At 51.5% G+C, this 51308-nt stretch overlaps 1 pseudogene; it reads left to right on the forward strand.

Annotated features, from left to right (window-relative positions):
- Window positions 1-10694: 10694 nt before the first annotated feature.
- LOC101844768 lies at window positions 10695-49236 on the forward strand (annotated as a pseudogene).
- Window positions 49237-51308: the final 2072 nt, after the last annotated feature.

Genomic DNA, 51308 nt, shown 5'->3' on the forward strand with positions numbered 1-51308 from the left:
ATCAACGCCCAGCCCAGAGTTGATGTTTTAAGGGAGACTCTTGGGAGACTGCGCCGTTCTAGCTGGCCTGGCTGTATCCCTAAGTGAGCCATCTGGTACATCTTCACAGTCAAATGGACAGGATTTGGAATTGTCTGTGAGACGCTCCATGAATGTCTGTGAGGGTGTTTCCAGAGAGGTTTAACTGAATGGGAGGACCCACTCTGAATGTGGGGGGTGATACCACATGGCTGGGGTCCCAGACAGGATCATAGGAGAAAGTTGAGGACCAGCATCAATCTCTCTACTTCCTGACTCTGGCTGTGATGTGACCGGCTTCCTTGAAGTCCTGCCGTGACTGCCCCACCATGATGGACTGCACCCTCAGAACTGTGAGTCAAATCAAGCCCCCTTCTTCCTTCCTTCGGCTGCTTCTATCTGGTGTTTCTGTCACCATGATCCTGAGGGACCTGCAGATATAGCAAGGACCGTGTACGCTGTAAGGACCTGCTGAAGGAGCTCAGGCCACCAGAGATCCTTTTCAGCCACGATCCAGGCAGGGCCTCCATTGCGTCCTAGGCCTATCCTCGCCTTTGGAGGATCTCCTACACAGCCCCAGCTGGAGGTGAGGCTGGCCTCTCTGACTTAGTGCCTTCTCCTACTTCTTTTCATGGCCACATTTGGAGAACAGGGTAGCTCTAGAAGGTACACATAGGCAGGTCTTCTCATTGTCTTAGTCTGCTGTGATAAACACTGACGGAGAGCAGCTTGGAGGAGGAATGGGTTTATTTCAGCTTATACTTCCAGGAAACAGTCCATCAGTGAGGGATGTCAGGACAGGAACCTGGAGGCAGAAATTGTGGAGGAATGCTGCTTGTTGGCTCACTCTGTGACTCTCTCTGTGGCTCGCACTCAACCTGCTTTCTTTCTTTTCTTTTATAAGATTTATTTATTATGTATATAGTCTTATATACACATATGCATGTACACCAGAAGGGGCACCACATGTTTCTTTTTTTCTTTCCATTTCTTTCTGTTCTTTTCTTTTCTTTCTCTTCTTTTTATTTTATTTTATTTTCAAGACAGGGTTTCTCTGTGTAGTCCTGGCTGTCCTGGAACTTGATCTGTAGACCAGGCTGGCCCAGAACTCACAGAGATCCACCTGCCTCTGCCTCCCAAATACTGGGATTAAAGATGTGCACCACCACCTAGCTTTAGGCTACTTTCTTTTACATAGCCTGGGCACACCTCCCCAGGACTGGCACTGCTTTTAGTGGCCAGGCCTCCCACATCAATCAGCAGTTAAGACAGATCTCATAGACATGACCTCAGGCTAAGCTTCTGAAGTAGGCCTTCAGCTGAGGTACCCTCTTCCCAGCTGACTTTAGCTTGTGTCAAGTTGATAATGCTTGACATAGAACTAACCAGAATACCACTTCAATGAACCTAATCAAGATGATATCCGCTGGGCGTTGGTGGCACACGCCTTTAATCCCAGCACTCGGGAGGCAGAGGCAGGCGGATCTCTGTGAGTTCGAGGCCAGCCTGGTCTACAAAGTGAGTTCCAGGACAGCCTCCAAAGCTACAGAGAAACCCTGTCTCGAAAAACCGAAAAAAAAAAAAAAAAGATGATATCCACAGCTGACAAATAAGATTTGTTGTAGAGCCTTCCATCCACTCAGGCCGTGCTGGCCCAGGAGCCATGGGTAGAGTTGTCTGTCTGTCTTTAGGGCTCCCATGGTGCCTCATACAACTGAGGAAGGAAGGTACTGGTATAAGTACTCAGCTCTGCATGAGCTATGTTTGCCCCAGGATGAGACTCCATCTCTGGCTCCTGGGATGGGAAGTGACTGGAACCAGAGGCTGCCCTATTTGGTAAGGGTGCATTTATCTCTCCCTAGGTCCTGAGTGACAGGCAGGGGCAAAGTCTACCTAGGAGGATGTCCCAGAGAGGGACAGCCTTTCTCCCATGAGTCTTATATATGAGCTCCCTTTCCACACTTGGCTCTTCCTTCCTGCCTCCAGGACAGCTTGCTGTGAGACCACTCAGCACCTGTACCTATCTGGAGTAGACTGCCTTCCCTCTACTCTCCCTAGTTAGAATCCCCATGACTAGACCACGGGCCTAGAGCTAGCAAGGACCATGCCATCTAAAAGCCTGTAGGGAGCTGTGCTCCTCAAAGTGTCCCCATTGCAAACACCCCAAAAGGCAAGTCCAGTGTCTCCACTGTACAGACTGTACAGACAGGAATCTGGGCACTGAAGTGTCTAAGAGTGGGTGGTTCTGAGGCCAGAGTCTGCTTTTCTCTCTGTGTATGTATATATGTGTGCACGTGCGTGATTAGGTGCACATGCATGTGTGTGCTTACATATGTGGAGGCCAGAAGTCAACCTAGAGTATTTTCCCCAATCACTTGCCACAGAGAGGGATGCAGTCTCTCACTGAATGTGGAGTCCAAGGATCCAGTTATATCAGCTGACCAGCGAGGCCTGAGGATCCTCCAGTCTCTGTCTCCCCAGGAGTGCTCCATCATGCCCAGATTTTTACATCCACTCTGAGCATTTGAACACAAGTCCTCATGCCTGTACAGCAGGCGCTTTACCAACTGAGCCATCTCCTTAGAGTCTGGCCCACCACACTGTGCCAGGACCTCAAGGGACCCTGGGTACACAGAGGCTGATTCTCAGCTTCCTTTGCACCCCAAGGCTGTCAGCCGTACCGCAGGAGGATTTGATTTGGTACTGGGTTAACCCTGCAGCTCAATGTATATTTCTCTGGAGGTTTGCAGTGGGCTGGCCCTTCAGCAGCTTTGAGACCCTGAGATGCTGGGAAATGCTCGATTAAATTACACACCACACAGCCCGCTGCCCAGCCTCTGCCTCCTTCGTCACATGAGGTCACTGTGTCCCTTTGCGTGGGTCCGGTTACCCACCGGACATTCCAGCATGCCCAGAGAAACGCCATTCTTCTTTTAGGGACCGCCGAGCATCAAAGCCCTGCACAGATGACTCTCACTCGCTGGGAGGAGATAATGGCTTCTTGCTTCCATGCAGGCACCCGACCACAGCTCGAGAGAGTCCAGCAGGAATTTGGAAGTGACACTTTAAAGAAAGTCATTCATGGGGAAATGAGTTATTTTTGTTGCAAAGACAATGGGGTCTGTGGACATTGGAGTGAAGAGAGAAGAAAGGTTGCTCCCGCCCCCACCCCTCCCTGCCAATCACTCTGGCTCCTGGATTTTGTGTCTTTGGCTGCAGGTAATGGCTGGTGTCACGTTTTCAAGTGAAGATGTGTGTATATCTTGTCCCCCATTTAAGGAGGTCCACATACGATTCCTGGTGCTTCTGTTTTCTCCTCTTTCATTGCCTGAGGGGCACACAGTCCTTACTCTCTAAGCTCTTCAGTGAAAGGTCTTGAAGGAGGCAGTGGGTCCAGGTGGCACCCTCCTCTGCTAGGAGCACTGCCCTCCACAGCTGAGCACCTGTAGGGAGGTTGCTTGAGCTCTCTGAGCTTCCGTTTTTCTGAAAAGGAGCTCTAGTTGGCCTCTACCCACTAGGATAGTTATGGGATTAAATGAGTTAATATTTATTTATTTGGAAAGGGACTTGCTATATTGATTTGACTGACCTGGAACTTGTTGTGTAGACTAGGCTAGCATCTAAATTACAGAGATCCACCTGCTTCTGCTTCACAAGTACTGGGATTAAAGGCATGCACTACTACTTTCAGTGATATATCTCTATTATTATACATTTATTATTGACTGACTGATTGATTGTGTTTAGGCGTGTGTCCAAACATGCACACCACAATGCTGTGTGAGGTCAGATGATAATGCTGTTTGATTGGGTGTGGCTCCTTTTGGCTCATGCATGCATGCCTGTAATCTCAGCACTCAAAAAGATGAGGCAGTGGAATCCTGTCTCAAAAAGCCAGATGCTTAAACCCAAGCAAATTAACAAAGCATTTATGTGATAGAGTTGTTAATGTCTGAGGAGATGGTGCAGGCATGGTAGTGTCTCTTGGCATGAGTAAGGAGCAGAGGCAGACCTCTACTCAATGATTCCTTACAGTTAAAGCCAGAGGCCAGAGAGGTAAGGACTCAGGAAAGTCACACAGGGACTCCTGGCTTGATTATCCTGGGTTCTATAAGAAAGCAGGCTGAGCAAGCCAGTGAGCAGCACTCCTGTGGCCTCTGCATCAGCTCCTGCCTCCAGGTTCCTGCCCTGTTTGAGTTCCTGCCTTGGCACTCAGGATATGCAAGTCAAACAAATCCTTTACTCCCCAACTTACTTCCTATATGACTTGCCTTGAAATAGGGAGCAAGGATCTAATGCTGTTGGTCTCGGTGTTTCAGGAAAGCAGTAGTAACCCTAAGCCATGGGGAAAGGGCTGGTTTTAGCTCACAGTTCCAGCTCATACTCCATCACTACAGGAAACTCAAGGCGGCAAGAGCTTGGAGCAGCTGCTAACCTCACACCCACACTCGGAGCAGAGAGAAATCATTTGATACATGTATGCTCTATCAGAGTTTTTCTGTTCTTCCAGTCTAGAACGACTCAGGGCATGGTGTCCTCCATACTCAGGGTGTCATCTCACCTCAGTTAACCTAGAAACATCCCACAAGCCAACTTGACCTAGACAGTTCCTCACTGTCATGGTCTTCCCAGGCCACCCCAGGTGGTGTTAAGTTGACAAAACTACCCACCACGGGCAATTTTGGAGGTTCACACAGTCAAGTCTGGCTCATCCCTAGACTGTTGCCTATGCAGCCTGCCTCCTCCTGGGTTGACCTGAGCTCACCATGAGTATCGGGCTGTTGTGTGAACTGTCTGAGGGATTGTTAAGCAGCCTCCGGGAAACATGGTGTCTGTCCCCACCGCTGCTAACAAGCCAGCTTGGGACTCAGAATGGCAGCTCAGCACACTACCCTCTGATTCTGCCAGTCAGGACAAGGGGAGCTGCTGCATGCCAGTTCCCTCAGGCTGCGTGGCCACAGCTGGAAAGACAGCTGGAGGACAGCAGATGCAAACAGTGAGAAGGCTGCTTCTCTCCTGTGTGTGGTGCTGCTTCAGGCTTGACCAGCTGGGGCTAGGGCTGCTATGCTGGACTCATGGTGGAGGCCGGGGAGCTTCGGCCTTAGAGCAAGCTTTGCTGGGAAACAAAGCAGGATCCAGAAGGCCTCTGCTGCCACCCACATCACTCTCATCTTATCCTGTTTGTTGCAAGCAAAACACAGCTACTATGACTTGAGGGGAGGGGACACAAAGCCACTTCTCCATGGGAGGAGGATCAAAAACACTATGACCATTTTTAAAAACTCCATCAAGACTCCAGGTCAGTCAAATCTTAGTACCTGGCACCTTGTTGCCAAGGGTTATGTGAGCCAATGGAGAGAACCAGATGCCCTCAGACCAAGGACAGTCTCTATGACACTACTTACTACTCCATACCACTGTCCACCAGGTAATCCACGGGCACCTGACCTCTGCCTCCTTGATAATGTACCGGTGTTCCAGGTTCACTGCCCCCACCCCCTGCTACCCCCTCACAGCTGCCCAGCCTAACCATTTTCCTGCCCAGGGTGTCAACTAAGGTGAGACAAACCACAGGGTGGCCTGGAATGACCACCCAGGCATGGGCTTTCCTTGTCCAGTCCTGCCAGTTGCAGAAGGTCTTGAACTATGACCCTCGATTGCCTCGCTGGTGATACAAGACAGTTAGCTGTTCCTGCCAGCAAAGGGTCAGACACCTCTAAGCATGTGCAACATCCATGTAGTATCTGCCTAGTAGGTGGCCACAGATGCTGCGGGCAGCACCACAGAGTGAGTAGGATAGTTTCTCTGGCCTCTCCGGGCATCTGTCCTCTGTTCCATCTATCTCCATGCTGAGGATCAAGCCTCTGACATTCTGGAGACACTGTGGTCTCAGGTCATTCATAAACACTCCTTCCAGCACTGCTTCTTTCCCAAAACTTAGCTGGGCTAAACACCTGAGACAGGAGGGTAATCATTTGGTGGGTGGCCGTGAGGAATCAGAAGTGTCATTGCCTTTCTCTGCTTTACAGAAAAGGAATCTGAGAGAACCAGGGCCACTCAGGCCACCGTTCTTTCCTGCCTTTGCCACCCAGAGTCTGCGGAAACATACCACAGCTATGGAGACAGGGTATGAGCCAAACCTTGAATGGCCCATTTTGGTTTTATGAGTTCTTTTCTTTAAAGACAGGATTTTATGTAGCCCAGTCTACCCTCTGATTCATTATGTAGCTGAGGATGACCTTGAACTTTTTATTTGAGGCAGGGTCTCATTTAGCTTAGAGTCATCTGTGTAGCCCAGGCTAGCTTTGACGTCTGTTCTCCCGCTTCACCTCCTAAGTGCTAGGATTACAGGTATGATTACAGGTATGTGCTTTTGTGCTCAGTTTGTAAGCTGAGGACCGAGCTAAGGTCCTGTGTATGCTAGCAAGTACTCTCTCAACTGAGCCAAATTCCCAGCCACTTTTCTTTTGCACGTTTTATTGTTGTCACTGAATGACTTATACTGAATCCTCCTGTGCTCAGTCCCTAACCCAACTCACGGAGGAAGCTCTGAAGCCCAGGGAAGCAGGGCAAGGAGCCGAGACTCTCTTGGCCAGTGTTAGGCAGGCCCACCTGGCCCCAAACCTCCCATTCTTTATCCTGTACCAGGTGGAACAGGTAGACAAGAGGTGACCATGCTCAGGCAGCTGTTACAGAGTAAGAGCCAAGTCCTATATGGCATCACTGTCCATCCTCATGGTGTCTAGAGGCTGAGGCATGGAAATTTCCTAGTTGACACAAGGCCCTGTGGCCCTGGGAGCTCACGGCATTCATTTCTCCGAAGGTCCTATACTGTAGTCTGGCAGGTGTGCTGACTAAGTGTGGTGGCTCTGGTGTCCCGCCTCCAGGCTGACCCAGCTGGCCTAGGCTGGAGACCTGCCAAGTCATTTTGTCTGGAAGCCTCCAGGGGCCAGAGAAGCTGCTGCAACATCCTGTGGGAACCAAGAACTAAGGGCAGGTGAGGAGTCAGCCGTCACTATCCCCAGTACAGATCCCGCCTGGCAGCCCAGCTCAATGTCATCCTTGAGAGTCAGGGTCACAGGCCAGTCTTCCCTCCTGGGACACAGTCTCCTTTCAGAGAGTCACTGGGAGCCCTCAGAGCAGCTTCTCCTTGCTGAAGCCCCTCGAGTCTCCTTTGTTGTGATGCTCACTCGTAATATCAAAGCTTCGAGGCCACAATGCCCACTGAAAGCTGAGTCACCCAGGTTCTGTGACACCATCAGGTCCCTCCTGCTGCCGCTGTGCTCCCAGCGCCAGATGAAAAGGAAATCACCAGCCATGGGTGGGACGGTGAAGCTTGGGGAGGCCCCTCGATGCATAAAGGGGCCTTGTTTTCAAATCAAAAGGCCTGAACAAAGAGCTGGGAGAAGAAAGGGCGGCCGGGGCAGCTGCCGTCTGGCGCACCTTCACAGTCCGGTGCCAGGCTGGCAGGGCAGCCCCTCCTCCTCCTTGCCTAGCATCCCTTTGAGCCTAGACTCCTGCAGAACTGGGTCCAGGAGAGGGGACTGTTGGCCTTGTGGGGTGGGGGCAGAGTCAGATGAGTGGTCTAGCACCTGAACCTTCCAGAGTCTGGGGCCAGGGAGATTGGAGACCTGGGCAGCTTGGTACCCGTCCCTAGCAGCAGCAGCCATCACTCTGACAATGGTACACAAAGGGGGCCAACAGCACCATTGTAGTACCCACCTGAGAGGACATTATGGTGATAGCTAAGGTGATCAGTCCCTGTGATGTCCTCAGTGGCATAGAGAGCAGGGATGTTCTGGAACCATCCCCTCATTGTCAGTGTCAAGCTTAACACACACTGGCCTTACCTGAGACAGTGACATGTGTCTAATCCCCAGGTCATAGGAGGGTGCCTAAAGGGGTCAGGAGAACACCTTCAGCTGGGGAGCTAGACATCCAGAGATGGGGCCAGAGCCGGGCTGCCAGGCTGCTGCACTGAGGCTAAGGCAGGAGGTCAGTGTATGGAGGAGGCCATGCTGCCAGAGCAAAGGTTCTCAACCTGTGGGTCATGACCCCATGGGGGGGCACACGAATGACCCTTTCTCAGGAGTTGCATACCAGACATCCTGTGCATCAGATATTTACATTATGATTCATAACAGTAGCAAAATTACAGTTATGAAGTAGCAATGAAAATAATTTTATGGGTTGGTGGCTACCACAGCATGAAGAACTTTATTTTTATTTTTATTTTTTTGGTTTTTCGAGACAGGGTTTCTCTGTGGCTTTGGAGGCTGTCCTGGAACTCGCTTGGTAGTCCAGGCTGGTCTCGAACTCACAGAGATCCACCTGCCTCTGCCTCCAGAGTGCTGGGATTAAAGGTGTGCGCCACCAATGCCCGGCATGAAGAACTTTATTAAAGAGTCATAGCATTAGGAAGGTTGAGAACCACTGTGTCAGAGATATTACCAATGAGAACTCTCTGTCCAAGTTAGACTTTTCTTTTTTTAACTTTATTTACTTATTTATTTAGAGACAGGGTCTTACTATGTAGCCTTGGAAGCTTTGGAACTCACTATGTAGATATGTAGACCAGGCTGGCCTTGAACTCACAGAGATATATGCCTGCTTCTGCTCCTACCTCCCGAGTTCTGGGATTAAAGGTATGTGCCACCACCCACCCACCCCTATTTAGCTTTTTGAAATGGTTTCATGTAGCCCAGGGTGGACTTGAACTTGCTGTATAGCCAAGGAAGACTTTGAACTTCTGATCCTCTCTGGTGCTGGAATGACAGACCTACACCACCACACCTTGTTGAAACCCAGAGATTCATGCATGCCAGGCAAGTGCTCTACCAATTGAGCTCCATTCCAGCCTCCTTAGTCCTTAGAGATGGGTTCCAACACAGATCCTTATGCAATTACTAATTCCATAACCCAGAAAATCCAATGCACACCAAACAAAACTGGCTCAGGAACTGCAGCTGGTGAATTCCAGTGACACAGACAGATGCCAGAGCCAGGCTTCATACCTCCAGACCCAGGCTTTGCCAGAGGTTCTCCGAGGGTGGAATGTCTACACCCCAGATCCCAAGTCTGCAAAGTGCAGACATTAATGAATGCTTAAGGGTGATTCTAGGCATTGGAAGGCAGGTGGCAGCTTATCTCTAGGATTCCCAGCTTCCTTCCTGCCAAGGGACCCAAGGGGACCAGGCTTGGTCCCTTCCACAGTCCACTTATACTGCTGAGCTGGGTGCACACCTTGTACCTCATTACTCAGAGAGCAACACTAGTGCCCAGGTCTTGCCTGGTTGTGCTGGGACACCTGGGCAACAAAAGCCAAGGCTCCCCACCACAAGCTTTTTGTTTTGTTTTATTTTGTAAATTGCTTTTTGGAAAGTGCCCTGGCCTGCTTTGATGTGGCCCTTTGCTAGGTAACCCTCATCAATAGGCAGGCCCCGCCCGGGGAATCACTTTGAAGAAGAGTCTCAGTCCACAAGACAGGCTGGGGCTGCAGTCTCAAGTCCGGGGTACAAATGTAGAGGAGGGACTCCTGCCTCTGCCTCTGGTCCATTCTCAAAACAGTGTGGTCAGCAGTCACTGAATGGGCATGACAGAGAGCTGGGTGGTGGCTAAGAGCAGGAAGTCTGACCCTCATTTCAGAGTGGCACTTTCCAGCCATGTGCTGGTGGCAGGTCACTCAGCCCTTGTGAGCCTCAGTTGCTGCCCTTTCAAGTAGAAGTGGTGAGGAATGGACACCATGGAGGAAGAATGGAGTGGCATGCACAGCAGGCAAGTGTGGTGCCTGGTGTAGGAGATATCCATGGGCATTGCAGTGATGGTGGGGTGAGGACAATGCCGGTGCTTCTGTCACTGGTGAAGGTGGGAGATGTTGCTGAAAAAGACGGTGGCGGTGATGGTAGTGATAAAAATGGTTGTGTTGACAGAGATCATGGTGGTGGTGACAAAGATGCTGCTGCTGGTAATGGAGATGGAGATGGTGATTGTTATGGTGGTGGAGATGATGAAGAAGAAGATGGAGATGGTGTTGTTGAAGATGATGATGTGGTCACCAAGACTGTAGTGATGGTGAAGATGAGGGTGGTGGTGATGAAGATGATCATGTGGTCAGCAAGACTGTAGTGATGGTGAAGATGAGGGTGGTGGTGGAGATGATGGAGTAGTGGTGATGGAGATGAAGACTGTGAATGAGGAAGAAGATAATGGTGGTGATAAAGATGATGGATGAGCATAGCATCATTAGTGAAGACAGGGAAAGCTATGACAACCTTGTAGTATTAAGACAATAGTGGTAAGGCGGTGAAGCTGAAGGTGGTAAAGTTGATGCTAGCCAGGAGAGATGGTACAGTCATGTTAGTCCAGCTACTTGGGACTGAGATAGAAGGATCACAGGTTCCAAGGAAGACCTGGGATGTAGTGACCTGGTGAAGTATTTGCCTGAAAAATATGAGGCCTTGGGTTTAATTCCTAGTAATTTGAGAAAAGTTGATGAAAGTGAGGAGGATGGAGATGAAGAAGATAGAGATGAGGAGAATGGAGATGAGGAAGATATGTATGGGGAGGAGGGAGATAAGGAGGATGAACATGGAAACTAGGAGGATGGGGATGTGGAGAATGGACGGGGAGATGATAGGAATGAGAGGATAGGAATGGGGAGGATGAAGATTAGGAAGATGGCGGATATGGAGGATGGAGCCTGGGAGATGATTGGGGAAGATGGTGAGAATGGGGAGAGAGAATGTGGGGGAGGATAGGAAGGGGAGGATGGGTATAGGGAGGATGAGGATGGGAGGGATGGATAGGAAGATGATGGGAGGAGGAGGGTGGGAAGGAGGGGGATGGGAAGGATGGAAAGGGAGATGATATGAATGGGAGGATGAGGGTGGGGAGGAGGGGGATAGGGAAGATAGGGATGGATGGACAGGAAAACTGTGGGGATGAGGAGAAAGGTGAGGAGGAGGGGGTAGGGAGGATGGGGGTAGGGAGGATGAGGGTGGGGAGGGGGAATGGGGAGGTTGGGGAGGATGGACAGAGAGATGATGGGATGTGGAAAGGGAATGGGGAGGATAGAAAGGGAAATGATGGGGATGGGGAGGGTTAGGATGGAGATGCTGCTGGAGTCCTGTTACAACCCTACATCTGAACAGTTAAAGGTAGCAGACAATCCAAGTCCATAGCATAGTAGATGCAGAACCAGGCCAGGATCCCCAAGATTCCAAACTTTTCCCCAAACTTTCCTTCCGTAGTGTCTTCCAGTAGGACTGAAATGTGAACAACTGGTCTAAGGACTCATGGTGCTCAGAATATATATAGCAACTTCCAGCTTCATCTTCCATGTGTCTCTTTCTCGCTTCATTCTGTGCAACAGAAACCTTTTTGTTTGGTGTGACCATGTGGCTGAGGATCAGTTTCTAGATAGGGTTTTAATTTTTTATGTATGTTTGTGTGTACTCACGTTCATGTGCATACAGATGCATTATGTGTGGAAGCCACAAGTCCATCTTGAGTGTCTTTCTTCAGGAGCCATCTACATTAGTTTTGGATTCAGGTTCTCTCACTGGGACCTGGTGCTCACCAATTAGTTCCTTTGACTAGCCAATGAGACCCATGAAGTCTCCTGTGTTCTCCCCAGAACTGGGGTGATAAATGTGCATTCAATGCCTGCTTTGTTTGTTTAGTGTGTATGTGTTTGTGTGTAAAGCTGAGGAGCCAACTCATCTTGCACAGCAAGCACTCCTCCCACTGAGCTATGTTCATAGCCCTAGGTTGACTTTTAAAATAGTAGCTCAGTGGTGAGTGGCATGTTTGAAGCCCTGGGCTTGATCACACACACACACATACACACATACACACACACAGACACACACACACACACACACTATTAAAAAGCATTAAAGGCTATGTCTGACTTTCAGGCTCTAGAAAGGTGGTGGACAGCAGCTCAGAGGCTTCTGGGGTCTTCCAGATTGCAAGGGAAAATGCTGAGTCTTCAGGGACTTGTGCAACACCATCCAGGCACCTAGGACTCCCAGTGCTCAGCAGGGAGAGATACTGTGCCCTCCAAATCCCTGAAAGGACTAGATGTGGTTATCCTGAGAAGCAAGAGGCAGTGTGGCTAGTGAGACACAGACATGGCACTATGTAAATATTTGGAAGATTGGACATGATGTGTAAGTACAAGAACAAAACCCACTTCCTTTTCACCCCTGATTCTTTGGATAATGAAATGGGAACACCTACCTGTTTGTGCATCTGCTCATAGGCAGGGTGGTGGGTTATGCAGAACTGAGGTAGAGGGACAGGATGGGAAAGCAGGCCTGTCCAGCTTTGGTCCTTGAATCTACACTCAGTTGGCCCTGCAGCATAAACCCTGGGAAACCCACAAAGTACCTGATACCAACTGGATGTCCCCAGGGACGAAGGCCAGCTGGAAAGCACAGAAACCCAGTAGGTACTTGCTCCCATCCATCTTTGATTAGGGCTTGGCATTAAAGGACATTGTATGTGGGGGGTCTACAGATTTTGATTTCTTTCGATTTTGGCTTAAGAGCAAAGAGTTCAAAGCTATTTTTTGCTCCTTCAATGTTAAGCAACAGGATGTTTGGCCTAAGGTGTAGCTACTGGATGTCTTGACCCTCAAGACAAAATTACATGATGTTTAACTTAGGGAATGGTGACCAGATGTTTTGGGAAGGGTTACACTTGCTTGTTCTTTGTATCATGGAAGTTTTTGCCCTCCCCTTTTGATTGGGGTATATAAGGACTGCGACTAATAAACTTGGGGCTTTTTTTCAGTATTTACTGAGTGTCCTCCTGACTCTATCTACTGTCTCTTGTCTATTTCTTTCCTCAATCCACACTCTCCCCAGGAACATAAGAACTTGTCAGCTGAACCCAACAATTGTAGTTGAGTATGAATGCCCCACAGTCAAGACTAGTTGCAAAACCAGGTGTGACAGCTCAAACATGTCATCCTACTATTTGGGAAGCTGAGGAAGGAGGATTGTTAGGAGTAGAAGGCTAACCTTGGCTACATAGTAATAGCCTGCTTAAAAAACGAAACAAAGCAAAACAAAACAAAACAACTCCCTTACTAAGTATGGTTGGTTGTGCACATTAATCTCAGCAGATTGGGAGGCAGAGGTAAGTGGATCTCTTTGAGTTCAAGGCCAGCCTGGTCTACATAGTGAGTATAGGCTACCCAACACTACACAGTGAGTTTCTGTTTCAAAGATCAAAACCCTCAAACAAACAAAACCAACACAGTGACTGGGGTGAAAGGCCATAGATATCCATGCCCTGCTTCTCTCTACACCTTTGTAAGCATCATGTCTCTTCCTTATTTCCAACTGTCTGATTCCTGGCTCTAGGCTACTGGGTGTCAAGGTGGGGAGGAGTTCCTTGAAGAGGGAGGAGTTCCCTTTAGAGTCAATCCTGTAAATTTTCCCAATAGCATGATCCTTGCTGTTGAGCTTTTAAGGTCATAGAGGGTCTTCCTGGCACTCAACCTGCCCTCACCTATGATCTCAATCACACACCACCAAGGTAATCAACTCCACGATGCTAGTTTTGAGCTCCATGACTCTTGACCAGGAGAGTGTTGTCCTTCATATGGGACACCATCCATGCCAGGCTCTCACTAGAACCCTGACTGCTTATGTCCCTTTGCCCTTGCCACATCTTCACCAGACAGGATCTGTGATCTTCCTTTTGTATACGGGGAAACTGAGACTCAGAGCAGTGATGACTTGTGTCTGCCTTTGACCACATTTCCTCTTCTGGCTTCTTGACATTCACTCCTGTGCTCTCCCAGTGGATGCTACTCCAAACATCACCATGTTCCCACAGACACCAGCTCTAACTCCTAGGGAGACTTCTGCCTGCCTACTTCCTTCCCTTCCTTTTTCCCCTCCTTCACTCTCTCCCTTTATTCCCTTCATTCTTTCCTTTTTCTTTTTCCTTTAAAAAATCATTGCTTTGATGCGTGTGTGTCTGGGTGTGCATATGTGCACATGTATGTGTGCAGGTGCCTGTATACCATGACATGTGTTGAGGCCAGAGGACAACTTTGGTTCTCTCCTTCCCTGCCGTTTCTCCCACTTTGTTCTCCAGATTGACTGGCCCATGAACTTCCAAGCAATCCTCCTGCCTCCACTTCCCATTTCACCATGGAAGCATTGAAATTACAGATTCACACTACCACATTTGGCTCTTTTATTTATTATAATTAGTTTTTGTTTGTTTGTTTGTTTTTGAGACAGATTTTCTCTATGTAACCCTGACTGTCCTGGAACTCACTGTGTAGACCAGGCTGACCTTGAACTCACAGAGATCCACCGCCTCTGCCTTCCGATTGCTGGGGTTAAATGTGTGCACCACTACCACCAAGCATAATTACTATTTTTTACATGGGTTCTGGGGACTGAACTCAGGCTTGTGTGTCAAATGCTTTACCCTCTGAGCTATCCCAGTGGGTAATGCCCCGTTCTTCCTTTTGCTCTCTGTCCTTGAGACTGAGTCTTTCTGTGTAGGACAGGCTGCTCTCTGACTTCTATACTCACTGCACCACACCTCCAGCCCTGAAAGTAGAATTCCTTTATTCCACAGAGCTTTCTGTTGTGTTTTAATTTAGAAATAATTTTCAACTTAAAGACAATTTGCACAAGTCACAACTAAGAGCTCCCCTCCCCCAGTGTCCCCTAACATATATACTTCACTTGAGCACACTGCAGAGCAGCTGAGGAAGAGGGTCACACCTAACTGCTCCTAGCCACTGGCATCCTCTGAGATCCTAAGTCTCTTCTTGTGCCCCCGTCTGCCCCAGGCAGGGTCCCCCTGCTCCTTAGCCTGCCCTGCCTCCTTAGTGTCCTCTCCCTGGGGCTCTGCTTTAACTCTTCCTAGATTTTCCCATCTTCCACACAGTTGAAGTGTTCCTGTTGTCCACTGAGTGGAATGTTCCTCAGTTTGGGTTTAGCTGTTTTTGTTCTGTGGTTGGAGCCCTGGGCTTCTTCACCTCCAGCCCCTGCCCTGGTAGTAGGTGCTGCACAGAGCTAACCTCTAAACCAAGCAGTAGATGATACCTCCTCCTCCTCCTTCCTCCTCTTCCTCCTCTTCCTCCTCCTTCTTCTTCCTCTTCTTCTTTTTGTTTTTTCAAGACAGAATTTCTCTGAATTGCTTTGGAGGTGTCCTAGAACTTGCTCTGTAGACCAGGCTGGCCTTGAACTCACAGAGATCCGCCTGCCTCTGCCTCCAGAGTGCTGGGATTAAAGGCGTGCGCCACCAACACCTGGCTAGTCAATACCTTCCTAAGACTCATTGCTCCATCTGCTTGCAAAATATCTTCACAGCTGAATTGTTGACTGTTGGCATGGTCTCATGGAAGGAGGATGTCAGGATCCTCACCTCAGATTCCAGTCACTTCTCTCAGATATTGGTATGCAATCCTGACCCAATTTGCAGATGACCTGGCATTCAAAGGCCAGGAAAGACAAGACTGTGCGGGCACTCCATCTATGTGGCTATGCTGGGTGAAGATGCTCATGCCCACTACCCCTCATCAATGCTCTGTAAGTAAGCCTGGTAAACTCATTGCTTCCCCAGTGGCACTTTGGTGACTTTGGTTTGTCATTGGGACTTTAGAAGGAGATGTTGCTGCCCAGTCCTCTCTACCCAGGGAGAAATTTCCAAAAATATTGAGTCATATTGGGGGTGTGTCTACAGATGGTACCCAAGGTCACTTATGATGGTGGTGTTTACTAGTGTCTCAGCTAGGGACTTCTTCCTCTTTCTTCTTCCCTGCCTTTATATTTTCTATATGTGTGTTTGTGATGTATGGAAGCAAAGGTCAACTTCAAGTTGTTTTTTTTTCCCCCAGTGCTTGGCTGTTTTTTCTGAATGTGCATGGCATGGTGACTCTGACACAGCCCAGACCAAGTTCACTGTAATCTCCAGCAGCCTGGGGGACATGCTGTCTGCACTCACCACTAAACCTGGAGCTCTTTGATTAGGCTAGGTTGCTGGCCAGCAAACACATAGCAATATTCCTGTCTCCATATCCCCAGTACTGGATTAAACATGAACCACCACACTATGCATTAAAAAAAAACACGTGGGTGCAGGAGCCTAGGGACATCAGAAGAAGGTGCCAGGTTCCTTGGAATTGAAGTTTGTGAGCCACTGTGTGGCTGCTGGGAACTGAACTCAGGTCCCCTTACAAGAGCAGGAAGTGCTCATGCTGCTGAATGATCTCTCCAGGACTAACTTTGGGGTTTTGTGTCGGTTCTGGGGATAGAGCTCAGGTATCATGCTCCCATGGCAAGCAATTTATTGACTGATCTATCTTCCCAGCACGGTCTTCATTTTTTTTTTAAAGACAGTGTCATTTGTAGCCCAAGGTGGATTTGAACTAAGTAGTTGAAGCCTAGATCTCCTGATCCTCTGGTCTCCATCTTGGTCCTGTTTTTCCTCTTGCAGTTGATAGCTATTTTGGGCTGACATTTTGAGGCCACACAGATGTTCCATTTCTTGTAAGCCTTGGTGTGGTCTCTGTGGACACATCTCAACTCCAGCAGCCACCGTGCTCTTCTGTCAGCTTGTACCTTTTTGTTTAGGAGTTTTCAAGACAGACTCTTGCTCTGGAGCCCAGGCTACACAATAGCACTCGTGCCTCAGTGCTGGGACTCCAGGTGTTTACCATCATGTCCAGTGGCTTGGGATGATTCTTAACCCCAGCCTGACACTGGACCCTGGATGAAATAGTGGCCCCAGCTGTGGGCAGAACTTTCAGAAACTCAGCAAAACAAAGAGTGGCCTCCTGCATGGCTGCAGTGGCCAGCGGCCCTCATTCCAGCATTCCCAGAGACAACAAGGAGTCGGTGACCCTTTCTTCAAGCACCAAAGAAAAGCCAACCGACCCCACAAAGACAGGGGTATGAATGGATTCTGCAGCTACGGCACTTCCTTTGAGGTCGGCACAGATCTGGGCTGAGAAAGCAACTTGTCCTGGCTCAGAACCTTTCTCTGGTCCACTGTCCCAGGCAGGACCCATCCATCAGGCCACAGTGGGGTGACCTAGTGCAATCTTAGAGAGACGTTCAAAGAGACACATCGCCTGGTGTCTCTATGCATGAGTCGGAGGCCTAGCTCCTAAGGACTGTCCCTTTGAGCTCTGGGGATGCTGAATGGAGAAGGCTGTGCTGAGCATGGAAACTTAGATCATCAGCTGCTCCCAGTCCCCTGGGTGGGGAGGTCAGGCTACCAGGCCCCTCTCCCCATGCTACCGTGGCCAGGGGCTCCACGGCTGCCCCATTCATGACACATGTAGACTCTGACCTCTATTAGCTGCAAAGCTGAACTGGGAAGATTCAGTTGGCCCGGGGCATCTCTGGGTCCCTGCCTGACTGCGTGCTCTTGGCTGGGCCCCTGAGAAGGCCTCCTCTTCTCTCAGGTTCCAAGCCTCAGAAGCCACCCAGCCTCATGTGACAGAGGCAGCTTTGCTTTCTTCACCACTGCCTGTTCACAGCAAGTGGCACTGTCACCTCACATCACAGATGGGGAAGGGGACAGCAGGTGACAGAACGGAACCCATCACAATGTGCAGGCACAAGCATTCACTCTCTCAAGTTGTCCCCAGAGCTGCTGACACAGCATCCATCTCGAGACCACCAACCATGCCAGGAGGGTCCCGCTAGGCCCTCTGTAGAAGCCAAGTGGCTTTCCAGGGCTTCACTCCTTGTTCTGTACACAGTGTGACTCCGTGTGTCTCAGGCAGGTTCATTGATTCCCCTTCAGTCCCCACCAAGAATGTCCCATCTTGCTGGGACAAGATGTCCTTGCTTCTTGCTGGACAACAATCCTAGCAAGTTGCCTCGAAGTCTGAATGTAAAATGAGTGTACTGGGGAGTGGTGCAGCCTGCAGCCCAGTTCTCCAGAGTCTTCCCCTCGATTGTCCCTCAGGCCACCCTCAGTGAGGTCTGGTGGGGGGGCCTGAGGACAGTCACGGTGGGGAGTCCTTTAAGAGTGTCTGGGGCTTTGGCTGCTTTTGTATACTCTGAAATTCTTTGGTCACCCAAAGCACAGCCTCCATTCTGGTTCTCAAGGTCCCTGAGCTGTCACTGGACTCCAGAGTGGGCAAGAGGGAGGACAGGAGAGGCTACTTTCTGATGCTCAGTAGGTGGGCAGCCCGCAGACTCCTAACAAGGGCCCAATGTGCGATCTTTAGTCCCGGAGCCCATAGCACAGTCAGCTGGGAATCACGGGCCAACTCAGCCTGCTGCTCTTCCTCCTGACACTGCTGCAGCCTCGGGCCTGCCCAGTTCCCTCCAAGTTACACCTTCTTCAGCTCCCGGATGGCTGCCTGTGTGGGACAGATTCCCAAGTGACACATCCTAGGCCTGAGCCACCTTTGATGTTTGTTAAAGGGGACAATAGAGGGCAATTAAGGAAAGGCTGAGCAGGGCTTGTCCAGGGAGGAGGAGCCAGGGCAGTGGTAGGGAGTAGGAGGGGTGGAGTGTCCTTCTTCAGCCTCCCTCCCCCTCAGCTTCTACTCAATGAAGAAGGCAGGCAGGGACCAGACTTCCATCAGGTGAAGGGTGAGGGAGAGCCAGAAGGGAGCTCTTTGGATGGGGACAGCCCTGTGTTCTAGGTTCTCTGTCTCCTCCCTCAATTCCAGTCAGGAGACCCAGTCCTCCAAGGGGCTTCAGGTTGGCCATTTCTTCTCTGTGCCTCAGTTTCTCCACCTGGGGACATAGGCTGGTACCACAGATATTCCCAGGTTCAAAATTCCAGGGTAGAGGTTCCAGGAAGACAAGAATGGGGGTGGGGTGGGGAGCTCGCCTTGCCTTTACAGACTTACATAATTTTACTTTTATTTATTTTATTTGTGTGTGTAGGTCAGAGTTGCCTTCTTCATTCTACCATATGGATTCTGGGGGACTGAACTCAGGTTTTCAGGCTTTTGGAGGGAGTATTTACCTGCTGAGCCATCTCCCTGATGGTCCCTTTGTAGGACCTTAAGCATTTAAACAGTTTTCCTTCAGTTAGCACCTGAACTCCTTGGCTCAGCTCCAAGGACATCTGTGGCATGCCTCAGGATTTAACTGTCAGATTTCTCTCAGACTATGGGGTACAAAATAACGGTGGGTGAAGTACAGTAACATCTTACATTCTACAGAATATGCTACAAGCTTTCTATGCCACGCAATGCAATAACAGCAACGACTTTCTTTATAGTAGAAGACCTCAGAGACCAGGGCTGGAGAAAGAAGGATCATTATCCCATCTCCCAGAGAAGGAATAGAGATATCACCAAAGGCCACACAGTGAGTTTCCCTAGGTTACAATCCACATCTAGAGAAGTCAGGACAGGACCTCAAAGAAGGAACCTGGAGGCAGGAACTAATGCAGAGGCCATGGAAGGATGCTGCTTACTGGCTTGCTCAGCCTGCGTTCTTATAGCACCCAGGACCACCAGCCTGGGGATTATACTTCCCACAGTGGGCTGGGCCCTCCCACATTAATCAAGAAAATGCTCCGTAGACTTTCTTACAGGCCAATCTGATGGAGGCAGTTCCTCAGTCGAATTTCTCTCTTCCTGGTGTGTCAAATTGATGTCGGTTGTGTCGAGTTGATGTCTGAAGTTAACTATGGCAGTAGAGTTGCATGCAATCAATCTACCCCAGGGAACCTGGATAGGATTAGACGCTGTATCAGATGGCCGTGGACATGGGGCTGAGGAGGCCTCTTAGGAAAGGTGATGTTTTTACGCACAGGACAAGTGTGTAATGGTGGGAATTTTGCCGGTGGGAGGGCAGAGCTGCGGAGATGGGACTGCAGCAGTCACATGTGGTCCAGGACACTTTGTGGGTGACACAGAGCCCAGGCAAGAGGATTAGGATCAGAGGCCAGCCTGGGTTAGCTGGCAAGACCCTATCTCAAAGCAAACGCTCCCAAGTGTCCATCTGTGGCCATTTCTTCCTCCATTCAGATCAGGGGTGTGTGTGTTTAAGGTCATGAGGTCTGGATAGGTTGGACTGAGGGTAGACATTCCATGGTGGCCTTCCCACCTCTAGTGCTGTCACCTGGCCCAGGGTCCACGTGGGGCTTTGGATATCTGCCATTAGGGGCCTTGGATGTGAATGGGTAACAGGCAACGGGAGAAGCTGGATGAGGGGAGCCCTAGGAGGGATGAGCTGGGCCCAGTACATCGTTTTCTTTCCCGGGCTGTCCCCATATCTCAGGTGGAAGCTCTGTGACTTGCTAGGCACTGAGCATGGACTGAGGCCGTTTTCTATGTCGCTTTTGTGCTACTATGGCTGTAATACAGATCTCCAGGAAGACACTCCAAGCCCTGGATGATAAAGGGTGTCAAAGGCCCACACTGCTGGGACAGAGGCAAGATGGGCTACAAGTTGACGATGGAGCTAACTGATTAGGCCTACTCCCTGGGTTTCACTCTGTCCTGGGTCAGCTGCTCCATATTCCTGTGTTCTTACACAGGAGCTTAGGTAGCCTTGTACAGGGTGAGCTCTCCTGAGGGGGTTCCTGAGGCATGATGGGTACCATCATCTACTCTAGCAGCAGTCATGAGTGACATCATCACTGTCATCCCATCCCGTCATCTTCCTGAAGAATTCATTGGACCCAGGTCCTGAAGGAATACAGGAGTGTAGTTGGGGTCCTGAGCTAACAGCCCTCCTTGGGGCAGGATCCAGACACTCAAGACTGCAATCCTTCTGTGGTCAGAGGGAAATGCCTACTGCATGGCTCCTCTGACTCAGAAGCCAGGTGCTCAGGAAAAAATTCACGGTGGGTGAGCACTGGCCTGTCTTTGGATGCCATTTAGCCCAGCACCATTCATAGGAAAAGCACCTTTGCAGCTTCTCAAAAGGCTGGAGTTGGGACTGAGATGTGGCCTAGAGGGTCCATGGGAATCAACTATTTGTCTTCCACCCAGGCAAGACAAGGATGATTGACACGGGTGTCTATGTCTTCCTGGATGACCAAAGTCCCCTTGTTTGGGACCAGCGAGATGGCTCAGTGAGCGAAGATGTGCTTGCGGCTAAGCCCAACCACCTGAGTTTAATCCTTCAGACACACATGGTGGGAGAAGAGAACTCCCATAAGTTGTGGGAGGTGTGCTATTCAGTGTGCACCTCTCCAATAAGTAAATGCAATAAATATTTTCTAAGGAAAAAATGTCTCCTTGCTAATGTCACCTCAGATGATCAGGGCCTTCCCTGTGGTAGTCCTCAACTTACCCTGAATAGAGATTCTCGTTGTAGGCCACTGTTAACCACCTGCTGGATTGTGGCTTCGGGACTAGTCTCTGCATGGGCTGAGTGCAGGAAGGTCATGGGCCTGTTTTCCCTCACTGTGAGCCCCCTGTACTAGCTCATGTGAGACCATTGCATTCATTCTCATACTGCCTGGGTGCAGAGGTGATGTCCCCTCCCTGTGGCCACACTGTGGGACTACTGCCAGCTCCAGAAGAAACCACATGCAAGGGGTTACCTGCCTCTGAGGTCACCTGAATCCTTTATCCACTACTTAAATTTTATTTTATTGTACTGTATGTATGTTTCTCCTGCATGTATGTATGTGTATCATGTGTGTGCAGTGTGCTCAGAGGCCAGAAGTATGAGAGCCCCGGGGACTGAAGTTACAGAGGGTTGTGAGCCACCATGTGGGTGCTGGGAAATGAACCCAGGTCCTCCGGAGGAGCAGCTAATGCTCTAAGTGCTGAGCCATCTCTCTAGCCCCTTTGTTCACTTTGTAAGTGAGGCAGCCTTGTAGCTCCTCTGATTGGATCTCTTATGGACCCAGCATCCTCCTCAATGTGGTTTTCACAGGACGTCTGGCTGTGGTCTTGTTAGGCATTACTAGCCCAGCCCAGCTTTGGAGAGACTGGACCACCCAGATGCCCTTGGTTTCTGGTGCCTCAGTGTCCCCACTGCAGTAACAGACACGATGGTGACTGTGTCATCTCTCGGAACTGATGAATCACTGATGCGCAGGGTACCTCCTAAGACCCAGTACTCAGTATGAGATTCTGTGACCCACAAAACACATGTGATAAGCCCAGGAGATCTCATCAAAACTCTGGCATATCCAAGGTGCATCTCTTCTGCAGATGTGTGGGGCTGCACAATGAAGCCCACCATAGTCACATGTAGTTATGCAACACACACTTATTTCATAAACACCTAACATACCATAAATACATACAATTTTATTTGTCACTCAAACATCAATAATGGAAAAGGGTTAAAAAATAAAACAAACAGCAACAACAAACCCCAACCAACCAACTAAACAAACGAACAACAACAACCCCCCCAAAACTAACAACCCCCCCAAAACTAACAACCCCCCAAAACTCAACCCCCCCAAAACTAACAACCCCCAAAACTAACAACCCCCCAAAACTAACAACCCCCCCAAAACTAACAACCCCCCCAAAACTAACAACCCCCCCAAAACTAACAACCCTCCAAAACTAACAACCCCCCAAAACTAACAACCCCCCCAAAACTAACAACCCCCCCAAAACTAACAACCCCCCCCAAAACTAACAACCCCCCCAAAACTAACAACCCCCCCAAAACTAACTCCTATATTTTTTTACCTCCCCTAATTTCACTGTTCTTTTTGATAATACTCGAGACTGGCCAGGTTTTTCTCTGAGTTGTTCTTTAGAGGTCAAAACCTTAATGAATTAGGGCATGGAAAATGACTCAGGGGTTAAGAGCGCTGGCTGCATCTCCAAATGATCGGAGTTCAATTATCAGCACCCACATGGTGACTCACACCCTCTGTAACTTCAGCTCCAAAAGATTTGATGCCCTCTTCTGGTCTCCCTAGATACTGCATACATATTGTACACAGATGTTCATGCAGGCAACACACAAACACACACACACACACACACACACACACGCACACACACATGTGCATGCTAATAATGAATGCATTTTTTAAAATATATAGGTAAAAGATGAAATAGAAAATAAAGAACAAGATGCTTACATCACTTGGCCCAGATTAAGGTGCTGCTGCAGGGACCTGGCCTTGTCACACCCACATGAAGGATGGAGATGTAGGATTACAGGATGGGCAGAGAAGTCATCTGGCTCTACAGTAATTTGGAGGCCATAGAAGCAGAGACTGTCGCATGCTACACTTTGCCTCCCTGGACCCCAGTCTTTCTGTGTCAGGATCCTTCTGATGCTGTGAGACAATGGGTTGGTCACTCAGACTTTCTGTGTGAATGTTAGACTCATGTAGCAGTTACAGGACTGAGGTGGTTAAGAGTGTGGAGAATTTAGTATCTGTGTGTCCTGTGCCTGATGACTCATGTGCCTGGACTGGAGTAGTGAGTGAATTGTGGCAGAGAGAAGAGGCCTCGGACACATGAGTGAGCTCAGAGCCACGGATAGCATTCCACAGCTCCATTCCAGGATGGAGGTGTCGAGGGCCTACTTCTCCCAAGGTATCTCCTGTCGGTTTACAGGCAGTGTCCCTGTGTCCTCATGTGAATGTCCTCTGGGGGACATCCTGACCCCTCTTCCTAAAAGGATCTCCTGACATGGGGACTGGAGCTACCCCTCTTTTCTGCTAAAGTTAGGAATTTCTGGAGACACAGCCCCACCTGCCACATCAGAGTATTGCTAGCAGGCCCTCAGACATGGCCTACATGGATGGCAGCAGGCAGAGATGGAAACTCTGGGGAGAGGGGACTCTGGGGATACATCATCCTAGGAAGCACTGGATGGGGGTGTGTGCCAAGGAATTCGTCGGGGTTTTAGGTCTAGCCCTGACACAGTCCAACACCATGTGGCCCTGATGGCTTTCTATCCCTTGTGTCCCCAAGTATCAGATGGGCCTATACCCCTTGGGCCTTGCTGGGCTGCTACAATGAGCACACCTGGGTGTCATGGTTAGCTTCAGTTGTCAACTAGACAAACCTGGGAAGAGGAACATCAACTGAGAATTTCCTCCATCAGACTGGACTATGGGGCTATGGATGTGGGCTATTCTCTTGACTGCTGGTTGACATAGGAGGCCCAGCCCCCATGTGTGTGGGGTGCCATCCCAAGCCGGGTGGGCCTGCGATGTATAAGAAAGCCAGCCAAGTGAGCAAAGCAATAAGCAGTGTTGGTCCATGGTCTCTGCTCGAGTTCCTGCCCTGACTTCCTCAGTGATGGACTCTAACCTGTAAGATGACATTTAACCCTTTCCTCCCCAAGCTGCTTTTGGTCAGTGGTTTTTTTTGTTTGTTTGTTTGTTTGCTTTTTTTTTGTTTGTTTGTTTTTTTCGAGACAGGGTTTCTCTGTGGCTTTGGAGGCTGTCCTGGAATTAGCTCTTGTAGACCAGGCTGGCCTTGAACTCACAGAGATCCGCCTGCCTCTGCCTCCCAAGTGCTGGGATTAAAGGCGTGCGCCACCAACGCCCGACTGCTTGTTTGTTTTTAAAGACAGGATTTCCTGGGTGTCTTGGAACTCATTCTATAGACCAGGCTGGCCTCAAACTCACAGACATCCACCTGCCTCTACTTCCCGAAAGCTGGGATTAAAGGCATGTGCCACCACCGCCCAGCTTGGTCAGTGTTTTAACATAGCCACAGAAAGCACACTAGGACAGGGGGCAAAGGCAGAGGGCAGGGCAGGAAGCAACACCAAGAGCAAGCCCCTCAGTCCAGACCAGCAGGGAAACTGAGGCAGGATAGAGCTCCCACTGACCTGCGGGGTGTCCGGGGAACATACGTCAACAGCTTGTGGCATCTCATGTAGCGCCACAGCTCACAGAGAGATCCCATGTGCACCCCGTCCTCCCTCAGCCTCACCCAGCTAGCTGCCAGGGAGATCGTGGACGGCTGTGGGGTCAAGTCCCCTGGCTCCCAGGAGACGGCAGGACTGGATATCTTCGTGTTTGTATACTTAGCAACTAAATAAGGGTCACCCACAGAATTGGTGATTTTCCCAGCTGCAAGGACCTTTATCCCTACCCCAACTGTGTCCCGGCCACCAGGAGGGACTTCTGTACCACAGCAGGCCCAGCTACTTCAATAAGCAATGGAAAATGGGAAGCCACCTACCACTTATCGAGGAATCCAGGCTAATTGGGAGGCCTAGGCTCAGTTTCTTTATTTAGCTATTTATTAAACTGGCTCAAACTAGAATTAATGGCTCCTGTGTGTGCCTTCTGGGGGCAATTTTGGACCCTGATTAGAGGCTCTGTGCACCAACCCACCTCACTGCGGCAGGCAGCTTGACCTTTGCTCACATGTGTGTGGGGCGGCCCAGGACTGGCTGCCCCAGACCCCATGACTTCCACAGAAACCATGCATGGGCTTTGGTCACATAGTCCCGAGGCCTGGCTGGCCTAAGGCTTAGCACCTAAGACTCAGCAACCTACCAAAGGGCCTTCAGCTGGTGACATTCTCAGGTTAGCCATTGGTGACTTGTTTCTTCCTAATTAATTGTTTTGTTTGAGAAACATTCTTATCATGTAGACCATGCACAGGGATCCCCCTGTCTCTGCCTGACCTCTGAATTGTATGCTTTAAATGGGTGTTTGTTTGCTATATGAATTACATATCAGTAAAATCATTAACAAAACAAACCAAAAGCAAGCATTGACTGACCTCATCCACCCTGTCTCGGAGGATCCTGGTGAGAGGGATCCCTTCTGCAGGTTCTGAGGGATCAGCTGGGCTTTCCTCAGATGCCTGTCAGCCACTGGACCAGTGAGGAAGGAAGTTGGAGTGTCTTCACACAGACTATTGACAACTGCTAGGCCTGTGGTCCCACTGAAGAGTTAACTTCCTGACAGGCTGGGTGAATGAAACTGCATGGGAACAGCTGCTGAGGGCTGACTTGAAACACAGGAGAGACCACTGGAACCTAGGGGTCCGGATGGCACTGAGCCTTGGGGTCCAGATGGTGTTGAGCCTTGGGGTGTCATTTACTTTTCTCTGTTTTCATATATAATCTTTACTTGTTCTTTTACAATTTCATATGTGTAAAAGGTGCATTTAGTACTGTAACTTTCCAGTCTCCCTCCTGCCCTCACTAGCTCCCTTCTCCCCCCAACCCCCTTTCTTTCATTCATGTTTCTGTTGTTGTTTTAAGCCCCGACTGAGTTTCACCAGGGCTGTCTGTGAGAATGACTCCAGTGGGCACATGACCCCTGCCCCAGAATCCACCTGTAGCCAAGGACCTGGCCACAGCAGGTGAAGGACATGACTCGGCTCAGCGCAGAGCCTCCAGTGCCCCCACCCCCTGCCCTTGGTGTGGCTGTGATACCGTTTCAAATCAGAGGCTGGGGCTGGCTGCCTACTCTTGCCGTCCAGACTGACCTTTGACTCTGTCTTCCCACCTCTCAGGGGTGCAGTAGCAATTATGCACCACCAGACTGGGTATTTATTTATTTGACAGGATCTCACTATGTAGCCAAGGCTGGACTTGAGTTCAGGATCTTCCCCATCAGCCTCCTCTAGAGTATTGGGAGATAGGTGTGGTGGCTGCCTTTCAAAACCTCTGATCTGCAAACTGTGAAGGGTTGCATCTGCTTTGGGGAGCAGGGCATCTGTTGCCCTTTGTGACGGTGACCCCAGGAGCCTCAGGCTTCCTACAGGTGGGACCAAGCCAGACCCAGAGCTGAGCCTAGCCTCCTCCCAGTGGTCCTTCAGGTTCTACCAAGGAGGAACTGTTGGTTTCATGGCTCACTGAGGTCCCCTCAGAGGGGACTCCTCTCTTGTTGTCACAACCCATGCCTCTCCCAGACACCCTGCCCCGACCCAGGGTCCTGTTGGAAACTCCGAGTTCTTCTCTGCCATCTCGCCTGCCTGGGCACAGCAGGACAGGGTTGCCAACCCACAGGCAGCCACCCAGGCTAGCCACAGACACCCCCTACTGTTATCATTCCACTTCCTGGCCTGTGCTGTAGGTTTAGAGACAAAAAGGTGACCAAAAGCCTGTAAGATCTGTCTCAGGTCCCAGGATTAGGCTGGAAAGGCGGATTGTCCCAGGAGGTTAAGGGGCAGTAGGTTGCAAGTTGTCAACAGGACAAGGGTATGTAGAGACAGACAGTTATGGCCCTCATACCTTCGGTCATCAGGACTGAAGGTGGGTGGCAGCCATGGCTCTCATTCCTTTGGAAAGCTGTAGAACAGTGGCCCTCAACCTTCCTAATGCTGTGACCCTTTGATACAGTTCCTCATGTTGTGGTGAACCCCAACCATAAAATTATTTTCGTTGCTATTTCGTAACTGTAATTTTGCAACTGTTACAAATCATAATGTAAATATCTGTGTTTTCCAATGGTTTTAGGTGATCCCTGTGAAAGGGTCTTTTGACCCCAAGGAGTTATGACCCACAGTTTGAGAAGTACTGCTCAAGAGATAAAGCTGTAGTGAGGCCTGTGGTCTCATCTAGTTCAGAAATGACCACTACAGCTGCCTTGTAAGACCAGTGGGCCAGGTGCAGAATTACTCCTAACAGCTCAGGCTGGGAGTTTCAGTATATCCTAGGCACACCCCAATCTTGACAGTGATGTTCCCTACTCATGGCTCTGCTGCATCTAGGAGCAGTCTCCCAGAGACTTCCTCTTGCTGGGGCAAGTGGGTGGGTGGATGGGCAGGGTCTGTGGAAGGGGCAGGAGGTGTCCCACACAGCTCCAAAAGGTGTAGATCCTGCTGGCTCCAGCTTCCCAGGCCCAGGCCCTTAACCGCCATCCACCCTGCCCCCTCGTAAACATTTCCCGGCCCCCTTCTGCCTGGTCATTGACCTGCAGCCAGGTGTGAATTGGACCATCAGAGACAAAATGGCTTTGATGAGACAAATGGTGGGGCTTCTTTTAGGGAGCTGGGGGTGGGGCAATGGAGTCACCCAAGCACAGTGTCCTGTGGAGGCCCAGGCCCAGAAGGGGCCAGGAGGAACTACAAGTGCCCTCCTCCTATCCAGTCAACCTCCAACAGCTACCACACAGCTGGCCAGGCCTCTTCCAAGCAAGGGAGCTTGCCTCGGTGCCTGACCCTGCTGGACCGAAACAGCAGGGCCCACCGCTGCTGTTTTTGAGGATGGGATTTTCAGTCTGGCCTCCCATTCACAGCCATTGTCCTGCCTCTGCTTCCCCAGCGCTGGGATTGCAGAGTGAGCCACCAGCACTTTGAGGTTTTCCGTGGCCTTAGGAGGAACGGGGGGGGGCAGAGAGCTATGGGTAGCCTGGACTTTGCCGCCTGTCCTGGGGGAACTGACAGGACCCTGTCTGGATCTGGCAGGCTGCCTGTTACCCCTGACCCCACAGGCTGCCACCAGTTTCCTGTGTCTGGGATTGTTAGGGTGGCCACCAGATACGTCTCCCTGCCAACGGCCTTTAGCCTCTCTAGCCCTGCTGATGGTCTGTGCCCAACCAAGCCTCGCCACAGTCCCAGCAGACCACCATCGTGTCATGTCAGGAGCTAGGTGCTGTCCATCCTGAGGGTGAGGTACACCACAACCCAGAACCTACAGCCTGTTCAGACTGGGGGTGTTCTGCCAAGACACCTGGTTCTCCTGGGCTGGTGCTGACCCTTGAGCCCACAGAGGACAGGTAGAAGGACTCTGGGAGGGGGGAGAGCTGCTGGTCTCTGTGTCTGCTAGCATGGTGACACACACCTTGTTCTAACCAGCTACTAAACCTAGAGACAGCCTTCCGGGACAGAGCCCTGCTTCCCTGACAGTTGCAGTACCTTAGAGGCCACAGTCACTTGTCATAGAGGTCCTTGTCATAGAAGCAGGAGCCTTCTGGCCATTCTCTGCAGTTAGGCCCAGGCGGAGGGCCTGGGACAAGGTTCCAGCTGAGTAAGGTCTCAGTCCTGCTCTCCTAGCCTACCTCCCAGGGGGTCTTTGGCCATTAGACACACTTCCCAGAGGGCCATGGGACCCAGCAGGGAGGATCAGGAAGACCATGGCTGACACTCACTCGTTCCTGCCAGCTGCTACCTTGGTGCCCTCAATCTGAGTAACCAGGGTGGAAAATGCTACCAATCCCAGGCCCTAACGTAAGTGTCCTTCTTCCCAGCATGCTCCTGGCACTTGCTCCTCCCTTTGCTGTGTTCTCTATGCTGACCTAGGTCCTCACACGTGTGAAGACATTTTTTTATCGCCGATGGACAAGTTCTTCAGAATGGCCCTGCTTCTGTGCTGGTGTGACAGTGGCTTGTGAGGGTGTGCTTCGTGGAGATGGCTATTGCCCCATGCCCACAGTTACTTGGCAGCCACACTGTCAGTCTGAGCCTGCCAGGGAAGCACCAGTGGCCAGCAAGCACTAAAAGAATTCTAGCACTGCCCAGGAGGGACCGACTCAGAGATGTAGGGAAGAGGCCCAGGGGTGGGGAGCACAGAGGAGCACAGAGAGGTGTGTAGGGAAGAGGCCCAGGGGCGGGGAGCACAGAGAAGTGTGTAGGGAAGAGTCTCAGGGGTGGGGAGCACAGAGGAGCACAGAGAGGTGTGTAGGGAAGAGTCTCAGGGGCAGGGAGCACAGAGGAGCACAGAGAGGTGTGTAGGGAAGAGGCCCAGGGGCGGGGAGCACAGAGGAGAAAGGTGGCTTGGCTGAGGATGAATGACATCCCATGATAGCACAGCTGAGGCTTGGGAGGGCAGAGGTTAGACCTGCTGCAGGCTCCATAGGAGACCAGCTTGCCTGGGGCAGCTCCTTTGGGGCTTTTATGGCCACAGAGTAGTTTGAGCCTCTGTGCTAAGAACAGAAGGTATAGGGTAAAAAAGACCAGAGGAAAGCTTGAGAAAGTCACCAAATGATGTGAGAAGGGAAGGAATCTGGGGAAGCCACTTCAGGAAGATTCTGGTCCTTCAGGTCTGGGTGAGGCCATGGAAAATCACGGAGCTCCCTCCAGATGCTCTTTGGAGTCCTGAGGAGCCTGTGTGGGCCCCAGAGGAGGCTCTGGTCCTAATACCTTGGTCAGCCCCTGCTTCCCAAAGAACCCCAACCTTAGGGCAGAAGCTGGAATTGGGGCCCCTCCTGCGTGGCGCTCTGCCTACCTCCACCTGCAGCTGGAAAGCCCAGCACCATAGCCTTTTCCTGCAGGGCCTTGGGTACCAGTGGCCCCTGCAGTGGGCGACGAAGCCTTCGAGGCCTTTCTTCTCAGATCTCCTGCCCTGGTGTCCATTCTTTAGCCAAATGTTTTTCATTTCACAGGAAGTCAGGCAGGGGCTAATCTGAGTTTAATTTTTGAAGCCAGACCTTTGATTCAATACTCACTCATTTAAGTAATTAATGCCTCTGAGCCCAGAGTCGGAGAACACCACAGTTTACCTCGCTGTTTCCTTTCACATAGAGACAGACCTCACAGCACTTGGGACCTCCAAACCGTTAATTTATACCCCCTGAGACATTCCAGGGGTAGCTTAGTGGCCAGGGGCCACTTGGCAGTTTCCACCTTGGACAATAAGACCCTGCTCTCATGTGCCCCAAGCCCCATGACATGAGCACTTGTTTGTTGAGGATAAGGGACCTGGGTCCTCTGGTGACTACAGACTATCTGGGGATTGGACACAGGACTTCATTTGTTTGGTCAACAAGACTTTGCTGAACACGGTCTGCCAAGGCCTTGGTAGAAAGATACTAGAAAGTCAGCACTCGCCCCCAGAGAGAAAACAGTCAAGTCAGTGGTGTCCACGAGGGTATGACCCAAGGGTGGGGGTGGCATCGAGGGTAAAGATTCTTAGGGGCAGCCTGAGGGAAACAAGACCAAAGGAGAGGCCTGGAGGGTGGAGACAGGGAAAGAGTGGGTGATGGCCAGCTTGGGGAGGGACTGACCCCTGGGGGGAAATACCTCTCTCTTTCCTTTCTCCTTTCTCTTCCTCCCTGCTTCCTCCCTCCTTTCTCTCCCTCCCTCCCTCTTTTCCTGGCCCATTTTTACAAAGCACAGACCAAGTATTCCCCCTCTTCACCCTCAGCATTTTCTCCCACCCCTCCTGTGATAGACAGGGCCACCACTCTGGCATTCTGGAAGCCCTGGTTCATGCTCTGTGTGCAGTGGTGTCTACAGCAATTTTGGTTCTTACTGATAAATCTGAACATAGAGTCTGGGTCTCAGAGCTAGCTCTGAACAAGATGGGGTCCTTGATCAAGATTTGCTGGGCCTGAGCTTCCATTCAGTGGCCAGTGCTGACCACAAAAGAGAGGCAGGGGACAGGGCACGAGGCTCAAAATGCCCATTTTGTAGCCCTGCCAAGGAGGATCCTGCTGGGGCATTCCCAGCTAGGCTTCACCAAGGACAGGCTCCTCCGGGAAAGACCAGATGACTGGCGGCTCTCAGGGTCATGGAGACACGCAAGGCACCCTGGGGCCGCTGGTGGCTTCTTAGAGAAAAGGGAAACAACAGGTACATGACAGAGCTGGGGCACAAGAACCCTTTCTGGTCACGTGAAGGCTGGAGGCCATCCTCAGGCCAGGCTGACCGGTGTCCTCAGAAGCTCAGGGCCCCTAGGAGGCCTGCCTTCCTTGACAAAGGATGTGCAGGAGGGCAATGACTTTGCAGGACCCCGAAATGCCCGTGATGGATGTGTGGATTGCCTACTGCCTCGCCTGGCTCAGTGACGGGGACTAAGAGGCTACTGTGGGTATCAGACAGGCTGGGGCCCATTCCTTCCTTAGTGAGACACTGGGTGGACAGGCTCACCACCCTCATCAGGACCCCACATGAGCCTGAGGCAAGGACTGGAGCTCCTTCACTCACTGATGCACAAGGCCTGGTACATACTAACATTTACAGGGTGGCTGCTCTGTCATCTCTGAGATGGTGTCCAGACTGTCAGTGAGTCCATCCTGGACAAGTGTCATCAGGAAGCTGAGCTTTATAGCCTTGAGGTCCCAGAAAGGGGGTGATTTGTGCAAACCTGTACCCACTCCCTATGTCCAGTGCTCCTGACAGTCCCTTCAGCTCTCAAAGTCTTGGCCCCTGATCACAGACCTCAAAACAGTACACGTGTCCCAAGCCTGCTAGATAGGACCCCCAAGGCCACAGAGTGTAGAAGTCAGAGTGGCTTTCCAGACATGGGAAGACAGGGCATTTGAAGAGGACAGTCATGGCTGACAGTCAGACAGTCTGGGCTGAGGGTTTGTCTACTCGCAGTAACAATAAGTGGGCCACATATTGCCTGATCCAAATATACCTTGTTCAGGGGCATTGTGTACCTTCTCACCCCAACCCCCACCAAGACACTGGCCAAGGGACCAGCTCTGCAACTTCCTAGTTGGTGACACTGAAACTTTCTATGCCTTAGCTGCTTCCTTCTTTCCTGCCTTCTTCTTCCTCTTCCTCCTCCTCCTCCTCTCCCTCCTCCCCTTCATCTCCTTCCTCCCTTTTTTCCTAGTCTTTTTCTGTTTTCTTCTTTCTCTTTTACTCTCCTCTTCTCCCTTCCTCCTCCTCTTCCTCCGCCTCTTGCTGCTTTGTGAGACAGGGTCTCATACGGTAGGTAGGCTGACCTGGAACTCGAGGCAATTCTCCTGCTTCAGCTTCTGAGTACTCTTACTTTCTTCATCATAAACTAGGATGTCTGTTAATCCTGCCTCAGAGACTGGTTGAAGGAGTAAATAAATTTCTATCATAGGCCACACCCTGTGCTTATGTCTGGGGAGCCTTGGGGTCACTCCACTCAGATGCGAACACAGGAGCTCAGAGAGGAGTGGTCTGGCAGTGTGTGGACTCGAAGGGCAGCCAGCTACTAGGTCAGCATGGGGCTGTAGAGTCTGGAGGAGACCATAGGCACACTCTGGTGTTGGTGACAGCCTCTTTAGAGTTGGGGTTTCTGTCTCCTGCCCCTCAGAAGACCAGAGCCACGGTCTCACATCAAGTGTGTAGAACACACACATACAGATTCAGGGGCATCCCAAAAGCACACCCACGTGCACCCAGGGATTTCTGGTCAGGATGCCAAGGGAAGCGGAAAACCCCGCAGAGCAGCGCCATCTTGTGGTAGCACTAGTATCTGACTGCCCTTCCTTTTGGAGAGTTTATCTGGTCGCCCTCACCAGCTGTTACCTTCTCCACAGCAGAAGTCCCACATAGCACGAATTCTAGTTGGTATCAATAATAAAAACACAGAGATGTATATTGGAATTTAAGCTGAAGATCAGAGAAGCAAAGTGGCCAGCCACTAGAGAGTTCTCCCCTCTACCAATGCTCAGACTGAAAGGGCGATCCTGTCCTCAGACTGCATCTCCAGACTGCAGCATTGGAGCTCAAACTGCACTGAGCTCCTGTCTCCTCCTGCTTTATATTCCTTTCTAGTGCTGGGATTAAAGGCGTAGGACCCCAAGTGCTGAGATCACCTTTGTGTGAGCTCTGTTTCTCTTTTAGATTGCATAAATTTCATGTAGCTCAGGGTGGCCTTGAACTAACAGAGATCTATCTGCCTCCGTCTCCCAAGTGCTGGAATTAAAGGTGTGCACCACCACTGCCTGGCCTCTATGGCTAACTAGTGTGGCTAGCTTTGCACTCTGACTTTCAGGCTAGCATTATTTGTTAGACATAAACAAAATATCACCACAGTCCCAGGATAGTCACTTATTTGAGCTGTTTGTGGGAACCGTTATTATATCCAGGGGTGCTTTCTCCATCCCACTGCCCCGTGCTGCTGAGATTTTTGCAGGAGTTGGGCTCTCTGGGGAGATTCAGGAGCCCTCTCTTTACAGCCCCGACCCTCTCCATTTGTGAAATGAGGCCATCACAACACTGTCCAGTATCCCAGGTGTCTCAATATTTCCCAGTCTGCATGTGCCGTGAACATCTAGGACTGTCCCCCACGGCAGTTCCCAAACCACAGCTTCCTATAAGTCTCTATCAGGCTAGCCTAGAGATTAGCTGGAAATCAGTCACCAGGGCTAGCAGGCCCATCCCAACATGTAACTCTGAACACTGTCTCATTGTGTCTGTGTCTTAACAGACCCCAGGGCATGGGAGCATCCCACCTTCAGGAGACCCTGTAGCACCACAGACATCCTTGGCTACAACTTGCTTCACAGAGACTCTGTTCTGAAGCAGGGACTCCTCCCCATCCTGTGTCAAGCCCCCAGCCTGTGGGGGACAAGGCTCAGAGTTGCTGGTCAGGGACCAAGATACTTTAAAGGGGAGGCATGAGGACTGCAGTCTGGATCCTGCTGGTTCACCTGCAGCGAGGCACACACTCTCTCTGTGGCTTAGTGAAATACAGAATTGTAGGACTCAGGAAACAAACCCATAAAAAGGCCCTGCTGGACACTGAGCCCCCAGGGACTGTATCTAAAGTGGGTTTTGTGCTGTTCAAGCACAGCCCTGTTCCGGACTTGACCTCGGGCCACGGGGTCTGGGAGGTCTCTTGCTGAGGGAAAAGTCTATGGCTGGCTATTCTGCACATCCTCGTGGATCTGGGACCAGACAGTGCTCCAAGTGCTGGCTGTAGGCTGCTCTGCTTCACGCATTTCGATAATTTATTTGGCACCAATTAATCTTTTCGTGTAGGTAGAAGCGGTGCCTGAATTCCCTCCCGGAGAGAAGGTGACATTCTCAGACTCTGATGGGCTTTCCTCTCATTCCTGGAACGGGTGATGTTAATTTCCCCTGAGTGCCCCTGGAAGGAAGCTTCAGAAGCAGGCAGAGCTTGGTGGGAACTTGACGTCTGAAGCTAGGCACTTGGCTCCCGGAGGAGGGTCATGACATCTGCTAATTGCCAATCAGATCTAATGTGAGACAGAGACCCTGGGATGGAAATCCCTCCTTGAGACTTGGGGGTGGGGGCAGGGCTGGCTTCCAGGCTTAAGACATGCCTGTCAACCTCTTTGGTCTCAGAGATGAAATGACAGGGAGCATTTCGGCAGGAAACCCTGAGAGTGCTGGCCCAACGGACAGGTTTGAGGGGCACCCACCTGCGTTGGAATCCTTAGCTAAGGTCATGATGTCACCAGTCCTCATACGCACGAGCTGTGCCTCACCTGTGGGGTGCCACCCTGCTCTGAAGGGAATCTGAGGCTCATCCAGAGCATGTCTGGTTCCTTCTGCCACCTGAATGGGTTCCAGTCCCTGGGTCTGGGAGCCAGTGTCCCCATAGCAGCAGGAAGCAGGACATCATTCAGAAATAAGGCAAACAGCAGGCGTCCTTGCAACCTGGAACCCCAGCTGCTATCCTGGTGCTCCATTCTGACTCCTCCTCATGTGACCTCAGGCTCTGCAGTGACACACGCAGGGACATGACCAAACATAGGCTGTATGCCAGGCTGTCAGTCCTACCAGATCTAGAACCTTCTCGATTGTCCAGCCATGAGACAGGCTCTGCTACAGCCTTGCCTTACATAAGCCAAGTCTGTGAGAGATTCACCTGAAGGTCACTGAGGGTCACCCTCTAAGTCTAATGTCGAGATTCATTCATAGCTGCCATCCCTTCCTTCCTTAGTCCCAGAGTCCACAGAGAGGGTCACCCTTGTAAATAGTACTGCTGGGACCTCACAGCTCAGGTATTGCTCAGGGTTCAGGCTGGTGGCATCTTGAGGGCTATTGCGTAATTACGGCCCTGTCACTGGCGCGGCATCTCCGTGCCCAGTTCCAGATGCCTTAGTGGCCTGTGTCACACGTGGGCCTTTCTCAGAAGGCCCTTCAGCCAGGCAGGTGAATCGTGTGCAGGTTAATGACTCAATGTAGATCACCCATTTACCTGAAGGACACTGCCACCCCTTATCATTGGGGGATCAAACCCCAGTCATAAACAGTGGCCTTTGCACACCCGGAAGCTCTGACATGGGGCTCCGGCACTGGTCAGCTTGTTTATTTACCGAGAATATCTTTAGGTTGTACTCTTTTCACCCCAAGAGCACCGACTTTCTTCTTCTCCCTGTGAACAGACAGGAAGCAATACGCCTGTGTCTGACCCCAACACTAGGGTGACTGTGGGGCAATGCTCCAGCCGCTGGGGTCATACTTCTTCTAGGGACAACCAATCACACCTGGAGAGTCCCGGTGAGTTCTTAAGGCCACAGGTGTGTGTCCTGGCCCTGACCTAGCTGTGCCAAGCATCAGGAGGCATCAGGAGACATCAGGAGACGTCGGGAGGCACGGGAGGCTGATGTGACGATTTGCTGAGGAGCTGCCTTCCAGAGGACAGTGGTCAGCACTGTCATTTCTTCTGGGTTGGGCTGACCGCAGAACATGCCCTCCACAAGTGATTCCTGTGTCAGCACCAGGGTGATCCCCAGGATTTTAGCAAGACATCTGTCCCCATCTGTGTTTCAGGAAAGACTCCCAGATTCCCCCAACTCCTGAAGTCTAGAACTGGAATACTGACTACTACTGAACATTAATGCCACAGCTTCCACATTGAAAAATGGGGCTCACCCCTCCACACACAAAACAAACATAATCACCCACACACACAGCAGCAGCCTGAAGTGGCTACTTTTCCAATACTTTTTTTTAAGATGGTAGCTGAGGCTAGCCTTGACACTGATCTTCCTACCTGGTTCTCCTCAGCGCTGGGATCACCGGCATGCATCACATGTCCTGCATTAACCTGTTTGAAGCAAAGAATGAAGCGGGCAAATGCTCCCCTGCTGGGGACTGTGCCTGTGCTGCTCTTGGGTGGCCTCGTGTCTGTCAGGGTCTGGGTGGAAGCAGGTGACCTACCTGAGGTGAGGGGATTGAGAAGCAGGACTGGGTGTCTGGATTCATAATTTTTCTCACTGTTCTGACTAAAGACCTGACAAAGACATGCTAAACTCATTTGTTTGCACAGTCCATCCTGGTGGGGAAGGCATGGAGGCAGGAGCGTGAGGCAGCTGCTCACAATGCATCTGCAGTCAGGAAGCAGAGAGGGAGAAAGGCTGGTGCTCAGCTCACTTTCTCATTTTCCTCACTTTCAGTCCTGGACCCCAGCCCATGGGATGGTGCCCCCCAATTCAGGGTGAGTCTTCCCTCCTTAGCTTACTCTATAAACTCCCTCATCTACATGTCTAGAGGCTTATCTCCCTGGTGATTCTGGATCTTGTCATGTTGACATCAGTATTGGCCAGTTGCAGGGATGAGGTGTGGTAGCTGTGGAGCCCAGCAGGAAGGGAGCTCTGGTGATGGGATTGTGTGGCCTCTCACAGAGCAGGCACACACTGCATGCTTTCCTCCTAACCTCTTCCCTGCCTCCAGGGCTTCCCAGTGGAGTCCAGAAGCCATAAGGCTGGAAAACCTTCTCTCCTGGGACAGAGAAATGGGGTTGGTGGCCCTCGAGGACAGGAGGAGAAGGGCCCAGAAACAGGGTTCTGTAATGCCTGTGCCAAGTTTTGTCAACTGGCCAGGTTCTGCAGCCAAAAAGTTATGACGTGGTCTAGGTGTGGAGGGTCAGAATCAGCTGGACAAGTGGCTTCTGGAAGGTTCTGGCCCCTTCCTTCCAAATCATGGATGTGTGGCATGCCAGATCATTGTCCAGGAAGGATGCTGAGTGATCTGACTGAGCAGGGTCAATAACTCTGGGATCCAGCACCTGACAGCAAGAGGCACATGCTATGTCATAGCCTTGGGGCCAATCTGCAAGCAAGGTAAGCTAGGGCAGGCAGGCTGGGCTCTGTCAGAGCCAGGTGCCCTTCCATCCCAGCTCAGTGGGAATGAGGCTCTGCCTTCTCAGCCTTGGGGGTGTCCCCCTGCCTCTCCTTCTCCCATTCTTCCAAGTGAAGACTACTCTTTCTTCCACACTTGCAAATCCAGGACACAGATTGAAATTTTGCGAACTGGAAACCAATTCCCCCAAGAGCCCACATCTCATGTCAGAGAGGCAGTGATCCATTTCAGAGTCGGGCGTGTGACACCAAGCTAGACCCTGGCATTTTGCCTGGATTCAGCACTCTGTCTCTGAGACTGTGGTATTTTTCTCTTAGCATTCTGGGTTTCCCTAAATGTGTGAGAAAGCTGTAAGTGTCCACCATCCCCAGGGACCAGGTTGATGGTTTCCACGCTAAGGCTGAACGTGTGTCCAGTGAGGCAGAGTCCCAGCAAGGCCTCTGGGGCCTGGAAGGTAGGATGTTTGGAGGCCTCTCTCCACCCTCACCACATCCCTAGGGTCAAAGTCCTCTGTTTCAGTCCCCACAGCAGTGTCCCTTTTGCCTGAACTAAAAAAAAGTTTTAAATTAGCAAAGAAGAATTATACACAGTAATAGGTCTTATTGTGGTATTTTCATACATATATAACGTATTTTTAGAACATTCGCCTGCCACGATCCTGTCTCTCACTTGCATCGATCCCTTCTTCCCAATTATCTTCCATTTCTACTTTCATAATTTTTCTTTATTTTAACCAATAAGCTTTATGAGGGCTGCACAGGCAAGGGGTTGTCAGTAGTGTGAGCTCCCAGTCAGTCAGTCAGTCAGTCAGTCAGTCAGTCTCTCCTTTCCCATCAACCATTAATTGTGTACACATTCTCAGGAAAGGGTGGGGTGAGCCCTCACCCTTTGGTGACAGGGTGTTGGCGGACCCAGTCATGTGGAGAGTCTGTACAGGTAATCACAGCAAGTTCAAGAGTGCAATGGCCCGGAAGTCAGTGTTCCACACTACCCCTCTCAGCCTCCTGCTCTTTTCCATTCTTCCATCTCTTCTTCCGAAGGTTTTCCTGAGCCTCAGAGGGGTGACATAGGTGTCCCTGTCTGGACATTGACTCTCTGTGCATGACCAGTTCTGAGTGTGTACAGCATCTGCTGACCACCGCGTAAGAAGTTTCTCTGACCAAAGCTGACAGCAGCGCTAATCTAAGGGCATAAACATAGTCGTTTAGAAGCAATATGATGGGCACATCATGTCCATTGAGCAAAAAAACCAGCAGCAGCTTCCCCTCTAGGATCTACGACCTCCCAGTCACAGGCTTTTGCTGGAGTTTACAGCTCCCTCCTGCGGAGCAGGCATCAAATCCAATCATAAATTGGTGAGCCGCCCCATAACAGCTATGCCACTGTTGCTCCAGTGGTCTTAGCTTGCCTGGTATGGTCACCCACAGGATACACAGGTGGATGGTGTCTTGGCATCTTCTGGTACTATGTGGGCTAGTGTCTGGGCTAGCCCAGCTTGCTTCCTCTCTGCCCTGTAATAAAGATGTCTTCATCAACAGGGTTTTGCTATTTCATTTTGATGGGCAACCAAAGGCAGTGGCAGTTAGCTGCTTGCACTGTTTTGGGGGCCTCAGGGGCCTCCCTGACCAACATATCACAGGGAGGCAGCCTACCTAGAAGATTTCTTACTGCTTTTTAGGCACATGTTTTTGTTTGTTTTGTTTTGGCTAATCACTCTGAATGCCAGTGTGATGGCCTTCTTCCTTGTTCTTACTCCCTCACTATCACCATCCACTAGGATGCTTTTGTTTGTTTGTTTGTTTCAAGACAGGGTCTCACTATGTATGTAGCTGTCCTTGAACTCACTTTGTAGATCAGGCTGGCCTCAAACTCACAGAGCTCCACCTGCCTCTGTTTCCCAAGTATTGACATAATTTAAAGGCATGAGCCACTGTGTTTGACTGACCCACTTGACTGGTTTAAAATATTTTTAATTACTTTTTTTTAAGGAGGCTAGAGAAATGGCTCAGAAAGAGCCATCAGTATCAAGAACATTTATTGTTCTCACAGAGAATCAGGACTCATTTCCCATCACCCACATCAGGTGGCTAACTGTATTTAACTCTAGTTCCAGGAGGTCTTATGCCCTCTACTGGCCTCTGTGGGTACTGCATTTATTTGGTGCACATGTACTCAGGAGGGTATGCACACCTTCACATCAATAAAGGATAAATAAATAAAGTTTTAAAATAAGTTTTTAGTTAGTATTCAAGGAACTGAGTTCCTGTGACATTTGCATACATGTTCAGCATGTTCTTTCTCATCCCTACTCACCTTCATTACCCTTCCTGCCAATCTCCCCCAAGTAGTCTCTGCGTCCCTCCCTCCCTCCCTCCCTCCCTCCTTCTCTCCCTCCTTCTCTCCCTCCTCCCCTCCCTCCTCCCCTCCCTCCCTCCCTCACTTCCTCCCTCCTCCCCTCCCTCCCTCCTTCTCTCCCTCCTCCCCTCCCTCCTCCCCTCCCTCCCTCCCTCACTTCCTCCCTCCTCCCCTCCCTCCTTCCCTCACTCCCTCACTCCCTCACTCCCTCCCTCACTTCCTCTCTCCTACCCTCCCTCCTCCCCTCCCTCCCTCCCTCACTTCCTCCCTCCTACCCTCCCTCCTTCCCTCACTCCCTCACTCCCTCACTCCCTCCCTCACTTCCTCTCTCCTCCCCTCCCTCCTTCCCTCCCTCCCTCCCTCTCTCCTTCTCTCCCTCCCTCTCTTTCTTCCTGAGATAGAGTTTCTCTGTGTAGCTCTGGCTGTCCTGGAACTCACTTTGTAGACCAGGCTGGCCTTGAACTCACAGATATCCACCTGCCTCAGCCTCCCGAGTGCTGGGGTTAAAGACATATGCCACCATGGCTCGCTTCTACTTTCTTGTCACACATGTGTCCTTGTCTTACCTTGTTCTTCATTTCCCCTCCCTCAGGCCTGGTTCTACTCTCTCATAATCCCCTTCTAGCCAGCTAATGCCTCAGATCTCCTTGTCTCCGTTATCCAGTGTTCCAGCAGGTGGGCTTAGCTGGCCTTGAGTGAAAGCAAACCTGTCCTTGGTGGTCACTGGAACAGTCCCACACTGTGGTGATTATAGACACACATGACCAAGTCTGGCTTTTTATGTGGGTTCTGGGGATTTGAACTCAGGTCCTCATGCTTGTGCACCAAGGGCTCTTACCCACTGAACTGTCTCCCTAGCCCTCACGTAAATATTTTAAGACAAACTTCATTCCTCTTGCCATTATTTTTGTTTATATCCTTAATTATCCCTGCGAGGCAGCCACTGTGTCTCTGCTCTGGTCTCCCCGCTGCTGGCTGCCTGAAGTCTCAGGTCTACTGGGACAACTTTCCACAGCCCCTGTGAGAATGTGAGTCTCCTCAGCTATAGGAAGTAGGTGCTGGGCTATGTCCTGAAAAAACCTGTTTTCCCTTAAAAATTATTTTATTTTGCTGGGTGTGGTGGTATATGCCTTTAGTCTCACACTTGGGAAGCAGTGGCAGATGCATCTCGGTGAGTTCAAGGCCAATCTGGTCTACAGAGTGAGTTTCAGGACAGCCATGGTTATGCAATGAGACCTTGTCTCAAAAAAAAAAATATGTGTACAGGTGTTATGCCTGCATGTGTCTTTGTACCATATGTGTACCATATGCTTACATAGGCCATAATGGGCATCAGATCCCTTGAAAATGGAATTACAGAAGATTGTAAACCACTATATGGGTGTTGGGAACTGAATCCAGGTCTCTGCAAGGGCAGCCAGTGCTCTTAACCTCTGAGCCATCTCTCCAGTTGGGATTTGCTTTTGTGAGACATGCATTTTTAAAAACATACACCCCCCCATCTCTAAAAAAAAATCAAGCCTCAGTTATATATAGTTTGAGGTTAGCCTGAACTGCATGAGACTGCGTGTCAAATGAAAAAGCAAACGAGACAACAAAAGCCATGACCTTCTGTGAAAGGAGTCAAATGCGCAAATATTGCCAGCACCAGCCAGAAAAACACAGGACACACTGTTTCCAAGATGCTGAGAGACAGCTGACAGGGCATATGCTCCTGAGAGGAGAGATGAAAAAGGGTCTGGGTCCCGCCATTCTTCCCCTGCCACATGGCAGGGACCATAGCAGTGCCAGATCAGAAGCTCACACAGTGGCTGCAGGAGCAGCCACTAGTCAGGGTCAATGACCAGGGGTGTGTGTCCCTGCCTCCCACTGGTACGCCTGGTAGTGGCAGCTGAGTCACATGAATAAGACATCCCTTGGTTAAACTACAAGTAAACTATTTCCCCAGAGCTGTCTCTACTAGCAGGTCACCTACCGGTCACATCCCTTGTAACCCCAAGTGAAGAGGGCATCTCCTCTGCCAGCAATAGCACTGGTGGGATATGTTTTTACATACAACTGCTTCAGAAAAGAATGAAATTAAAAGCAGACACCTGCATCCTCTACCCCAGGAGCGATCACCTCAAACCCACCGGCTTCTTTATTGCTAGTCCTTTTGTCTTTTATTTTGAGACAGGGTCTCATATAGATTAGGATTGAATTTGCTATGTTGCTGAGAGTGACCCTGAACTTCTGGCCCTCCTACCTCAGCTTCCCTAGTGCTGGGATCAGAGGGGTGTACCACAAAGCACAGTTAATGTGGTTTTGGGGATCAAACCCAGGACCTCGTGCTGGGCAAGCTCTCTCTAGCTGAGCTGTAACCCTAGCACCTGTTACTAAGTCTTCTAAATGTCCTTCCTTTCCTGAAGAGCCCTGTGAACATGGAGAAAGAGAAAGGGACTGTTCCAATTGTTTTGAAACAGGGTCTTGCTGTATAGCTCAGGCTAGCCTTGAACTCACAACAATTCTTTGGCCTCAATCTCTTGAGTGACACAATTGCAGATTTGCATCACTCCTGGCTCCCACAGATGTCTTGGCCCATTGCCTATAGGCAGAGGCGCCCAGTGTGCTGATGACTTTAAGTTATGTCACTTTGCGGGAACTGAGCACAACCCAGAGAAGTTGCTAGACTCTGAGCAGATGCAGACTTTCCCAGATAGGTGGAGGAGCCAGACCAGCTGTGTTTCTCAAGAGGCACGGAACCGTGTTGAATGCTTTTGGGTCTCAGTTCTGGTAAACCTGCCCAAGAGTCCCAATCGACCCAACAGTGTTCATTGACCACCAAGGACAGGTTTGCTTTTATTCAAGGCCAGCTAAACCCACCTGTTGGAGTTTAGTGACATGGGGACAGCTGTTTAGCACCAAGCTCTCAGGACTCCTGCAGAAAGTGTGGCCTCTGTTGGCTGCTTCCGTGTTCTGCACCTGCAGGCTCCTGGCCTGGGGCCTGGGGAATGCACCCAGCACTAGCTGACTGGGTGGCAGGAAGCACAGGGCGTTCCTCAACTTTAGATCAGTCAGGTCATGCCCAGGGCGAATGATGAGGCCTGGGACCCTCTTTAAAATGAGAACAGTGACACCTGCAGGACAGAGCAGGGGAGGGCGGAACCTGTGAGGTCAGTCCCCCAGGAAGTCACTGTTAGGTTGAATTGTTAAAGTTCTGTCTTGACTTAGGGAGGACTTTGCCTCCCAGGTAAACTCACCTGTCCATCTTGCTTTGGAAAAACCACACACTCGCGCAAGTGCATATGAGCGCGAGCGTGTGCGCGCACACGCAAATTCATGCGAACACAAAGGCACAGGCGTGCACTCTTGAGTGCATACAAATGGCAAGTGCACACAACCACATGGTGCTCACACACATAAATGTACACCCACACACACGTGTGCTCTCATATGCACACATACAGATGCTGTCTCTCACACGAGCATGCACACACAAGCGCGCTCTTGGTGCACATACACAGAAACACTCAGACACAAATGTGGTCCTATGAATGCAAATGTACATACAAATGCTCTCACACCTGCACTTACACACAAGTAGAAACACATTCACACATGCATGTAAGAACGCACGCAAACTCTCAATCCCATCAAGCTCACGCGCACAAATGTGCGCAGAGAAAGCCGCTAACAAGTAGCTCAAGGGTGCCCCCTGCACGCTGTGGCTCAGGACTCAGCTCTTGCCAAGAGTTCAGAAACTCTAGCAATGAGAACCTAGGGCTTTCAGAGCACATTCACACACCGCCTTGAGAACTGCCATCCTGCCTGAGAGAAGAAGACATCCATCCAGTGCGCCACATCGGGCCACGTATGGAGGAACTACAGGGCCACAACCCTCCCCGGTAAGCATTATGCCTCTGGAACCCACCTCTGGCTTCTCAGGGTCTTGACTGGAAGTTGGCTTGCTCAGGATTCCTAAAGGCAACCTCGCCCTGTGCCCCGATTTCTCTGGGTCCCTGCAGAGAATGAAACCTGAGCTCTGCCTACACAGGCCAGGCATGGCACGGGTCAGGGTGCAGAAATATGGGGTAACCTCTACTTCCCCGGACTCATTCAGGGGTGGGTGTCCGTACTGGAGCTGATGGGGTGGTGACCCCAGTTGTTTCTTCTCCCTCCCAATTCAGAAAAAAAGCCACGACCCCTCCCCCAAAGGCTGCCTACCCATCTGGCCTAAGCCCAGCTGTGTCACCAAGTCTCAAGGTCCTCACCCAGACCCCATCTAACACCTCTGCTGTGGGCCCCACCTCCCTGTCTCCAGCTCTGTCCCCTTATCTGTCATTCTTGCGAAAGTCCAAGCCTGCTTGGGCCTCACTGCACCCTGGGCCTGGCCTGGCCTGGCCTGGAGGCTGGTGCAGCGGGCTTATCTGATGACCAGGCCCTTATCTCCAGCCCCTTCGCTGCCAGTCACCGCTTTATGCTTTTACAAGGCAGTTGGTTTCTCTGAAGGTGGCTGGTTGTAGGGACAGCTGCATCTCTTCCTTGCAAAAGGCCTGGAGCCCTGCCAGTCCCAGCCCAGCAGCTTATGGTTGCGGGTGCTGGGAGTAGAGGCCACTTTGGGGTAGGGATGAGCCAGGGTCCCCAAGGCTTTTGTAGGCAAGGTGACCAGAAAGGGTCTTCAGAGGACCCTGGTGGCCTTACCAGACCCTGGCCTTTTCTCATTGGCTGTTGGAGCTCCCTCCCTGGGCCTTATCCTTGGTGCTACCAACCTGGGCTGAAGTTCTGTCAGAGAGAGAGAGAGAATGTGGATGAAACCATGAGCTGGAAGCCACCAAACTGGGACTAGATCCTCACTCTAGGTCTCAGCTGTCCTCTGAGCCTCAGTTTCTCTTCCCATGAAATGAACGTAAGACACAGTCCCTCTTTCTTGCTGGAGGGCAATGGGAAACACAGGAGGTCCCGTATACAGCCAGTGTGCTCTGGCCCTCGTGGCATTCACAGAAGCTCCCTGAAGCAGCCAACAGTGACCAGCTGACCCCCAAGCCTGAGGTCTGGGGAGAGGTTCCTAATGCCACCCCTGTGGGTCACCTACCCCACCTCCCACCCAGTGCTTCCCCGCTGTGTCCTCATCCCCACACACCCGGAACCCAGTGTGGGGAAGCTTGGAAGCCACAGCAGGGACTCCAGAGCCCTAGTGAGGTTTAGCACCGCCACGTGACTGTCTGCTGTGCCGCCACAGGCTCATCGTTTCACTTCTGTGAGCTGTAGCTGTCTTCCATGGGAAACAGAACTTGGTGGCTGTTTTGTTTGTGTTGGTTTGAGACAGGGCCGTTTTTCTTTTCTTGGTTTTTAAAACAGGGTTTCTTTGTGTAACAGCTCTGGCTGTTCTAGAACTGACTTTGTAGACCAGTCTGGCCTCAGACTCACAGATATCCGCTTGTCTCTCTGCCTCCTGAGTGCTGGGGTTAAAGTCCTGTGCCACCACTGCCAGGCAAGACAGGGTCTTATTTAGCCGGGGCTAGCTAGGAACTCACTATGTAGTCAATGATCACCTTGAACTTAGTCTTCCTGCTTCTAGCCCTTGAGTGCTGAGGATCGAACCTAGGGCCCTGTGCATGTTAGGCAAGCACCCCACCCACAGAATCACATCCCTAGCCCCAGGAGAGAGAACACGTTGTTAGTCACCAGATTTGCCTCTCAATGCCCTGCTAAATGTCTTCTTCTTTTTTTTTTTTTTGGTTTTTCGAAACAGGGTTTCTCTGTGGCTTTGGAGGCTGTCCTGGAACTCGCTTGGTAGTCCAGGCTGGTTTCGAACTCACAGAGATCCGCCTGCCTCTGCCTCCCGAGTGCTGGGATTAAAGGCGTGGCCCCAACGCCTGGCGCCCTGCTAAATGTCTTCTATACCCAAAGACTGTGTGCTAGGGACGCTGTGTCCCAAACAGACAAAACAGGATGAATCTGAGAATATAAGGTGAGGAGAGCCAGGAGAGCTGGGCCACCAAACAGGTGACCTCTGAGAAAAGGCAGGGGAGGAGGGATGAGATGTGGAGGTCCTGGTTGTGAGATGCGTGCAAAGGCCTGCAGCAGGAGACAGATGCAGGCAAAGACTGGTGAAGAGGCCAGAGGTGCTGTGTTGGAGGCTGGGGATCCCTGGGAGATTGGGAGATCACTGGCCATTGGATGCCCTTGGCTTTAGTGCCTGTGGGTGGGAGCCCGGGGGCCTCTGAACTCGAGGAAGCCTGATTGGCTTTGTTTTATGGAAGGTGTGCTGGGGTAAGATGGACAGCAGACAGACAGCATACAGGGAAAGGCAGGAGCAGGGAGACCAGCTGAGTGGCTCTGGCTGTCTCCCAGGCAAGAGTGTATACTGCTAGGCTATGAGGAGGCTGGGGGCGGGGGATCTGTTGGCCTGGCTCTGAGGATAGTGGGGCTGCTTGCTGGAAGCAGATATGCTGGCTCAGATAAGAGTGGGCTGGTTTGCAGCCTCACCAGGGACCAGGCACCACCTAAGCATGGTGCATACCTTGACTTACAGGGGCCAGCTACCAAAGAAGTAAGTTTTAGGACTGGGGAAATTGAGGCATGGAGTGGTCAGGGCAAATCCAGAGCCTGTGTAGTCAGCCACCAGCCTCCTGGAGGAATGCAATGACAAGTCTGGGTTTTCACCCCTGCCTCGGATCCACAACTGTGACAATTCACCTGCTCAGTCACAGGGAAGATGTGTCTCTTTGGATGAGTACACAGAGCAGGGGTTCCCCAGGCTTTGGGGTCTCCTGGTCTTGATGTGTCTACTCACCTATTCACTGGAGTGGGAGAACAGTCCTGTACACAGTATAAAGGAGTGGTCACTCTGTGTCAGTCAAACTGTAGCAAGAGATGCTGGATTTGATTCAGTGTTATTTTAAACTCCTATGAAATATTCTTCTTTATGACATGTTCCTAACTATTTTAAGCTATCTTTGCCCCATGTGTGCCTGACTTAGGTCCAAGGTGCAGACTGTAAGCCCCTGGAGTAGAAATGCACAAGCAGAGATATTCGTGATAGTACATAGATGTGTGGGGGGTGCAACTATGGAGAACCTGGTCTCAGTGTGTGCAAAGGGCCTGTGGCAGGAGTCTTGTGCAAGTAAGGTGTGGCTAGGAGGCCAGGGACACTGGAGGCAAGGACCCATGAGCGAGATCCAAGAGGCTATCGGCCATTGGATGCTTTTGCCAGGCCAGGAATATAATATGCTCATCAGAGCCCAGTTTGCTTTGCAGCAACTACAGTGGTCAGACACCTTGTGTGGTTCTACTGCCTCTGTGGGCTTCGGGCAGTGTGCGTGTGCTGCTTGAGACCAGGCAAGCACCGCGAGGGTGGCAAGAAGAAGAAGCGATTGTGTTAGCTCACCGGCCGAGAAGCGTGCTGGGGATGATGGGGAGAAGTTGCCTGCAGCTGTGCCACCCTCAGGGTCTGATGGTGACAGCCCGGGCCACGGGGCCCTGCCGCCCTCTGTCCAGGACCTCACCGGGCCGGCCAGACAAAGCAGAGCGGTGAGCACCTTCACCAGCACCTGCCGTGTCTCCAAAGCAGGAGGTTCTGTGTGACTCAGGGTCTGAGTGCAGATGAGCAGGGTGACAAGAGCGACAAGGGCCTGAGGTGTTCAGGGGCTGCATCCTCATCCTCGTCTTCAAGGGAGAAAGGGTCTCTACGGAAGGCCCTTGAGGCCGGGCACCAGGGCCGAGACAGGGATAGGTTATCCAAGAAGATATGGCCACCTAAGGACTAAGCACCTGACTCAGGGTCACTGCCTAAGGCCCCACTAAGCAGCGGCTCCTGTCTTCATTGTCGTCCTGATCCTCCCGCAAAGTGAAACTGCAGTCCAAGGTGGCTGTGCTCATCCGAGAGCTAAGGATTCCTGTCTTCAGGCCTGGGCTCCATCGAGGTCAAATTCAGCAGAGACCGTGAGAGCCGCTCGCCATTCCTCAAGCCAGATGAGCGGGCTCCTGCAGAGGTGGCTAAGGTGGCCCCGGGCAGCGCCAACCCCAAAATGACCAAGGCCAAGGTCGGGGCCAAGAAAGCCAAGGAGACCAAGGGAAAGACCAAGCCGTCGAAGACCCGGAAGAAGATCCGCAGTGGAGGCAGTAGCACCGCCAGCGGTGGTCCTGGTTCACTGAAGAAGTCCAAGGCTGACAGCTGCAGCCAGGCAGCCCGCGCCAAGGGGACAGAGGAAACACCATGGTCTGGGGAGGAGCGGACCACCAAGGCCCCCAGTACTCCACCACCTAAGGTGGCTTCACCGCCACCCGCACTCACCCCGGACTCCCAGACTGTGGACAGCAGCTGCAAGACTCCTGAGGTCTCCTTCCTGCCAGAGGAAGCCACTGAGAACACTGGGGTCCGAGTAGGGGCAGAGGAGGAAGAAGAGGAGGAGGAGGAGCCGCCTGCTACTACCACAGCCACCAGCACCACCTCAGCCGCCCCAAATACTGCTCCCAGGGTCTACAGCTGGAGACTCTGGCACCGAGGATGGGCCAGCTGCTAGGGTCTCCCAGCTGCCCACACTACCCCACCCATGCCCTGGAACCTGCCTGCTGGTGTGGACTGCACCACAGTGGTGTCCTGGCCTTGACTGCCCTGCTGTTCAAGATGGAAGAGGCCAACCTGGCCAGCCCAGCGAAGGCCTAGGAGCTGATCCAGGCCACCAACCGCATCCTCAGCCATTGGAAGCCACCCTCCACTCTGGGGGTGAACCCAGCTCCTGCGCCCACTTCTTTGGGCTTTCCCCTGGGCTTTTCCAGCTACCTGCTTCTTGGCAGCTTCCCCATGGGGGGCTGTGGCTCTACCCTCCCACTGGGCTGGCCCCTGCATCTGACAAGAGAGAGGGCAGCGGCAGTTCAGAGGGACGCAGGGACCCGGACAGGTATCTGAAGAAGCTGCGCACACAGGAGCGGGCAGTGGAAGAGGGGAAGTCGGCCATCAAACTGTACTGCCAGAAGAGAGACATCACCAAGGAGGAGTTCAAGGATATCCTGAGGATGGCTGTCTACAAGATCTGCCACAGCAAAAGCGGGGAGATCAACCTGTCAAGGTGGGCAACCTGGTGAGGCCCTACGTCCAGCACTACCGCTACTTCCACAAGCATGGGCACAAGCCGGGGGACCCCCCAGGACCCCTTTGGCCGCCCAAGGAGCCAGGGCCCCCAGGCAAGGGTGGCCCAGGCCTGCCCCTGCCCCTCTCTGAGACTTCATACCCTGTTCCTGCACCTCTGAGGCTCTGGACATATTTATGGCTCCGCTTCCCCACTACCCCCCCCCCAGTGGGATGATGGGGTTGTTGTGAGGAAGAGGAGAGCTCCCGCCCAGCCTCGTCCCTACCCGTTATCCTGGCCCCTTAGCCTATGCCCAAGGCCTCAGCCCTTCTGTCATGTCCTCTACAACTTCATTAAAGATTTCATGAAAAAAAAAAAGATCCCTGGCCTCAGGCCTGACCATGGTGACCCCCAGCAGGGTAGCTTCTCTCTCTCTCTCCTTCTGGCTCTCCAGGCGTGGAAGGGCCTGGCTCTGGTTCTGCCAGCAACTGCTTGTTTATAGTTCCCAGAGTGCTCTAGGCTGTCTTGCCTTCTTTTCTGTCTCACTGTTCCTCTCTTTGTTTTCCCCACCTCATACTGGCTGGGACCTCCCTCTGCATCAGGGAGACCACCAGGCATAACAGGGGCCTCAGAGCCACAGTCCTGGGTGGTCCTCACTGTTCACAGCTGGCTCTGAGCTCTCAGCGGAGTCAATTCGCAGTTTGAGACTCAGTTTCCCTTTGGGCCAGTGGTCTCAGATATCACTGGCTGCCATGTGAGACTGTCCCTGTGGCCCTCTGGTGGTAGTTCCCTCCCCAGCTTTGGCTTCTGTCCTAAGAAGGTTGTGACAGCTGTAAGTAACCAGGAACCTCAGCTGCCCGTCTAGCTGAAACTCCAGGACCCTGGGGACGGAACTCCTTCTGGACAGACCTCTAGTGGACACGAGCTACATCTCTAACAGATGGCACTAAGCATTTCCTTGCCCCATCCCACCAGCTTCAACCCTGGGGAGGGTGCTGTGACCCCCAGCCCACCCACCCTGACCCTCACTGATGAAACAGTGAGACTCAGGGACCTCTCCAAGATGTGTGAGTATCTGGGAGCACTGCAGAAGGGGAGCTGGGAGCACTGCAGAAGGGTGAGTGCTCAAATTCGCCCTGCTCAGGGACAGAACTAAGATTTGGCTGTGACTATCCACCCTAGGAGGTCCCATCACCTCATTCACCCTTCATAACAAGGGCATCAGAGTCTCTGTCCCCAACTCCAGCAGGGCGACTCCTTCGGCTCCTCCCTGCCCCAGCCCTGGAGCACACTGGGCCCTTGCCTAGCAAGGCAGAGCAAATATGTCTCCTACCTCAGGAGGACGCCTGGGCCTTCTCACTCTCCCTCCTCTGGCTTGCCCCGGCCCTGGCCAGCAGAAGCTAACCAGTGGCCACGCCTTTCCTAGGACCAGAGTGCGGCCTGAAGGCTGGTGTGGGTCAGATTGCTGCTCAGCTCCGTGGCACTGGGTGCCACCTTGGGGGCCACTCAGGTCCATCACACATCTCCTCTAGGTCCCCCAGAGGGAGCCTGGGAGGAAGAGAAATAAAACTGTCCCCTCCACATCATCAAAGGCCTCTGGGAGAGAAGGTCACCCCCGCAACAGCAGGGAAGCTTGACTCTTTTATTCTTGGAGCTGAAGGAAGCAGGGAGATGCAGGGTGAGACAAGGACAAGGAAGAACCAGGGAGCAAGGATGATGGGTTGTGATGGAGATCTGTGACTGCAGCCACCTCCAGGATTACTGTGGGAAGACCTGTTAGCCCAGCTTGAGCACAGTGCCACTAGGGAGATGCTGGGGTCTGGACCAGGGGCACCTGCAGGGCCTGTATATCCTAGCTAGGGTTACTATTGCTGTGATGAAACAAAATGAGCAAAAGCCAACCGAGGAGGAAAGGGCTTATTTGGTTTATACATTAATATCGACGAAGGAAGTCAGGACAGGAATTCAAATAGATCAGGAACCTGGAGGTAGGTGCTGATGCAGAGGCCGTGGAGGGGTGCTGCTTACTGGCTTGCTTCCCATGTCTGCTTTCTTGTAGAACCAGGACCACCAGTCCACGGATGGCACCACCCACAATGGGCTGGGCCCTCCCCCATCAATCACTAATTAAGAAAATGCCCTACATCTGGATCTCATGGAGGCAATTTCTCAGTTAAGGTTCCCTCCTTTCAGATAACTCTAGTTTGTGTCAAGTTGACATAAAACTCGCCAGCACAAGGTAAGGGGACAGTTAGGTTTAAAGAGTGGAATACCAAGGTAGGTAGGGGACTCCTGGAAAGGGATCCAGT

This window comes from Mesocricetus auratus, unplaced genomic scaffold (assembly GCF_017639785.1).
Source record: "Mesocricetus auratus isolate SY011 unplaced genomic scaffold, BCM_Maur_2.0 Super-Scaffold_4256, whole genome shotgun sequence".
Classification (NCBI taxonomy): Eukaryota; Metazoa; Chordata; class Mammalia; order Rodentia; family Cricetidae; genus Mesocricetus; species Mesocricetus auratus.